The sequence below is a fragment of the Olea europaea genome, chromosome 13 (genome assembly GCF_002742605.1).
Source record: "Olea europaea var. sylvestris chromosome 13, O_europaea_v1, whole genome shotgun sequence".
NCBI classification, from domain to species: domain Eukaryota; kingdom Viridiplantae; phylum Streptophyta; class Magnoliopsida; order Lamiales; family Oleaceae; genus Olea; species Olea europaea.
The window spans coordinates 21,010,927-21,083,015 of NC_036249.1; the positions used below are offsets into that span (position 1 = coordinate 21,010,927).

A 72,089-nucleotide genomic window follows, 5' to 3' on the forward strand; every position below is an offset into this window, starting at 1 on the left:
ATTTAGACTTGGAAAGGGCTTAATCAATAGGATTTGTGCTTTGATTTCTCTATATGAATCATTCAATCCCATTAGGAACTTCATCACCCAGTCCCTTTGCAGATTTTGGACCACAGTTTTCAATCCCCCATAGCTGCAATTAGGAATGGCCTCGTAATTCATGAGTTCATCCAACAGAGTCTTCAGCTTGGAAAAATAAGTGCTTACAGGGTCTTGATTTTGCAGCAACGTGGTTATGGCCTGCTTAATTTCGAAAATTCGGGGCGCATTCTGCTGTGCAAAACGCTGCTCCAGCTCAACCCATAACTGGTGTGCTGTTTCCGCATAAGTAGTGTTGCACTTTATATCAATGGCCATTGTGTTCTGCATCTAGGTGATCACAATGTCGTTACAACGCAGCCAATGTTCCATCAGAGGGTCATTGGGATCTTCTGGCTCGCATATGCTTCCATCGATGAATCCTAATTTGTTCTTGATACGTAATGCCCTCTTCATGGATCGTGCCCATGAGTGATAGTTACTGGCATCCAGTGTGTGGCTAACGAGCAGAACACCAGTGCTATCATTGCTTCCTATGAAATATGGACTGTTTGGTTGAGTGGGATCATGAACAACAGTGTTTGGATTTTGGTTTGAATTTGAGTTCCCAGCATTTGAATCTTGGTTTTCAAGCTCTGATACCATTTCAAGAGTCGTAAAGTAGAAAAACTTTGTTGAGAATTTTGAGGGGAGCAATTGGAGAGGAAAACGTTTTTTTGTATATGTGAATTTGCTCAAGAAATATCTGTACAGAATACCAGTATATATATACACAATTTCACACCTACAACTAACTATTATACACATGCTATCAGCTATCACATGCTGCATAACAGAATAACAAATATTAGCTACATGATTCCTCTCTCGTTCCTTCTAGAAAATCCTTGGCTTCCTGCTGATGTGTCCCTTGTTGAGTGTATTGATGACTAATGCAATTTGCTAGCTCAGCTGCTTTGTTGTCTTCCAATAGAGCTAATGATAGCTCTGGATCCATACTCGTTACTCATGTATTGGATTCAAACCATTATCATTCCTGGGCACATGCGAGCAAAGAGCACTCAGGATTAAAAATAAGCTCGATTTTGTTGGTGGAAGCATTTTAGAGCCTAGTGATGCAAACAGTCCACTTATGGAGCATTGGTTGAGATGTAATGATATTGTAATCACTTGGTTGCAGAATACTATGGCAGTTGAAATAAAATGCAGCACCATGTATGCTGAAACGACACATTATCTATGGAAGGAACTTGAACAGAGATTGGCACAGCAAAATGCACCTAGGATTTTTGAACTCAAACAAAGTATTGCAAACCTGATGCAAAACGAAGATAGTGTAAATGTGTATTTCTCAAAGCTGAAAACTCTTTTGGATGAATTGCTAAATTATGAATCAGTACCCAATTATTCTTGTGGAGGTTTGAAGGTTGTGGTGAAAAACCAACAAAGAGATTAGGTTATGAAATTCCTAAGGGGTCTCAATGATACGTACAATGGATTAAAGGCTCAAATTCCCCTCATTAAGCCTTTCCTAAGGTTGAATGAAGTATACTCCATAATTCAGCAAGAAGAAAAGAGAAGGCAAATATCCACCGATTGTTCACTTGATAAAACTATGGCACTACTTGCTAAAGGTAACCTTGATGTGAGAACACAAAACCAATCCTCCCAGAAGAAGGATAGGTACTACTGCACCTATTGTAAGATAGCTGGGCATTCCCTTAAACGATGCTTCAAGGCTAATCCAAACAAACCAGCATGCTCTTATTTCCAAATGCCTGGTCATACAGTTGGAAAATGTTTTGAGTTACATGGGTATCCATCGGGGCACAAATCAGAAGGGAGAAACAAGCCATCAACATCATTTGCTAATCAGATTACTGCACTTATGCCTCTTGTCCAGGAACAGGTAAATAACAAAGCTCAAATCTCTTTAACTCGGGAGCAATATGATCAGCTCATGGCACTGCTAAAACCACAAACTCATCAATCCTTCATCCCTTCTGCAAATCACATTCAAACTTTATTCCAGCTCATTCTGATAATGATGAGATGCCAAAAGTTTCAGGTATATCTCTATGTCTATATGCCTTTAGCACTAAACTTCATGATCATTCAGTTGTACCTTGGATATTAGACACAGGGGCCACAGATCATATGATCTGCTCAACCTCTCTCTTTATCACAATAAAGTCTAAAGTTTCATTTTCAGTAGGTCTCCCAAATGGTAATGTTGTTCCTGTCACTCACATTGGGACGGTAAAATTTTCAAAATCTTTCATTTTGGATAATGTTCTTTGTGTTCCGTCGTTTTCTTTTAATCTGATATCAGCTAGAAAAATAACGAAGAACATGAATTGTTGCCTCATTTTTCTTCCTGATCGTTGTTTTATACAGGACCTTTTGACTTGGAAAATGACTGGAATTGGTGAAGTAAAGCAATGACTCTTATCACTTGATGCAAAACGAAGTGTCTCCTTTTGCCTTGACCAAGAAATTAGCCTATCTAACTCAAAAGACACCCATATCTGCTTCCTCTATTTTCAATAATGGTGAAGATTTCGATCTTTGGCACTGTAGGTTAGGACACTCCACCTATTCCAAGCTTAATTTACCAGAAGACACCACAAGATCCACCAAACAACCTTGCCTTATTTGTCCTTTAGCCAAACTACAAAAATTACCATTTCCTGTCAGCCAGCATAGATCAGAAAAATGTTTTGATTGCATATATTGTGACATTTGGGGACCATGTAATGAGATTAGTTATGATGGTTTTCGTTATTTTCCAGCTATTGTGGATGATTTTAGTAGATATACTTGGGTTTATATGTTGAAATTAAAATCTGATGCTGGCATTGTTTTGCAAAGTTTTTGCTCTATGATTGAAACATAATTTGAATGCAAAGTTAAAACTATTAGATCAGACAATGGAGATGAATTTGAGATGAAGAAATTTTATTCACAAAAGGGAATCATTCACCATAAAACTTGTGTAGAGACTCCTCAACAATATGCCATAGTTGAAAGAAAACATCAACACATTTTAAATGTGGTAAGAGCTTTAAAATTTCAAAGTGGCATCCCATTAAGATATTGGAGTGATTGTGTTCTCACGGAAGTTTATCTTATAAATAGAACCCCTATACCTCTTTTAGACCACAACACACCCTTTGAAATTCTTTTTCAAACCAAACCAGATTACACTTATCTTAGAGTTTTCGGATGCCTAACATTTGCTACTACCCTAGTAAGTGGAAGACATAAGTTTGATCCTAGAGCTAGGAGATGCATATTTTTGGGATACCCATTTGGAATCAAAGGATACAAATTAATGGATTTGGAAACAAAGAAGGTCTTTATCTCTAGGAATGTTATCTTTCCACGAGAGTGTGTTTCCTTGCAAGCAAAATGCTAGCATCGGTGCTGATTTTAGTCCAAATCCAACTTCAAAAACAGATTTCATTTATGAAATTCCTACTATCTCAAATCACATAGAAAACAACCCAAATCATTCTCTTATCAACACTTCAGGAAAAATGCAGTAACAGATCACTCAACAGACTTTGAATCTTCTTCATTAGAACAAAATCATGACTCATTTGAACCTGCAAATACATTTAGAATTGACAGTGAGCCATCCCAAAAACAAGTTGTACCTCAAAGGTCAAACAGAATCAAGAGAACCCCTACATATCTCAAGGATTTTGTCTGCCAACAGGTCACTTTGCTTCCCCATTCATAGGCTTTGGACAGGCAAAGGGTCACCGTTCCCTCAGGTAATCCCTATCCTCTTGAGAATAGTGTGTCATATGATAAACTCTCCACTCCCTACAAGGCTTTTGTTGTTTCTATCAGTACACACAAAGAACCAATGAAAGCTGAAATAAATGCTCTCGAATTAAATGATACTTGGCTAGTTGTTGATCTGCCATAGGGTGTAAGTGGGTTTATAAAATCAAATTCAATGCTAATGGGACCATAGAGAGATATAAAGCCAGGTCAGTGGCTAAGGGATACACATAGCAACAAGGACTCGACTATCATGAAACATTTTCTCCTGTGGTAAAACTAGTTAAGGTAAGGACTTTGTTGGCTTTGGTTGCTGTTAAAGGTTGGCACTTATACCAGTTTGATGTAAACAATGCATTTCTACATGGAGATTTAAAGGAAGAAGTTTACATGCAATTGCCTCCAAGTTGTTCCACTGCTAATGGGACAAAAGTTTGCAAATTGAAGAAAAACTTGTATGGCCTTAAACAATCATCTAGACAGTGGGATTCTAAGCTATCTAACTTCATTATTGAGAAAGGTTTTTCACAATCTAAGGTTGCTTATAGCTTATTTACAAGAGCTACAAAACATTCTTTTACTGCCATCCTCGCATATGTCGACGACATTATAGTGTTAAGCAACTGCATTGACTCTGTTAATGTTCTCAAGGATACCCTACATGAGAAATTCAAAATCAAGGACAACTGAAATACTTCCTTGGGATTGAAGTGGCTAGGTTAGATCGTGGCATCCACATATGCCAAAGAAAGTATGCCTTAGACATCTTGACAAATTCAGGCAAAATTGGGGCAGCACCAACTCGAATTTCGCTTGATCAGAATCTTAAGCTTTCTAAAGAGCAGGGTAAACTAATTCCTAACCCATTACTCTATAGAAGGCTAGTTGGAAGATTACTATATTTAACTATAACAAGATCGGATCTATCCTTTTCAATGCAACTATTAAGTTAATTCATGGATAACCCTAGATTACCAAACCTTAATGAAGCCTGCAAGGTTTTAAGGTATATCAAAAAGGCAACAGGACAAGGTTTGTTCTATTCTACTGAATCAAGCCTGCAGCTTATAGGTTACTCTGATTCAGATGGGGGAGCATGCCAGGACACAAGAAGGTCGGTCAGTGGTTATTGTGTGTTTATTGGGTCTTCTTTTGTAGCTTGGAAGTCAAAGAAACAAGGGGTCGTGTCCAGATCATCTACAGAGGCAGAATACCGAGCAATGGCTAACCTGTACTGTGAATTAACTTGGGTGAGATATTTACTTCATGACTTGCAGATTACACATCCTCAGGCTGCCGCTATGTTTTGTGATAACAAGGCAGTACTTCACATCGCATCGAACCCTGTCTTTCATGAAAGAACTAAACATATTGAGCTTGATTGCCGTCTCATCCATGACAAGATTCAAGATGGAAGCATAACCACCGATTATATTGGTAGTGGACTACAAGTTGCAGACCTCCTAAATAAGGCCTTAAGTTCTTCTGTTTTCTACTCTCATTTGCTCAAGATGGGAGTAGAAGATATCTACTCTCTACCTTGCGAGGGGCTATTAGAAAATAGAAATCAGCTGCTGGTGATTCAGGTTGGGAGTCAGCAAAGCACACACACTCCAGTACACATGGGCAACAAGCTGGACCATAGGTGGAAGAATAAATCTAGAAGGATTTAGCATCTTTTCTGTTATGTGGTTTTCCTTTTGTAACAGAGTTGTTTATATAGATTCTTTTTGCTCCCTGTTGTATAGGTTTTCCGTTAGGCTGGCACTCTTCTCATTCTATATATAGTGTGATCAACCTGTAAAGAAGTGAATATAGCAGACTCAATATCATGAGAAAATTCTCCCAAAACTCTTGCACTCTACCTGCTCGATAGTTTTCTTCTTTCATTTATTTCTTCTTTTCTTATACTTTCTAACAATCATTTTATTTTATTTTATTTCATTTCCATTTTTTTTTATGCAATCTGTGATGTATAGTGGAAACGAATTAAACTGGGTTTTGATGTTCAAACTGCATGCTATTAACATGTTATTTCCATAACGAAATATTAGTTCCTTTTTTTCTTATGATGACAATCAATGCAATACAGACCTTGTGTATGTTACCGAGTAACGTTAACATTTCAAACCTTACATTTCATCATTTGCATATCCATTTTTTATGCAATCTGCAATGTGTAGTGGAAGCTCATTTTACACTGGCTGCTGATGTTCAGACTACTCACTGTTTAACATTCTTATTAGTCTATTTCCATTTCTTTTTTTAATGCAATCTGCGATGTATAGTTGAAACAAATTACACTGGGTTTTGATGTTCAGACTGCATGTTATTTCCATGATGAAATATTAATTCTTCTACCTTACAATGACAGAATTATTCATTCATCATCCACCCCGAGAACCAATTCGGCGGCACTATAAATGTGTTCTATAAGAACGATGTGATAACAATATTGAAAACGAAAATGAACAATGTGCAGAAAGAGATGTTCAGAAATACGTGTTTTGGACACTTTCTTCAGATGAGTGAAATGCGAATACAACATCAAGTCATTCACAAGATGCTGATGTTGGAAATCAGGCAACCGAAAGAAGACGAAATATGGTTCGAACAAGAAGGGAAGATTCTAAGATTCTCAATTCAAATGTTTTGCATCATTAGCGGCTGAAATGTGGTCAGCTAATTATTTTGGTCATTTGTGCGCCTTTCTTTTTGTGCCAGCTTAGGTGATGTAGATCGAGTGGCCTATAATTTTATTGAGAAGTATGAGAGGAGGCTTGAGAAACAGGAATATTAATTTTTCCGTTATTTCTTTATTATGTCTGTCAAATTAAGTTTCCTTATTATGTTGTCTAAGTTTCTGTTATTAAATTATTCTATCACTTATTTTAGGTAAGTTGTCTGTTTAGGGTTTACTTAGTTTTCATATATATTTGCAGTCTTCTGTAGCCGCAGACAGTTTTCTGGAGTTATTATGTTATCAATAAAAACTCTCTGCAAGAGCTTTATTTGTTCCTGCAATTCCTAGTCCCGATTTCTAAGTTTGTGGAAGACTTGTGAATTTATTGTGTGCACAGATTCTGCTTCTGTTCTTTCCGCTGCATCATTAGGGATGGTCGTTGGTTGCTAGCTAAACTTTGAAGGGTTTTTTTGAGATTCTCTTGTTGCTGAAGATGTGTGATGCTTCTCATGTTTTAAATTATATACAATGTCAAGGAATGCATTTCTGATTTCCCAGATTTTTTCGTTATCTTTTGGTAATGTAAATGTTCATTATGTGATCTGATGTATTGCATACTTCATGGGATCTTGCACGTGAAATGGTACCAATTGAAGTGTCGATTGTGTCCAATTATATCGTATTGCACATGCAGCTGACATTTATGTTTTTAACCTCAATGAAATCTCCATTGGTCTATTTTTGTAGCATAATTAGTTTCGTCTAGTGTACTGGCATGTGCATTTTTCAAGATTGAGCATTCTTGCGACCATTGTCTTGACGACATCGAATCAAAGTTTTTTCTTTAAAAAAAAAAAAACATTTACACGTGTGACATTACCGTTGTAATGGAATCATTTTTTTTTCTTAAATATAGTTTATATGTGTGAAATTACCGTGTAAAAAACTTGTAATGTATGGCATTCTGAAAACATCAATACACAAATCCATTGCTATAAGCTCCCATAATAAACGGTAGGATATAGTAAGGTTATATGCCTTGACTCAATGGAGTATACTAATAGTGCACTCTAATGTTCACAGTACATCGAATTTGCAATATTTAAAGGTCTATTGTTCGCCATAGATCTGGTTCTATTTCCGACTTTACTATCGTATATAGTCAGAATGATATCTTGATTTTTACAGGTTCACGTTTGCATCACACGAGACTCCATAGTATTACAGATTCAGACCATCGAATTCCATTTTTTTAATATATAACACACGTCACATTCGCACATTCGAAATAAGATTGATGCAGGTAGATGTAATTTACTAATTTTGCATAGAGACGAACACATACTGACTAATTTTAATGTGGCAAAAAATATTCATGTTTCATTCATATTTACATTGATATTGTAACGAACGCATATTTTCACTTACAGGTTTTCCCAGTGATGATTAATCGTTTAGCAACCTCACAGCAAGAAGTTATATTTCACGTCCGGTGAATTGAGTGCGTTAAAGGAGCTGTCCGGCTAATAAAGCAGAAATCTGTAATGGGAAGGTGTTGTGTCACATTTATTCAATATACCATGTTTCGGAATTCACAATTCAAAATTTAATAGGCATCCAGCTGTAAATGTTTTTCCTTTAATATCATGCTGTCACGGTTACCATAAGTGTATATGGAAAGTTTAGGTTACAGTATATTTGGTGATTTTTCTAAATGTTCCACATGTAGTATTTTTTAAATTCTGGAATATTCATTTGTAATTATTTTAAATTTCTAATGCATTTGCGATGTTTTCCCATTTATGAATTGAATAAAACCAGCAAGGTAAGCAGGCTTTGCATGTTGGATTGAGTATTTGGGCCTAATTTTATTTTTAATTTTTTAAACAAGAACCCCAAAAGAAAAAGGTTCGCAACTTAAAAAAAAATTTGGCCCAAATCACTTGTGTTCATCTTCAACATCACTCACATTCTTCCGCCAAACTGTACCTACATTTCAACCTTAATCTTCAAGATTTGTCCATGACGACGCGGTGACTGTAGGTTCCGACAGAGCCAGCACGCAGGGTCGAGCCCTCTTGCTGGGTGCTAGCTCCACCACTGGTCTTGGTGGTGCAGGGGATGATGACATTTATAAGGTCATGCATAGTCCCAGAAGATTTTCTTGATTGTATTACAACTAGTCTTTGGAAAAAAAAAAAAATGATGGAAGAGAAGTATTTGAATGTATTTGGTCAATAGCTAACCCAGAAATCTTTGATCTACATGAATCCATGTTTTTACTTCAAAAATGGAAGGCAAATGGATTTTTCTAAAATGTGTTTAGAAATAAAAAACGAAAATTTTCATTTTTCATTGGACTCGAATGGAATATAAGATGCTAGTCTACATCCTTAGAGGACTAAACTCTTAGAAGAGGTCCACTATGAGAATTTCCCTCGTTAATTGGTGGACATTTGCACATTTGGGTTCACACGAAGCAAGGGTGTAAGCCTCTTGGATATGCAAAGACATAATAAGCATAGAGGTTTGTAGTTTTTTTATTTTTTATTTTTTTGGGTAATAACTAATCAAAGTTGAACGTGCATTGCATGTTATTCTGAAATACTTTCTATGTGTTGAAAGTAATTTTTGATATCAATTTATTTGGAGGATTTGATGAGTCTCAAATGAACTAAAAAAAGCATAAAATTTTGGATAGAAATTTAGGAGAATAAAATTGTGTTCTTGAAACTCAACTTCTATGATTCAAGTTTTTTATGATGATGAAATACCATAAATGAACAATGTTTTTATACTACAATTGATATATAAGAATAAATAGCTAATACGCAAAATTAATCACCAATTAAAAATTTCTAGATACGTGAATAGAAATAAATTCATCTATAATAACACGAAATTCATATATGACAAGAATTTTCTAGTATTTATTATATATTAAAAAAAATGAAAATTGGGATATTATTAAAATAATTGAATTGTAGCAAAATTAAAATCTTCCAAAAGATGATTCTTACTATATTTGGTATATTATAGATGTTTAACATAACAGTATCCACCATCAAACATACTATAGGTTGATATGACTTGATAGAATTCTCTTCTTTCTGGTTATTTAATAAATACAAATTAATCAACTTGTTAAACCAAAAAATAAATTAATAATAATATTGTGTAGCACTAGGGCTTAGTGGTGATCAACCGTGGTTTATGTAACAATTATATGTCATTGTCACATTAATTTTTTTTTTTAATCTATCTTACCTTTGTAGCTGTTATTGCTTTTGATTTGATTTGACTTGCACTTTTAAGTCAATGACTAAAAATCCCAAATTGAGTCGGAAACAATCGTGATTTACCAACAAGTAGCAAATTGCGATTAAGAGGGACTTTATGTCCTCAAATTCACTACAGCCGCGGCCTCAAATGCAATTTGAAGCTAGGGATAAGTCACTCAAATATTGAACAATTAGTCCCTCAATTTTTAAATTTTATCCAATTTACTCTTTTAAATTTTAGGGCCTACTTGGGAGATTTATTTTCACTGGTTTTGAGTGAAACCGTTTATGAGTGGTTGGAGAAACCATGTTGTTAGTTTTTTAGTAACGCCCAAAACCGGTGTAGTGTATTTTTGAGCGGTTCTTCCAACCGGCCAAATCGGCGGGTTTTGGCCATTTCTCTTGTTCTTTTCTTATTTTACCCTTTTATAAAATAATTATTTCCAACCAATATATTTTATTTAAAACTAAATTACAAATTAAAATAAATTAACTAAAAAAATAATTATAATTTAAAAAAATTATATTATAATTAAATTATTTATAAGTAAAAAATCACTTTTATGTAAAAAATTATTAAAAATAAAAATACTACTAATAAGATAAAAAATATTTGTAAAATGTAAAAAAGTTACTTATAAGAAAAAATTTCACTTAGATTTATTTAAAATTAAAAAAAAAATAAATAAATTTTGACTTATAATTGTAAAAGTTACTTATAAGAAAAAATATAAACTTAAAATTTTAAGTAAATATTAAAATTTATTTAAATTAATATTTAACTTATATGTGAAAAAAATTATTTATAAATAAAATATCACTTATAAGTAAAAAAATTCATATAAAAGAAAATTTTACTAAAGGACATATATGTGATCTTATTATTTTAAAAAACTTTCGGAACTGGCGGATAATAAACTCCCAGGTTTTAAAAATCTCTACTAAAATCACTCAAAACCGCTCCGCTCATAAATGCTCAAAATTGCTACTTTAAAAAACGCCCATAACCCGTACAACGAAACTCCCAAGCAGGCCCTTAACCTTGTTCATTTCAGCCGCTGAACTTCTAATGTGACCCAAATTGGTCCCCCAACCTTGGATTTCTTCAATTTTGATCCTTTAAATTCTGAGACTATTCAAGTTGATCCCAATGTTCTAATTTCATTTTTGATCCTCACGAGATTTTCCAAATGCCAAATATGATTCTCAGAAGTTGTGAATTTATAAAATTAATTATTCAAAGCTTACAATCAAATCCTCAACTTCCCGGTGGTTATAAAATCCACAATTGTTGCTCCAATTAAGCTCTAAACCTATCCGTTTTGGGTGATTCATCTTCAAGTCAGGGTATTTACCCTAAAAAAAAAAATATTAAAATAAGAAGGATTTTATCGAAGTAACATTTAAGTAACTTTAAGAGCCTAGATAAATGTGTGATATTCTCTTACGAGTTATATTATACAATCAATACATTCAAACACCTTCTAGGTTGTGTTAGACTAGATAAAAACCTAATAAAAATTTTACCCTTAAAATGTGGATGTGTGCATCTATTTGTCGGTAGTTTAGATGGGATCCATAAAACAAAAATCTTTGCTACTACATTTATAACAGTTCACAATGATGCTAACCAAATGTGAAAGTTCAATGCCCATTATTGCAGAAACACGAGATTACACTTGGAACCTCGAAGGGGTCCATTTATTTGACTATATTGACTAAAAGTTACAGCATTACTTTATTTCTTTGCTGACAAGAGAATAAAGGACGAAACTAAAGATACGTCAAGCATGCATCCATGCTTGCATTATTCAACACAACATTTTTAAATTAATTAAAGTAAGCAGTAATTGTTAATTTAAACATTGTTTCTTTTTGGCCTTTTTGCAGAACTGTTCGTTTTTCTTGAGTTTTGACATCCTGTAGCCATGGAGTCCTTTTAGTTTTTCAGGAAATCCTTCCACCACTTAGCTGAATTTTTAGGGTGTCTTTCCAATTCTTTCTCGTTCTTGAAGTTTACATAATGAACTCCAAATCTAACATTGTACCCTTGTGTCCATTCAAAATTATCAAAAAATGACCATTTGAAGTAACCTTTCAAGCGTACACCATCCCTGAAAATGAAAGACTAGTTGATTAGTTTCAAAATTTACAATTTTACTTCGAATTTAACTACAATATGTGATTAAAAAAAAAAAAAAAACAATGACGTACTCTATTGCCTTTCTAAGTTGGTTAAGATGGTCCTTGTGATACTTAACCCTTTTTTCATCTTTAACAGCCTCTGGAATTGTTAGTTCATCGTTTTTCAATTCATCCAGCCCTACAAGAGATTATAAAAGAATTCAACAAATCACTAAATGCTCTGAAAATTTAGTATTTGTAATGTATATTCTTGCTATATACATAAATAAACATGACTATATACCATTCTCTGTAATGAAAATCTCAGAATTATAATGTGTCTTTATATAAAGCATTATCTTGTAAATTCCCTCTGGAACTATGTACAACCATGACGAACCACCCTGACACGAAGTAAAAAAGATTTGTAATTACATTAGATTATACGTAAGCATCGAAAATAATGTAAACCATTATATCTATTTTAGTTCATTGTGCTCGTATATTAGGAGTCTATGACATAATCATATTTCACCAAAAATTGTTGATATGCCTAAATTGTTAGAATAATCCATTCCATTGTCTATATTCTTTTTCTAAATGACTCACCTTATCACCAATCGGCTTGCCATAGCGATCATGAGCTAAAAGAATGAAAAGTAAACATCTTGTTAGAAGTAGTGTCCATTTTTTGTCAAGGTAAAAAGTTATAACTGAACATGAGAAAAGGTCCCACTACTTACTCCTCTCATCAACATGCAGATCATTCTCAAAATGTGTTTTTGAAGAATCTCGAGGTACATTTTGGGCATAACGAGCCGTGTAATAATTTATGCCTAAGAAGTCACAGGAACCTTTCACTAGTGCAACCTCATCTCGTTTAAACTTGGGAAGACGTTCTCCTACATTGATTCTCATGGATGGTGGATAATCACCTGTTATTACAGGGGCTACAAACCTGAACAGGAGATGTGTTAAAATTAGAATTATTATCGATGTACTATATACCTGAACAAAAATATATCTATAATGTATTCTCTTAATAAGGCATAAACAAAAATGCATAAACAGGCTAAAGGATAAAAAGAATAGAAGAGAAGAAACTTCCGATAATGGATTCCAATTTAACGAACTTCCCAGGCACTAATTTCATTGGGAGATTCAGGAATTTATAGAGATGCAGAGTAATTGCTCGTGGTAAAGATAAACTGCTCTAGCACAAGTAACAATTACCATCCTAACAAAAAATCAAGTGCTCTCGAAGCAGCCTCGACATCCTCTTTGCTTTCTTCCTTAAAAGGATAATACCACATTGAAACGTTTGTCATCCCTATTTTGCCTTCTTGGCTTCCCTGTATGTACAGATGTATTAATATTTGTAAAATTTCAAAAGTGTGTATTTACCTATTTATTTTTGTACGTGTGTGAAATGTTAAAATAAAAACCTGATATTTTTTCCGGTATATATTAACCGCACGTGCATGAGCAAGGATCAAATTGTGTGCCACTATATATGGTTCTGTTCCCGGATCTCCTTTCGAGTCCAGAACTTGAGGGGATTGTGTCTTAGAAGTTAGAATGACCCGATCTCCTTTCGAGAAAGAAACTACTTCCTCTCTGACTGAATCTCCTTCAGAGGAAGTACTATCTTCAAAGGATGCAGTGTAAGGCACATTGAGTGCCTCAGCAATTACTTTTCTCGCTGCATTTCGTTCAGAGGAAGGAACGTTGTCCAAATTGTATGCGCTATCAACTAGTTCACTGATCGGATCTCTGGCCATATATCCTCTTGATGAAGGAAACAGAGGAACATTGATGCTGCTTCTATGCCTAAGGATCGAGGAACGACACATTCGTTCCAATGATTCTCGAGTGTGATCCAATGCCAATGCTCCAAGAGGATAACCTCGACGAGGGGGAAACCTTGGATGCACATATCCATAAAAAGTAAAGGACCATGGCTCATTAAGCGTGACCCAATGTTTCACTCGATTACCAAATTTCGAAAAGCATATTTCGGCGAACTCACAAAAATGTTCCCTATTATGGCAATGTGAAACAAGTTAAATATCAACATATATGTCTGTAAAAAACCCATAGATGGTAAAAAAAAAAAATAATAATAATAAAGAAAATAAAAAATTCACCTATGACTTTTATCTTCGTACAAGAGATCAATCTGCTTATTATTTTCCATTTTCTTTGAAGAAAAGATTTCTGCCTTTTCCTTTAATATATAGTGTTTGAGAAAATGACTTTGCTTAATTCATCTATTAAACATCTAGCACACGATGTTCCATGCGATGCAAGATCGATTACTTACACAATTTGATGATCTAAGAAGCCGCCATATATATCTTCCAATTTTTGGGGAACGTCCCAATGGAAGAGAGTTGCACAGGGCTTAATGCCTACACAAAATAAATGAAGAGAAATTGAGGTACATAATATCTTTAGATTTTATATTTTAATTTATAGGAGAAGGAATGATTTCAAAGGCATATCAATTTGAACTTCCAATCATGTACTAATTAAATAAAAAATGAGAATCATTTTCTTAAAGACACAATAAACACGTGAATTCAAAGAAGTCTAACCTTCTTTCACAAGTTCGTCTATAAGATTGTTATAGAATTGGATTCCTTCTTCGCTTATGTCATCGCATAGTCTACCACCTAAAATATCAATATAAATTTATACTCATATTAAGATAAAGAACTAATTTAGTGGTACATAATGGAGTGTACCTAAGGGTGTACACCCCCCTCACATGGAGTCTGGGGTCCACCCGAATAAGTGTTTTTTTATTCAGGTGAATCCCACACCCCATGTGAGAGGGGTGTACACGTTTAGGTACACCCCTATGTACCACTAACACCACTGTAAAATAAAGTCAAGAAACTTTTACTGATATCCAATATTGAGGAAATTGCTTGGTGAGGTCTCACATTAGAGACAACTTCTGGCTTTCTAAATACTTCTATTTTTCAAAATATTTTTACATTTGTTCTAACGATAACATTTTCTTGTCAAAAGTTTTTCTACAATTTTCTCTTCCTTTTCTCTATGTTCGACTTGAAAACTAGGCAAGGTTTATGAGGCTTTCGAGCCAATTTAGACTACCTAGTCAAACTTGTCAATGTAGACCATGAACTCTATATTGTCCAGAATCTTTTCAACTTTGCCTAGCCCTTTATAATCATTTAAAAAATTTTAAGCAGAAAACATCACTTTAGCTTAAAAATTAAATAATGTACAAACGCTACATCTTTGACGTTTCATTATTGAAGTGAAAAAAAAGAAAAAGAAAAAAAAAATTGTCTTTCTAAAATCATTTAAGCACAATCTGGTACCTGGTAAGATTCTGGACCATGAAATTGAAAATCTATAAGAATCCAAACCAACTTCCTTCATCAAAGCCACATCGTCCTGCAACATTATTGACAGTGAGTACAATATACATTCAAAAATATTATTCTTGGTGGCTTAAATTAGAATACAATCAATTTTAATTGATTTTTTTCTTTCTTGTTTCTTCCACTTTTTTAAAAATTGAACTTTTTGACTTCAAGTGCCAACAAAGTATCAACTCATTTTGAATGCTATGTTCCAGTTAATAGCATTTTTCTTTTCATTAATGGATCAAAAGAGTTATTTAATTCATTTACAGCTATTAGTTCAATTCATTTTTCACTTACTTAAATATTGTAAGGGATCAGATGAGCCTCGCTTAATGCTTGAATAGATATAGAATTTTGATACGGTAATATAAATGAATTAACATCACTATCTGCTACGAAAAATTAAATAGCTGAGCGCATTTACCTTGAACTTGTTATAGTGATCGATTGCCACTTGTCCACTTGAACGATCCGCAATGCTATCTGCCACACAGACATTTTAAATTAGGAGGGCACACTCAAACCTTGTATAGATCGAATACTTTATTCTTAATTTTTGAATGATTCATACTTGACTCGAAAAAATAAGATTTACGTTTAAAAAAATCCCTTCATTAATATTTTGGTCATCATTTTCATTTATTTGATTTCAAACCGTCATTTTATTAATATTTTGCTCATCACAAAAGAATATATATTTATGTTTAAAAAATTTATAATGTATTTGAAATTTTGATGCAAGCAATCAATTAAAACGATTAATTCAAATAGTCGAAAAGAAAAACTATTTAACAAATATTCAATACTAAAAATCAATCAAATAAACAGAATTCATTAAATATAAGTAAAATTGGACATAATCATTTCAGACCCGTTCTGTATACACAATTTGATAGAAAAAATAATCTATAGCATTTAATTAATTGAAAAATTGATTGGGAAGTGAAGAATTGTAATATATGTGATAATCTATAGAAAAATTATCGATAAATGTTTAAAAAATTAGAAGTTAAGAATTTGATAAAAGGCATGAGGGAGAAAGTAGCTAAAGAGAAAGATAAAGGAAAAAAGTTCAAATCTATTATGATTTTGCCTCCGTTTGGTAGAGATTAAAATCAGATTTTTAATAAATTTTGATAAAAGTTAAAAAGTTGTGGATTTCATGAAATATTCTATTAAAATTAATTGTTAACTTTGATTCATATTAAAATTTAAATTTTAATTCATACCAAACATGACTTTAAAAAAAAATAAAAAAAATCCCAAAAAAAAACCCCAGGACCCCGTCTCCACCACTGAATGTACATGTGTGTGCGTGTAAATTAATATGTTCTATCTTAAAATGAAAACTTTGGTAAAAAGAGTTACACAAGCCTTCTTTTGTTGATTGATATATTTAACTTATAAGAGATTATACACTTAACATGCCTCAGCAGGATAATGACTTGTTAAAAAACATCAATCCTTGAATTCGAACGCTTGTTTGAATTTGAGATGGATCAAGTTACTTTTTTGAGCTTGTTGGACGATGATAAAATAATGAGAATGGAGATTTCATCTCAAATGCACAACCTAATATATAGGAGTAGCTGAGATCTTTTATGTTAATTTATATTTTATATTTACTGATTTTAAACACACAAGACTAGAAAGAGAGAGATTGAAGAGACCAGGATGCTTTTCTGTCATATCATCCCAATTACTCGGGCCTTTACCATCTACATTCCAAGCACCTTCTACCTGAAATAAATTATACATCCACAAATTAAGAACTCAAGAAAGTTAAATTGCATGTGATGGACCGTCTAACATATACATTCCCACATGATCGTTTCAGCAAATCTTCATTATTCTAAACTATAATGGATTCTTTTATAAGGTACATTTAATAGTATTTCACATTATTAACGAATAGTACGGTTTGCCCATTTTTCTGTGCAAATATACAACATACTAAAACATACCAATTACTCACTTGATATGCCAGTGTTAGCACCGAAAACTTGAAAAATCAGTTGCAAACCTGATATGCCGATGTTGCACCACCAAATATAAAATCCTTGGGGAAATCAGAGCGTTTGATCTCGGTTTGGGATGTAGCCATTTGAATGAGCAGGATGAGATATTATAGTCAGTTGGGAGAGGTGTGTGGTTCCTCTTGTCCATTCACTCTATTTATAGACTATGAGTTTCAAATACTTGTATCATACTATTAGACAACAAGCATAAAGTAAGTACAATATATTGGGAAAGGTATCAATACTTTTCTTAAAGGTTGAACTCCAACCTTGAAGGCCCCCATCGCCTCGCCTCTAGAGCTTTGTGAGGGAGGTAAATCGCAGGATGTGCCCCAACAGATCAGGAAACAAGAGCTGCCTGTACACTGTGCCTATAAAGAGTTCAATTCCATGTCTTAGGAATCGAACCCCCACACTGCAACTGCCAGCAAGACGTGAGATAATCTCTCTCCGGTCATTTACACCACTAGGCTATGCTCCAGGGGGCATATTCATACTTTTCTTTATTCTACTTAAAGTAAATACAAGTATATGTAAACCTTTAAGTAATTCTTTACTTCCTTCTCATTACATCTCAAGACATTTCTTTGATTCTGCACCTTTAAGTCATTCTTTACTTCATTCTCATTAAATCTAAAGACATTTCTTTGATTATCCATATTATACCTCTTGAGTTAATTACGATTTTTGTGTCTAGATATTTTTCTATTTGGGTTACTATTAGTAAGAATAACTCTTAAGTTTGTAAGGGACAAAATAAAAAACTTAATTAATACAACTTTTTATTAATTTAATTGGCAACACAAAGGGGGAGCAATCAAAGTCAAATTTTTTATCTAATTGCTGAGATGTATTGGATCTGTAATTATTGAATTAAACGTGCGATTTCACTTGTTTAGTGGAGCAGTTTTCGAAATTAATATTCAAGCCCGAGTTTAAAATAAGATGATTTGGAGCTTGAATTGTGTCAAGTCATTGGCTTTGATGAAGCCACACTATTGGGTTGATAGAAGGATGAGATTCATAATAAGATGACAAACCTCATGGGATATAATTAAGATGATTACTTTTGTACTTTAAGATGATTTCAATCTCCGTAATCTTATTTCTTTAGATTTGCACGGTAAATACTTACTCTTAAATCCAATTAATACACTGACATGAGGACACACCACTTTGTTAGTAAAGATAGGAGAGACGCTCCAGGTATACCAAGGGTATAGTAATTTCAACATTGTCATGGATAAATCAGTAAATGACGAAATCCTTGGACAACCAGCCATGAAGCATGCAAATATAATCATCTTCCTCCATCAATTGCATGTGAGGTATTCCATGAATAAAGGTGAAATGTTCTTAAAGTATAATCAAAGAAACCTGCTTACGAACCACAAAATTAATAAAAAATGAGACATGAAAGCTTTTCCGTTAGCTCAGCAGATGCAAGTAAAGCTTTAAAAATTGGCAAGGAATTGAGTGAACCCATAAAAGGATTGTTAAAAAACATCCTAGTTGCTAACCTAGGTATAGTCCCTTGGAAACGTGCTGAAATTATGAGGATAGATCCCAAAGTTGCTTCAATTGCATGTGAGGTACTCCATGAATAAAGGTGAAATGTTCTTAAAGTATAATCAAAGAAACCTGCTTATGAACCACAAAAGTAATAAAAAATGAGACATGAAAGCTTTTCCGTTAGCTCAGCAGATGCGAGTAAAGCTTTAAAAATTGGCAAGGAATTGAGTGAACCCATAAAAGGATTGTTAAAAACATCCTAGTTGCTAACCTAGGTATATTCCCTTGGAAACGTGCTGACATTATGAGGGTAGATCCCAAAGTCGTTTCTATGCAAAAATTAAGCCTAAGATGCAAAGCTGGATGGAAAAAAAAAAAAAACCTCTAAAAAAAACCTAATTTAAAAAAAATAAAAAAATAAAATTATAATAACACCTAGAATCCTAGTCTAAAAGGAAACTAATAATAAACCACTAATTAACATCCAAATTAACTTAAAGATATTAAAAATATTAGAATACTAATCAAATAAGGGGACAACTATTAAAGGATCACCCAAACTGTCGGCCATAGGGGTGGGCACGGGTCGAGTCGGTTCGGTTCTGAACCGAAATTTTTGGGTATCTAGTAAATGGAACCGTCGGGTCCAAATATAATTATGGAACCGTTCGGGTTCGGTTCCGTTCAGTGCGGTTTGGTTCCATTCGGTTCCGTACTATAATTAAATTTTTTAATATCTATAAAAACACTATATAAATACAACTAATGACATATTCAAACATAGTTTTACAAATTAACATAGTCAAATTTAATAACATGTAAATAACAAGTTGTCCAACAACATTAATTTACAAATACCAAAGAGTAGAATGAGTAGATACTCATACTAAACTTCAACTATCCATCAATTACTTGACTTATCATACTCACTATTAAGAAACTCTGCAAGAAAAAAATTGAAAAAGCACAATTAACTTGTTAACAATCATAAATAAATTCAAATGTGTTCAACTAATAAGATTTAATAGTGTGTGTGTGTGTGTGTATTATTACTTGTCTCAATGCTCTCATAGAACTTCGTCTCTTCAATGCAAACTCTATCTTGAGAAACTTTCAAAAGTCTAGATTCTTCCCTTAGCCAATTTTGTGTACAAATCAAGGCCTCAACTGTTTTAGGAGTTAAAGAACTCCTAAATGGATCAAGAATACGCCCTCCAGTACTAAATGCTGACTCAGAAGCAACTGTAGATACAGGAATGACAAGAACATCCCTTGCAACCTCAGATAAAATTTCAAATATTGATTTATTGATCTTCCACCAATTCAAAATGTCAAAATTTTCATCACTAGCATCTTCAGTGGATTCCATTAGATATCGTTGTACCTCATCTTTTCCAGAAAAATCCATTTTGGTAGTTTTCAATTTCTTGTACCAAAAATCAAAATTGCAATCATCCCAATCATCATCATCATTCAAGTCCTCCAACAAAGTGACTCCATCATTAGATTCATCACCCCCATTTCCGCTTCCACTCGGTCCATTGTTTGATCGTTGCCATCCCTTTTGTTGGTTATATAAAGCATACAGTAATTTCATGACCTCGTTTTTTGTAGCTTCAACTTTAACACTGTCATACAAAATACCAATGCAATGTACAACAAACTCCAACTTATACCTAGGATCAAGCACGACTGCTACAATCAAAATCTTATTCATTTTATCAACTTTACCCCAATACTTGTCAAACTTAATTTTCATGCTATTTGCTATACTACTTAGCAAATAATTTCGCTTCTCACCCATTTTCTTCAAAATTTGCTCAATTTTACAAACTTCATGGAAGTAAATATTGGAAGTAACACTCAATGAAGCACTAAACTTCAATGTGACATCATAAAAGGTTCTTAGAAACTTGACAAATTTTCTAGCTTTCTCCCAATCATAACTTGTAGGTGGCCCCTCTTTTTCTTTTCCACCTTCATTTTCATCAAAATATTTACAATAAAATCCGTCCTTTTCCTCCATTCTTTCAAAAGCTTTTTCAAAATTCAATGCACTATCCAACATTAAGAATGTTGAATTCCATCTAGTAGGAACATCTAAAATAGCAAGTTTTGTGCTTGCAATCTTTTCCCTTTCAATACAACATTTAAATTTTGTCAACCAAGAAGGAGATGATCGAAAATATTTTACCGCATTGTGAATACTATCTATAGATGGATTAAACTCTTTCAACCCTTCTTTAACAATCAAATTGATTATGTGTGATGTACAACGTACATGCAGATAAGAGCTACCTAAAATCATAGTATCATCAGGTTTCCTATTCTTCAACTTGTTTTTCACATAAACGATCGCTGCATCATTTGTGTTTGCATTATCTACAGTAATGGTACCCACACACTCTATTCCCCAATCAAGCAGACACGTCTCAATAATCTTCACAATTGTCTCCCTTTTATGATTTGGAACCACAGAAAAACTTAATATCCTCTTATGCAATTTCCAAGTTCTATCAATAAAGTGTGCTGTGACTACCATATAATTGATGTCCAACAATCAGTGGTTAAAGAAATCCTTTAACTATCCTTAATAAATTTAATCCTCAATGATTCCTTCATCAATGACTTTTCGTCCATCTCCCTTCTCCATTAAAACAGAACATTCTTCCAAGAATATAGCATACAAATATTCTAAACCAAATGTGATCCACATATGTCAAATGCAAAAGCTACCACAAAAAATAAAGACACCCAAACTGAAAATAAAACATCCAAATTCAACGACTACTGGACTGAAAAGTGAAAATGAACGGCACCGACGCACCGTGAAAGAACTCACCAAAATTCGAAATCAGGAAGGCAGCAAACAAAATCGGACTGTCTGAGAACTCAGGATAAGTGATTGTATGGGTTTTCTAGGACGGCAACAATAATTGTACGAAGACGTTGAGCTGTAGAGCGCAGAGACGGAGGCTAATGGTTATGCAATCTTTAGGTTGTATCAAGGATTCAAGATTCAAGAGTAGGGTTATTTTACTTATTTAGTTGGACTTGGGTAGTTGTATCATGTTGATTGTTGGGCCAAAAATTATAAAAATTAGAAATCAAACAATAAAATGGGTTTGGCCAAAAGCTAAAAAATTAGAAATGAAATAATTATTGGGCCAAAATTGTTTTTTAGAAATTGTTAATTTGTTTGAAAAAAATTAAAATAAAAAACATTTTATTTCTTCAATAAAAAAAAAAAGTTAGAAAGATTCAGTTCTCATTCGGTTCTTCGGTTCTTGGTACAGAATCGAGAATCGAATTGTACCCGTCGGTTCTCAATTCAGATACTCGTCCAGATATTTAATTCGACAAGAACCGTCGGGTTCGATTTAGTTCGGTTCGAGTTCGATTCGGTCGGTTCGGTTCGAGAGATTTCCCCAGCCCTAGTCGGCCATATAGAATTATGTCAATTTGGTAACTAGCGCCCAATTGAAACTTTCCGCCTTTGGTATAACTGTGCAATTTTGGAATAAAATCTACTTCGGACTCCTCTGTGCGACGACACTGTTACCTGTATTGCGGTCGCATGGTTCACATGTTGAGCCTCCAAATTTTCCCTGCCATGTTTGGTGAGACCGCAAGTCTTGGAGAGCTATGCGGTCGCATAGCTCTTGGTTTTTGGCTGTACTTTCGGCTGGAATTAACAAGCTGTTCCCAATTGATTTGGAGCTCGGTTCCTTCTTCAAACTTACTCCTTGACTTGTGAAATTCATGGTTTTGGATCCCGTTGATTGAATATATAAGTGACTAGCATTATTAGCTCCTTTGAAGTCTCGACTTGACTCAAGTCCTTCAACGTTTACACCCACATATCTCCAACCGGTTTTACCATTCATGCCCAGCATGAATTGTGACATTTGGCTCAATAACTTCAACATCTTGAATTCCATAGCTTGATCTGGAGTTTTGCCAGCTTGATTAACCCCAATTGGCCTCCAAATGAACGAGAACTTTGGTATCGATCGACCTCCAGCAATCGCCAAATAATTGATAATTAGTGGCGTAACCCAATTTATATCAGGACAGCTCTCCTCTCCCCGGAATTGATCGGCTAGTAGATGCCACTGCGGGACATGAACTGTTATTGACCTGACAAGGAATATACCGCATTTGTAATAGATCAGGGACTATACTATTTAATATTATGTCATTTGAACTAAAGAATATTGGGACTGTGTGCCAAAGATCAGTGAAAAGAACGTTCCTAGATCGAATAGAAAAATGGTGAAAGTATACATTGATGACATACATGTGAAAGACCTTCAGGTTGGAGACTGTTTAAAACATCTAGAAGAGGCTTTCAACATATTAGGACAATAAAAGATGAAACCTTATCCGTTGAAATACTCCTTCGGAGTTGAATCTGATAAAGTTCCACACTTACATGTCAATCGGCGAGGTATAGAAGCGAACCCCGACAAAATTTAGGCCCTCATAAAAATACGTCCCCATCTAAATCAAAGGAGGTACAAAACCTAAAGGGAAGGAATCTTCACAAATCAATTTCTAATTGCACAAGGCACATTCCAGATTTTAAGCCAGAGTTTAAGACTCATTTTTGGAATAGTAAAAGTTCGAATTAGAAAAATTCTTCTATAAGAATTATAGCCCTTTGAGTTAGCATTCCAACACATTATAAATCACCTTAATTGGATATTGGAAGAGAAGGTTATATCCAAAATATTGATGACTAAGCAGAGACATAATCATGCGTGCACAAAAGACAGTTTTCATATGTGATTGCAACTCTTTTGGGAGCCAATTTGGACATGACTTTTGGCCTAATTTTGCCATATAGAATACATAACATAAGCATCAATTAAAAGATCTCTCTCTTAACTTTCAAATTACATCCCTATCAAAAAATCATTTAAGAATGGTGGGTAAATTCAATATAAGTTGGAGAGTAGAATAAATCTTGTAAGAAATTGAATCAAGACCCATCAAAAACTTGAAGAATCAAATTTTGAGGTTGATAATTAAGAACAAGAATTGGACCGTGACAATTTTTTATTTTTTTTTGTATTTATAAATTTCAGGTGATGTTCTTCCATTCTTCTTATTGTTTTATCATTAGAAACATAGTTAGCTAGATTTCTTTGTGTTGAATGAAATTGAACTTTATTATTATTTATTTTAAATTCAAGTACCGAGTTATTTAGTAATTTTTTTCGTGATTGATCTCATATGCCTGCTGCATTATTTGATTACTTGATCACCAATTAAATAATTAATTACTTGTTGTAGTGGTGGGATGCTCACAATAGTTTTAGAAAACTAAAATTTCAACACACTGGCGATAGATGTTAGGAATAGCATGTATGTCATATGAAATCTTGTTGACAATCAAGTGACTGAATAAGTGTTATGCATATAAATTTGGAATAGGAAGAGGATTTGGTCGTGTTTAGGATATAATTAACTTATCTTGGAAAATAAAGTTAAATAAAATTGAATTACTGATTGTCATGTATGCACAAATTATGTTAAAATATATATGTAGAGAATTGAAAATAAAATAATAATAGGTGAATTAGAATTCCAACACATACAACCCATATTTAATTAGAAACAATTGTAGATAACTAGTAGATAATTTAGCTTTAATCAAAACATCCCTTTTGTTATTTACTTTCGAATTTGATAGCGAGTTGATAAATGTCAATATAACGCTTATTTCTCGTTGGACGATACTCTTAATTTACTTAATACATTACTTGTCAACGACCACGTATACTTGCGGAGTTTTGTCTGAACGAGTCTTTGGAGCTGTTGCGCAAGAATAAAGTTTTTAAATTCAATTTATTAATTTGAACTGGATTTATTTTATTATTTTGTTAATTTTAGCTATACATTCTGATCTCTCTTGTGTTTGGTGGTTTTTAGATACTATTCAATAGTATATGTATGATTCTAACAATTACAAGGGAGTAAAATAGTTGTAATAAGCAATCTCGACATGGATGATAATAATATGCTTGTAGAAGATATTTATTGTGATCTTTTTTTATAAGATGCATTATACTAAGCACTGTTTATATACATGCCAGACTCTTGCAAGTTAAAGCTTCTGTAGTTTATACAATATCTAAGATGTCTAAAACAAGTAATTGACAAATCTAATGAAATCTACATGATTGTGGGAGATTATGCATCTATTGATTGTGATGAGGATATCATACTTGTGGGAGATGGTCCTCCTTTGTCAAAGAAAAAAGTACTTACAGAATATTTTAATAAACGTACCAAGTCGGATGATAGCAACATGCATGTGGGAGATGGGATATACCGGCTTTAATTTAAGAAGAAGGGACATAATTCACTTGAAATGGTTGAAAATAAAGAGTTATCACTGCCCATGGATTTAGACTGGGAACCGACTATTCAACCCTAAGGAACGTCAACTATTAAAAAGAGCATAAAGAGAATGATAAATTATTCACAAAGGAACTAAACAAATAAGTGATAATTAATGAAGATAAAATTAACAAACATTCTTTTGACTTCATCGATTTCCCAACAATTGAATTTATGATTAAGTTTGAGGAGGAGGTACAAGTATACATAGTTGATTTTGAAATGGATAGAATAGGCAAGTCTTATCACATTGAAATAGGTAGTGTTTTATTTGGAGAATCAACGAAAAGTGGATCAAAGTCAAAAGAAGCAAACTGTGCAAGGCATTATAGGCTTTCTTTAGAATTTCATGATACAGGTTGCCAAAGTCAAGCTAATGACTACAAACAAGCGTTTATTGGGAAGCGACCTGATTTTCTTCCCTTTTATTTATTATAGTTTCTAAAATAATAGGTTGAGTTATTCCATTTTACGAGATTATTTTACTAGAATCAAATCGCCAAAATGAGTTGGCAAATTGTGATTGGATGGTTGAAAAATATTTTTGGCCCAACTACCCATGAAATGCCGCTAGATGTTAATGTGGGTCAATTCTAGTAAAATCAATCTAGTAATGTAGTATAACTCTAATAGGTTAGATATTTTTTTATTGATTTTGTGTGTTAGTTAGTAATTTAAGTATCTTCATCCCTATATTGTCCTATAGATTGTGTTTGAGCTTATTATAAATTATTTCATATTATTATGATTGATTTCTCTTTATTATGTAGGAACATGACAATTGAAAATGTAATAACTAACAATGGATAAGGAAAATATTAATTGATATTTATCGATGTGAATTTTGACACTCTTTAAGTTTAGCATTATAAAGGAATGAATTGATTCATATTTGATAGGTTGAAAATAATGGACCTTAGATGTTGAACAAAAAATTCAGTATAATATATATCCTTAAACAAATTTTAGGATGGTTTAGAGGTGATTGAACTATTGTAGGAAGATATTGAGATGAATCGGGATTTTATGTGTACAAACTCTTATGTGAATTGTCTAAGGCCAATAATATGAAAAGTAGGTTAAAATCTTGAGTTAAAGACTGATTTATGAGAATGAGGGTTTAATAAGGGGTATTGTATTGATCATTATATGGAAAGGGAAAAAACTACCATGTCGTGAACCTACCCTGTAAAAGATCCCAAATGAGGACACTTGTTGAAAACACCAAAAAGAAAACTAAAAAAGGGGATCAAGTTTGTGCATGAAATAGAAGACCTACTAAATGTCTTGATTAAGCCCTAAACATTTATTTGAGTGAATTAGACATTTGAATAGGAATTATTAGATTAGCTTATTCTTAAAGGCTGAAACAATCAAAATAAAAAAGAATCCCTATTTCTTGAGATATTGACTTGCCATTAGTAAGGTCTATCCAAATTTGAGAGTGTAAGAATTAGTATATAAATTCATCCTTAGAATATAGCTTGGAAATGTGAGTCAAAAGAATAATTTATCTTAAGAGTGATAACCAATATGGGTTGTTAAATGAAGCAACTTATGAATTTATGATGTTTAACTTAATTTTCCATATGCATACATCAATTTTACATTGGATAAGTAGAAATTGATTTATGTATTGTGATTTTGAAGTTGTTCATAAATTTAATACAATGATTAAAAATAAGAGCAAATGACAGGCTGTTGATTGACTAGCCACCATTACGTAATTAGCATTGCATGCTTGTTCATTGATAATAGTTTTTTTTTTTTTAGTACTTAATAGGCCATTAAACTAGGATATTTTGTATTGCTTTTGATAAATATAGTGTAAGCTCTTTATTTTTCATTTATTAGAAACAACTCAATGATTTGAAGTGAATTTGGAAGAATGAACATAATATTGGTGAAAATGGATGAAATTCAAAGTTCACGGATCAAATTGCAACTATCTATAGTTGATTTGGATCACAAATCGATAATGGAGATTGTTTGGGTCAATTGGATGCAACAAAAAGTCAAAAAGGAATGAAATATAATAAAAGGATCTTCAAAAATCAATTTCCAACCTAATTTACAAATCAATTTCCAACCTAAATCAATTTTTAAATGATTCACTTGATCAGTAAGAAATCCAATTTGACTAACAAACACCTAATTCTTGTTCCTTTTCAAGTTCATGTTTTTTTCTTTTGTTTGAGTACTGATGACATCTAGGGCGGATATAACCTAACTCACAACAATGATAGCATGTAAGGATAAACCTAGGACCTGTGTTATCTGAACGTTGACGCCTATTCCTAGGTCGACTAGATCTATGCTGTCTAGTAGACCTCTGTTCTACAGATCCTTTATCTTTAGGTTCAGGGTTAGGTACATGTTCAGGTTGGTTTGTGGCAGGGACAAATGTGATCTTGGATGTGCTAGCAACATTATGGTTTTTACACTTATATCCTAGATTTCCCTTATTGCCAGTCGGCTTACCCATTCCTACAATATTATCTAACTGTAATGAACCACTAGTGAAGGCAAGCGTTGAGACTTAGAATGTCCTAGATCGCTCACAAGGTTTTTAAACTGGATTTCTAAAGTCTCATTCTTGGTGGTCAGCTCATTAACTTTCCAAGAGGGCCTCTTGAGCTCACTGGGAAGATTCTTAACCTGAGATTCTAAGGAGTCATTCATCGTTTTAAGTTCACTCACGATTGTGGAAGATTCCTTAATATATGCTACTAACTTTTCTTTCTCCAACTGAAGCTCCTTAACTATCATACTTAAGGTGTTGTTCTTACTAAGAATTTTAAGACTCTACTGATACATTTTCTCATATACCTCTTTAATATCTTCCTCATTTACAGACTCGTCACCAAAATCCTCGCCACTATCTATGTCCTCATCCCTGTCATTCCCCTATTCGGATCCACTCTTAACTCTAGCAATGAAAGCAACATATTTTCCACTTTCCTCACGAGTGGATTTTTCGCTCTGATTGTCCGAGCTAGACTCGTCATCAGTGAGAGTAGTATTCATAGGCTTCTCTTCGACTCTCTTACCATTAGGACACTCTTTCTTAACATGACCTATACCTTGACAATTATAGCACCTCAAAATTTGGATCTTGTCCTAGATTCATTCGCACCACCTCTCTATCTCTCTTGCAGTGTCTTATTCCTAAGCATCTTATGAAATTTTTTAGCTAGGTAGTCATCTCCTCATCATTGGGTAAATCTAAGTTAGAAGATTCGATCTGATAATTCATGGCAGATTTCAAGGCCAAGGGCTTTTCCTTAGGTAGGTTGCCTACAGCCAGCCCATAGGTCTGGATGGATCCAACTAGCTCTTCTAGCTTGATAGTCTCTATCTCCTTACTTTCCTCAATTGTCGTGACTTTAGGCCTAAAATGCTCGGGTAAGCATCTAAGGACTTTTCTCACTATTTTAGGCTTGGGGATTTTCCCACATAGGTTGAAAGATGAATTCACAATGTCATTTAGGCATCCATAGAATATAGCAAGGTCTCATCCTCTCTCTCATCCTGATCTCTTCAAATCTAGTAGCCAGTATCTACAATTTCGAGTTCTTAACTACTTGTGTTCCCTCATGTGTGGTTTCTAAAATATCCCAAACTTTTTTCGCTACCTCACACATGGACACTCTCTTAAATTCCTCAGGAAAATAGCCATAAAAAGGGTATAAAGGGCTTTCCTATTCCAGTTGCATCTATCTAGTTCAGCCTTACACCAATTTGTTATGGGGATGGGAGTAACGACATTGCCAACCGTTGTACTAGGGACAGACCTACCATTAACTACGCTCAACCAAATCCTTTCATCCATAGATTTCAAGAACACCCTCATCCTAATTTTCCAGTAGGCATAATTACTACCATCAAAATAGGACAGCACACTCAACAGGATACTCATCTGGACAATGAAAGGTTAGGAAACATGTTTAGACACTGATACCACTTTTGAGAATTTGTAACGTTCTAATATCACTTTAAGTTTTAGAGTTACCAAGTTTACGTTCTAGATTACCGATTAGTTTGACTTTACGTGTGGAATTGACTAATTAAAGCAAACACGTCACTTCTAATTAGTTTCTAGATGATTAAGCATACAATTCAATTAAACCTATGTTTGAATACAATAGTTTGTAATAAATTACTGGAAAGTAAAGAATACAAAATTTGATGACGGAGAAACACAATGTGGCAAAAACTCCGGGATCAAGCCAGTTACATCCACTATAGACAGTTCAGGGGATATACAACAATTTCAACTCTTGTATCCACTAAGACCCACTGTCACAGTCTCACGATCTACTGCCATAAATACCTCTAGCATACTGACCTCCTGTAGCCTCCTGCTAGACTTCCTAATCTACCTCCTGCACTGAATGTCTCTCCAAGTGGAACACTATGTTCTTGTGCTTGTAACTGTGCTTCAATTCATCTCTCTCACTTCTCCAATGAGAGAGTCCATTCCTCAATCAATTAAGGAAGCACGGTGTTTTGTATTCACGAGCCTTGATGTTTTCCCATTTCTAGGTTACTAGATCACAAGATGAATGTGTTTGATTCTTCCAATTGAATTTTGTTCCAAGATCATAATGATGATATGAAAGCTATGGAGATGAAGAATAATGTGGCAAAAACCCTCTCTCATATCCCAGACTTTGCTTTTTATACCTGGAGGTAAATAAGTGTCTTGGGCCGAATAAAATTATCCAAAACACGGTCTAAGGTTTGGCCATGTAACACTATCGTTCGAGCAACACTTCAGCAAGAAGCAAACGATAGCTTCTTCGCTCGAACGATGCCTGGACGAACAATGAGGGACGATGGTTCTGATTCCTCCGCTCAAGCAACACCTTGGCTACCAGCTTGCGAAAAAATCGGCGAATCTTCTACCTTGTTCCAAACTAAACCCTAGCCTAAACCATCTATACAAATTGCAATCCAAGTCACTGACTTTTACAACATGTTCAATTTTGTCCCTTTTGTTCATAGAATTACCAATTACAATATAAAACCTAACACTCTTACCTTTCAAGTTACATCCATATTATAAAATCACTCAAGAAGAAGGGCAAATTCAATATATATTGGAGAGAAGAACAAATATAGCACGGGATTGAATCACAAAACATAAGGAACTTGAAGAATCAAATCTTGGGATTGATAAACAAGAACAAGAATTGTACCATAACTTCTCCTTTTTGTATTTATAAATTGGATAACCCTTGTGGTGCATCACCCTTGGTACACAAGGGTGTCCACCCCAAGGTTGATGTACCCATAGACCAACCCTTATAAATTTTGGATGAAGTTCTTCCATCATTCTTTTTGTTTTATCATTAGAAACATGTTTAGCTAGACTTATTTGTATTGAAAGAAGATGTAGAACCCCAAATAATTCTAGAAACCTTAGTGGCACTAAGACATGAATATTAGATGACTAAAGTATACTTCAGATTTTTACTCTCATTTGAGACCCATTTTTGACATAGGAAACATTCGATTTGGAAAATAATATCTAAATAAAAGTTGTGACTCTTTGCGTTAGCTTTCCAACGCACTTTGAATTACCTCAATCGGATATTAGAAGAAGAAGTTATGATAGAAATACTGAAGGCTGTGCAGTGTTAACCGGACTGCAACTGGTCGACCGAAACTGCCTGAAATGAAAATTCTCGTTTTTCTCTAAAATTTAAATTATTATTTTCATCAATTATTTTCTCAAAGGGCCACCCACGTTTTAGACAATAAAAACCCCCACTAAATTGAAGCATTTAACCTCAAACTTAAATGGCATCCATGTTTTCTCTCTTAAATGAAATTTGATCCTGAATTTGCTTTAAGTTATAGGATATTTACCTATAAATAGAGATCTCATTTCACTCATTTTTTCTCACACCAAAAGCAAGAGCTTTTACATACTAAAGAAAGAGTTTCCAAAAGAAAAAAAGAGAGGGAGGAAAACTATTTTTCCTAGAAGTTTAAGAAGTGTTTTCAAGCATCAATTCTCAACGGTTTTCAAACATCCAAGGAGTGCATTTCTTTCAACGCCGAAGTTTCATCGAAGTTTTCAATCAAAGTTTTCAAAGTTTCAAAAGCATCAATCAAAGTAGATAGAGATGCAATGTGTTTAATCCTGTTAAGTTATAAGTTTCGATTCATGTTAATGTTTGTATGTCAAATGGTACTCCGGTATGGTATATCTCTCTATGTTAATGGTTGTATGTCAAATGGTACTCCGGTACGGCATATCCCTCTATGTTGAAGAAATGTTCCTATGTCAAATGGTGCCCTCGGGTACGGCATACCCCTTCATGTCAAATGGTACCTCCGGGTAGGGCATGTATGAAAAGTTATAAAGTTAATGTTTTGAAATGTTAGCTTGATCACAAATGCACCTCTGACACCTATTGAGTTTTTCAACTCACGGGTTTAATCCCATATCTACAAATTCAAGGAATTCTATCTCGGGCATGGATGGAGGAGAAGATGGAGAGTGATGCAACGAGCCCATGGAAATCCGGTGAATAAGTGATTTGGATTTATTTTTATGAAATGTTTTCCAATGTTATTTCTTTAAAGTTTTGAATAACGCATAATGCGAGAACAAGTTATGTTTTCTTCAAATAAATTACATTTTGTTGTTTTGAAAAATGATTCAGTGTCTTTGTTTAAAGTATTTGAAGTATTGTTATTTAAATTATTATCTGAAGATGTAAGCTTCCGCTAAAATGTATACACTTGTTACTAAACCACCAGTTAAGCTAAGTAAATTAAGTAGCGTTCTGGTACACTAGGGGTCAGGGCGTTACAGTGTGGTATCAGTGCAAGGATTAGTTGGTTCTGTAGAGCAAGTATGTTTTTTTTTAACACAAAAGGAAAATGAAAAGTTTAAGGTATTCCATGGCATCGTGCATCCATCCATCAATCTCATCCTATGGCCCAGGTATGTTCATGTTTAAAATTAATGATTATGTTTATGTTATGATGCTTTTATATGATTTAGAGATGTGTTATTTAAAGATATGTAATGGACTTGGGCAAAAGCTAAGGGCTTAAAGGGAATTGCATGATATGAAAGTATAAATATTTGCATATTTTCTTTAAGCAAAGGAAAAGTATGTTGTATGTGAAAATGCAACAGATATGGCTCGTAAAACGGCTAGGGCATATAGAGAAGCATTGAACCGTAGAATTGCTATTCATTCCTATGAAAACTATGTAACTGATCTGACCCGACCGCTTAGCGAACCTGTGTATGACATTTATGAGAGATGCATGACGGCGGTTAATGCTGGAATGGAAATCATGCATATCGAGGCTATAAATAACCTCACACACTTCCTCCCATCTCAATGGAGAGATGGGAGTCACGGTTAGAGATGAAATGTTAGAAGGCAGCCCAAACCTATTCGAGTTTGAAAGGTATTGCCATGCCGTGATTGATTTGTGGGATGATGTAATCCATAAGGAGCCTGAGGAGGAACCTTTGGCTGAGGAAAAAGATCCCGAAGAAGAACCCGAGGACGATTTAGAGAATGATCCTGAGCTTGAGCCACAGGTTGAGATGGACATAGAGTTCGGACCTGAGGCGGAAGACTCCTCCGAAAATGAAGCTCCACCAAAGAAGATCCGTAGAACTTATAGGGATTAGATTTAAATCCTTGTAATAGCTTCCCTTATGTCAAGAAATAAAATACTATCTTCTTTTCTTTAGTATTCGAAGAATGAAACTAATAAGAACCATATGTTTTGTCTAAAGGAAACGGCCCACGCGAACCAAAACTTGATAAGAGACCTCCTCCGAGCGGTTCAAGACCTAGGCAGGCAAAACCCGAACCAAGCTCAACCTCTACCACTAGCTCCTAATGTTCCAAACCATACTTCAGTGGTCGAGCAATTTCGAAGGAACAAGCCCCCTACCTTCAACGGAGCAACTGATCCACTTGCATCTGAGGAGTGGCTTCACAAGTTGGAGCATATATTCCGATTGATAGGGTACACGGACGCTCAAAAAGTCCAGTGTGCTGAGTTCATGTTCTCTGGTGATGCAAGTCACTGGTGGGACTCAATGTCAAGGACAAGGACCCCTGAGCAACAATCAGAATTGACTTGGGAGCAATTCAAAGGGGAAGTAATGGACAAGTACTTTCCCCAGTCCTTGAGGGATCACAAAGAAAGTGAATTCCTCCAACTCAAGCAAAAGACTATGTCCCTGACTGAGTATGAGAGGAAGTTTGATCAACTTTCAAGGTATGCTCCACATCTGGTGGATACGGAAGATAAGAAGGTACGAAGGTTTGAACAAGCGCTGAACTCGGATATAAGCATGATACTTATGTCCCATCGCTTCACCACATACCATAAAATGCTGGAAAGAACTCATGCTAATTGGTACCAGAAGACTAGCGCCGAACAACATGGTCAACTGTTCAATCAACCGAACAATGGTAACATGGGAAAGAGGAAATGGAATGGCCAAGACAAGGGAAAAGGCAAGTGGCAGAACAAGAAAGCTAATAGTGGAGCCAATGCCAGCAAAAGCATTGTGCTGGTTATTGCGCCCTATTCTAAGTGTGGAAGGACACATCATGGTAAGTGCTTGCAAGGGAAAAATGTCTATTTTCGATGTGGCAAGTTAGGACATATCATTAGGGATTGTCCCACACATACCCAGAAGAAGGATGGTAACAGCGACCAAAACCAGAAAGGGAAAGCACGAGTTTTTGCATTGACTCAACAGGATGTAGAGAAAAACTCTAATGTCATAGCAGGTACTCTACTGATAGTCAGTACACCTGCTTATGTATTGTTTGATTTAGGAGCTACACACTCCTTTGATTCAACAACTTTTATGGCTAAATCTAGTATTACCTGTGATAAGTCGGAAGGTACATTAGAAGTTAGTATTCCTTCGGGCAACCCTTTGACAACTGATAGAATAGCCAAGTCCATAAGTATCGAAGTTAAGGGAAAACCAATGGAAGCGAACCTATACATGATAAAAATGAAGGATTTTGATGTAATACTAGGCATGTATTGGTTAGGTTGTAATTACGCCACCATCCGATGTAAGGAAATGGAAGTATCATTTCAGAAACCAGGAGAGGGACCATTTTCGTTCCTTGGAATGAAGACGAAACCCCTTATTCGACTAGTATCGGCTTTACAAGCTGAGAAGATGTTAAGAAAAGAAATATGTCAAGGATATCTAGTAAGTATCTCAGGAGGGAAACAAGAGACGATAAGGGTTGAAGATGTACCAGTAGTACGAGAATTCGTAGATGTGTTTCCAGAAGATCTATCTGGTATTCCACCCGATAGATAAGTGGAATTCACCATAGACCTAATTCCGAGGGCGGCACCAGTATCTAAGGCCCCATACCAAATGGCCCCAAAGGAACTACAAGAATTAAAGAGCAGTTGCAAGAACTCCTAGATATGGGCTTCATACGACCAAGCGTATCTCCATGGGGGGCGTCGATGTTTGTAAAGAAGAAAGATGGAAGTATGAGAATGTGCATCTAGGGAGATAAATTGATTAACCATCAAGAATAAGTACCCACTCCTACCATCAACTGAAAGTAGAGACAAAGGATATACCTAAGACAGCTTTTAGAACTCGATATGGACACTACGAGTTTACGGTGATGCCATTTGAGCTAACCAATGCACCTGCAGTGTTCATGGACCTGATGCATCGAGCGTTTCATCAATACTTGGATCAGTTTGTCATAGTCTTCATCGATGACATTTGATATATTCCAAGAGTAAGGAGCAACATGAAGAGCACTTGAGAATGGCCTTAGAGGTATTATGCAAGGAGAAGTTGTATGCCAAATTTAAGAAGTGTGAGTTTTGGCTTGAGCGAGTTGGATTTCTTGGACATGTAGTTACTGTCCAAGGGATTAAAGTAGATCCAGCAAAAGTAGAAGCAGTAACCAACTGGAAAGCACCAACAAATGCTGGCGAAGTACGGAGTTTTCTAGGATTGGCTAGATATTATAGGAGATTCATAGAAGGATTCTTCAAAATAGCTGGGCCAATGACGCAGCTTACAAGGAAGGGAGTAAAATTCCAATGGATGGAAAAATGCGAACAAAGTTTCCAAGAACTTAAGCAGAAGTTGATATCAGCACCAGTATTAACAATACCTGAAGGTACGGAAGGGTTTGTTATATACAATGACGCATCCAAGCAAGGATTGGGATGTCTACTAATGTAGAATGAAAAAGTGATAGCCTATGCTTCAAGACAATTGAAGAAACATGAGCAGAACTACCCAACACATGATTTAGAACTTGCAGCGGTAGTACACGCTTTGAAGATATGACGACACTACTTGTATGGATGGAAGTGTGATATCTACACAGATCACAAAAGTCTCAAGTATTTCTTCACACAGAAGGAATTGAATATGCGACAAAAATGATGGTTGGAATTGGTGAACGATTACGACTGCACTATTCACTACCATCCGGGTAAGGCTAATGTTGTGGTCGACGCTCTAAGTAGAAAATCAATGGGACAATTGACGTCACTACCCACCTCTCAAGTGGAGTTAGTCAAGGACTTGAAAAAGTTGCAGATCGAAGTGGCTACCACACCAGGACAAGTCACTGCTCGTCTAGCATCTTTAATAATTCGACCTACTCTTAGAGATCGAATTATAGAAGCACAAAATAAAGACTCATTTTTGTAGAAGCTTTAGAATGAAGTTGGTACCAATAAGAAAAAAGACTTTGGAATAGCTGAGAATTAGGCACTGATATTTAGAGAAAGAACTTGCGTACCTAAGGATGAAGTCTTGAGAAATGAGATATTAAAATAAGCTCATTCCACCCCGTACACCGCACATCCCGGTGGTACGAAAATGTATCGAGATCTTCGAGATACATTTTGATGGAGAAATATGAAAAGAAGTATAGGGCTGTACGTACAGAAGTGCATGGTATGTCAATAGGTTAAGGCAGAACACCAAAAACCAGCTGGATTGTTAAATCCACTAGATATACCTAAATAGAAATGGGAAAATATCACGATGGACTTTGTGGTTGGATTCCCGAAGTCAGCAATAGGAAATAATGCTATATGGGTAGTAGTGGATCGACTAACGAAGTTAGCTCATTTTTTTCCAGTGAAAATGACATTCAGTTTAGACCAATTGGCACAGTTGTACATTAAAGAGGTTGTGAGATTACACGGTGTACCTGTATCCATTGTGTCTGACAGAGACCCAAGGTTCACGTCCAAATTTTGGAAAAGTCTACAAGGAGCTATGGGAACGAAGCTGAACTTTAGTACAACATATCACCCTCAGTTCGATGGTCAGTCTGAAAGGACCATCCAAACTTTGGAAGACCTGCTGAGAACATGTGTTTTGGATCTAGGAGGTAATTGGGAGTCATACTTACCTCTAGTAGAGTTCGCTTATAATAACAGTTTCTAAGAAACTATTGGAATGGCACCATACGAAGCTCTCTATGGTAGAAGATGTAGATCCCCTGTTCATTGGGATGAAGTCGGAGAGAAGAGAGTTTTAGGACCAGAAATAGTTGAAAGGATGGCCGAGGTAATCGATAAGATCCATGCAAGAATAAAGGCAGCACAGGATCGACAAAAGAGCTATGCAGATACAAGGAAGAAGGATTTAGAATTCCAAGTTAAGGATAAAGTGTTTCTGAAAGTAGCACCGATAAAAGGTGTACTTAGATTTGGAAAGAAAGGCAAGTTACGACCTCGGTATGTCGGACCTTTCGAGATACTTGATAGAGTCGGAAATGTGGCTTACCGACTAGCTTTGCCACCTGAATTATCGGCAGTGCACAATGTGTTCCATATATCGATGATAAAGAAGTATGTACATGATCCTAATCATGTAGTGAGTTATCAAACCTTGGAGGTACAGAAAGATTTGTCGTACGAGGAACTACCGATCAAGATATTGGATCGAAAAGTGCATAAACTAAGGAATAAAGAGATTCAGTTGGTTAAAATACAGTGAAATCATCACGACGTAGAAGAAGCCACTTGGGAAAAAGAAGAAGAAGCCAAAGACAAGTATCCAACACTATTCGCCCAATCAGAAGGTAAATTTCGAAGACAAAGTTTTAATTAAGGTGTGGAGGATGTAGAACCCCAAATAATTCTAGACACCTTAGTGGCACTAAGACATGAATATTAGATGACTAAAGTATACTTTAGATTTTTAGTCTCATTTGAGACCCATTTTCGACATAGGAAACACTTGATTTGGAAAATGATATCTAAATAAAAGTTGTAGCTCTTTGAGTTAGCTTTCCAACGTACTTTAACTTACCTCAATCGGATATTGGGAGAAGAAGTTATGATAGAAACACTGAAAGCTGTGCAGTGTCAACGGGACTACAACCAGTCGACCGAAATTGCCTGAAATGAAAATTCTCGTTTTTCTCTAGAATTTAAATATTTATTTTCATCAATTATTTTCTCAAAGGGCCACCCACGTTTTTGGCAATAAAACCCCCCACTAAATTGAAGCGTTTAACCTCAAACTTCAATGGCACCGATGTTTTCTCTCTTAAATGAAATTTGACCCTTCATTTGCTTTAAGTTATGGGATATTTACCTATAAATAGAGACCTCATTTCACTCATTTTTTCTCACACCAAAAGTAAGAGCTTTTACATACTAAAGAAAGAGTTTCCAAGGGAGAAAAAGAGAGGGAGGAAAACTATTTTTCCTAGAAGTTTAAGAAGTGTTTTCAAGCATCAATTCTCAACGGTTTTCAAACATCCAAGGAGTGCATTTCTTTCAACGCCGAAGTTTCATCGAAGTTTTCAATCAAAGTTTTCAAAGTTTCAAAAGCATCAATCAAAGTAGATAGAGATGCAATGTGTTTAATCCTGTTAAGTTATAAGTTTCGATTCATGTTAATGTTTGTATGTCAAATGGTACTCCGGTATGGTATATCCCTCTATGTTAATGGTTGTATGTCAAATGGTACTCCGGTACGGCATATGATGTGAACCCCATAGTAATGGAAACTACGAAACCCACAACGAGATTGATGCGGAACCCAAGAACGCCAATACTAACCCGATTTTGGATCTTGAACCCTAAGAATTGAACCAAAAAATCCTAGATTAGCGAAGAACCTAAAACCCCTTGATTACAATTGAAAGAACCCACAATCTGATTGATAGAACGCCACAAGAAGTTGAATCCTGATAAGTTCCAAGATTTTTCAAGAAGAACAATTAAATTGAAAGAATAATTCTCTCTCTATAATATTAAGCAATAGTCAAAGTTCAAAAAAGGTCTTTACAATGAAAAAATATTCTCCTATTTATACTATTCCTCGAATAGGAGTCAAAAAGGAAATATAATTATGATAATCTAATAAAATTCCTAAAATATTTGCCCAATATGGTAGGAATTTGATTAAGAATGAAATTCTAGTAAAATAAGGAAAAACGCGGAAAAAAGGAAAATCACGCCCAGAAATGAACCATGCGGTCGCATGGTTATAACACGTGCGGCCGCATGGTGATAAGATTTTGGCCAATTGAAATCTCGGTCTCATGCTGTGCGGCCGCACCGTGGCCGCATGGTTACACTGCACACTCTCATCTTCGGCTGCTTGTAACGCATTGATCCATTTTGTTTCGGCCTTCGACCCGAACACGAAACTTGTCCCATTTTGAGTCCCGAACATGGTTCCATCAATAGTTTCTTGAACGAGCAATCCCATCGCTTGTTTCACTTGCTTTGCCCTTGATCGCGTCATTGGTCCGCCATCAACTATCAAAGGGTCTCGTCTCGCACTTGCCTTCGTCGGGCTCGACTCCTGGATCATATCATCCCCTCTCTCTTCAAAAGGATTCATCCTCGAATCTGAACCTACATCAAAAAGAGAGAGATCAGATACATTAAAAGTAGCCGAAACATTGTACTCACCTGGTAAATCCACTTTGTATGCATTGTCATTGATCCTCTCGATGACTTGAAACGGTCCATCGCCTCGTGGTTGCAATTTTGACTTCCTCTGTTCTGGAAAATGCTCTTTTCTGAAATGCACCCAGACCCAATCTCCAGGATCAAATGTAACGCGTCTTCTTCCTTTATTTGTTTTTGATGCAATCAGCTTTCCTTTCTCTTCGATCTGCATCCTAACCTTTTCATGGAGTGTTTTCACCATCTCGGCTTTTCGTTTCCCATCCAAGCTATCTCGTTCATGCACAGGCAAAGGCATTAAATCCATAGGTATTAGTGGATTAAAACCATAAAAAATTTCAAAGGGATAAAACGAAGTAGTAGAATGTGTTGCTAGATTATATGCAAACTCTATAAACAGTAAACACTCTTCCCATGATTTCAGATTTTTATTGATTACTGTCCTAAATAGTTGAGTCATAGTTCAATTAACTACCTCAGTTTGTCCATCTGTTTGTGGTGACAAGTTGTAGAAAATAATAACTTAGTTCCTAACTTACTCCACAGAACACGCCAAAAATGACTCAAAAACTTCACGTCCCTATCAGACTCTATACTTTTAGATACTCCATGTAAACGTACTATTTTCCTAAAGAATAAGTCTGCAATATTAGTAGCATCGTCAGTTTTATGACATGGTATGAAGTGCGCCATCTTACTAAACCTATCGATAACTACAAATATTGAATCCCGACCCCTTTTTGTCTTAGGCAAACCTAACACAAAGTCCATAAATATGTCTACCCAAGGTTCACTAGGTACAGGTAAAAGAGTATACAAACCATGGGATTGAACCTTAGACTTAGCCTTTTTACAAGTTTTTGTTCTACGTCATGTCGCATTTTAGGCCAATAAAAATGTTCCCCTAACATGTCTAAAGTCTTCTGAACCCCGAAGTGTCCCACTAAACCACCCCAATGTGCTTCCCTTACCAATAATTCACGCAAAGAACAATTAGAAATGCACAACTTATTTTCCCTAAACAAATATCCTTCATGCCTAAATAATTTATCAAATGCACCTTTATCACATGAAGCATAAATACTAGAAAAATCACAATCAGATTCATACATGCTCTTAATATGTTCGAAACCAATTAATTTAGTACTTAATGAATTTAAAAGCACGTACCTTCGAGACAACGCATCAACAACTATATTTTCGTTACCTTGTTTGTACTTGATGACGTAGGGAAATGTCTCGATAAACTCTACCCATCTCGCATGTCTTTTGTTCAACTTACCTTGACCTCGCAAATTCTTTAAAGATTCATGATTGGTGTGTATCACGAATTCCTTTGGCCATAAGTAGAGCTGCCAAGTCTCCAATGCTCGAACAAGTGAATACAACTCCTTGTCATATGTCGGATAATTCAATGCTGCCCCACTCAACTTTTCACTAAAGTAAGCAATAGGTCTCCTTTCCTGCATTAACACTGCTCCTATACCTATTTCTGATGTATCACACTCAACTTTGAATGTTTTATCAAAATTTGGTAATGCCAAAATAGATGCTTTACATAGCTTATCCTTAATTGTGTTAAATGCAATTTTTTGAGATTCTCCCCAATGAAAACCTACGCTCTTCTTTACTATTTCAGTCAACGGTGTGGTGATGGTGCTAAAATCTTTTACAAATCTCCTATAAAAACTAGCCAATCCATGAAAACTCCTAACTTCAGTTATAGTCTTAGGTGTTGGCCATTCTTTAATAGCTTTTATCTTTTCTTCATCGACTTCCACCCCATTAGCACTAACCACAAATCCTAGGAAAACAACTCTATCCATGCAAAATGTGCACTTTTTGAAATTAGCATATAGTTGTTCCTTTCGCAACATAACAAGCACACAATTTAAATGTTCTAAATGCTCATCTAAGTTTTTGCTATAGATTAAGATGTCATCAAAATAAACTACAACAAATTTCCCAATAAAAGCACGTAAAACATGGTTCATTAAATGCATAAAAGTGCTCGGTGCATTAGTGAGTCCAAACGGCATAACTAACCATTCATACAATCCATACTTAGTCTTAAACACCGTTTTCCATTCATCACCCTCCCGCATGCGAATTTGATGATACCCACTCTTAAGATCAATCTTACTAAAAATGCAAGCACCATGCAACTCATCAAGCATATCATCTAGCCTAGGTATTGGGTGACGATACTTTACCGTGATATTGTTGATAGCTCGGCAATCCACGCACATTCTCCAAGTCCCGTCCTTCTTAGTCACCAACAAGACAGGTACAGCACATGGACTCATGCTCTCCCTGACATAACCTTTGCTCATCAACTCCTCCACTTGCTTTTGAAGTTCCTTCGTCTCCTCGGGATTGCTTCGGTAAGCTGGTCGATTCGGTATGACAACTCCGAGTACAAAGTCAATCTAGTGCTCGATGCCTCTGATTGGTGGCAATCCACTTGGCATCTCCTCAGGAAACACATCGTTGAACTCCTGCAATAAAGACTTAACCAAACTAGGGAGGGATGTGTTAGAATACTCAAAATTAAGGAGGGACTCCTTGTACACTAACAATATCATTTACCTATTATCGCTCATAGCTTTTTTCAACTCACTCTCTTTTGCATAGAAGTTGACCTTTAGCTTTTCTCTCCGCTCAGCTGACTCTTTTTCTCTCCTCTCAACTGACTCTTTTTCTCTCTGCTCATGTGGCTTCTCTCTCTTTTCTCCACTCTCAGCCACCTCACTATTTTCTCTCTTAGTGATGGTTTCACTATTGCCTCTCCTTTTTCCTGACTCTCTTATTCTCTCGTCTTCCTCACTTTTCAGCTTGATTTGATTTCCATACACTTGTGCCGGTGTTAATGGTGCAAGAGTAATAGTCTTCCCCTCCTTGACAAAGCTATAACGATTTCTATAACCATCATGTGTGACCCTTCTATCATATTGCCATGGCCTTCCTAATAAGATATGACCCACATGCATAGGCACCACGTCACATACTACTTTGTCACTATAACTCCCAATTGAGAAATTAATTAAAACTCTTTTATTCACCCTAACTTCTCCACTTTCATTCAACCATTGCAACTTATAAGGCCTAGGGTGTCTTAACAATGCTAGTCCTAATTTCTCAACTAAAGCTGTACTAGCTACATTCGTGCAACTCCCACCATCAATAATCATACTACATACCTTATCGTTGACGTAACAACGTGTGTGGAATATATTTTCTCGCTGCTGCTCCGAATCATCCACTTTGACTTGAGTGTTAAGAGCTCTCCTTGACACCAACGATTCTCCAACAGCAAACTCCAATTTTTCTTCTTCTTCAACGTCCTCCAGCGCAGGCATGTCCTCAAACTCTCCTTCACTTTTACTCACCACTTCTCCATTATCCAACAAAACCATTACCCCTTTATTTGGGCATTGAGAAACAATGTGCCCTGACCCCAAGCATCTAAAACACTTGATGTCTCAATTCCTTGATGGTTGTGAATCTGTTTAGGTGCTGTTTTGCTAGCACTTTCTTCTTTTCCTTTCTGCCACTCATTCCTACCTTTAGGTACTACTTTATCACCTTTGTTGTTGTTATTCCACCCTGGCTTCCAAGATGGATTAACACTCGAAGTTCCTAACGGCTGCCTAGCTGCCCCTTTCCTCTTCAGCTGTCTCTCTACCTTCATAGCCACATGCAACATGTCTTTCAACTCCACATAATGTTGCAACTCCACTACATTGGCAATTTCCCTATTCAACACATTCAAGAATCGTGCCATGGTAGCCTCCCGATCTTCCACCACATTGGCCCTAATCATGAGTATTTCCATCTCCTTATGATAGTCCTCTACACTTTTCGACCCTTGATATAGACCTTGCAGTTTTTGATGGATCTCTCGATAATAGTGGCTAGGAACAAACCTCTTTCTCATCAATGACTTCAATTCCTCCCAAGTGCTAATTGGTCTTCCCTCACTCCTATGTTGTGAAGTAATCACTTGATCCCACCATGAAACTGCATAGTCACTGAACTCCAAAACTGCTAACTTCACCTTTTTCTCCTCCGAATAGTTATAACACTCGAAGATTATTTCAACCTTCCTTTCCCACTCCAGGTATGCCTCGAGATCACTCCTTCCTTTGAATGAAGGAACTGTCATTTTTATATTTCCCAAGTTTCCATCCAACTCCTCCCCGCGATCATTTCGACCTCGTCTGTCGAACCTATCGCCTCTATTCCTCGTCCTTCCCATCTCAACACCGTGAAATTCATCTTCGCCCATGTCACTCCCATATCCACATCTTCGCCCATGTCACTCCCATATCCATACTCCTCTCGCCTTTCCCTCTTAGGCTCCCATCTATCCGTTCCTCTGGCATTGGATACATCCACTCTATGCCCCCGACTAAGATTAGCCACCGATGTATCTAATCTATTCATCCAAGCCTCCTACTTCTCCAACCTATCTCTCATATCTCCAAACGCCCTCTCAAACCTCTGCACTAAATCCTCCGTTGCATTGCTATTATTATCCGGTTGGCTTAAGTTTGATTCTGTCCTTTCTAACATCCTAACACTAAAATTTTATTTTACTGCCTCACCAAAAGTCACTCGAAACACACACAAGGCTTTTACCTTCTATTAAGCTCACCTCTCTGCCTTTTACCACTCAATTCTTTCAACAATTGCTTCTAGGAACAATCAATGAACTTAATCAATCAATTCTTGCAGAATTTCCCAAACCGGATGTGACTCAATAATTGTAACAAAGGACTCAAAGAAAACTTTTAAAACTTGATTTGAATGAAGGAATGGAGTGATTTAATGTGTCCAAGTAATTTAGAAACGATAATGAATAATAAAAGTTGGTATTTGACGGATCAATAATATTCAACAAGTTTTTTTTTATTGTAAGGATGAACAGTAAATTTTTTTTCTTTTTAGATCCGAAAATCAATAACAAAACCAACAAAGAAAACGAAAACTGATTTGGACGAAAATTGAGCCCAAAAACGGAATTTGAAGATTTTTTTATGAAACTTTTGGATCAAGGATCAAGAAAAACCTTCTAGACACAATAACACAAGAAATTGAAAAAAATTAGAAAACAAAGGATATAACCTGATTAAATTGGAGCCAAAGCTCTGATACCAACTGATGCGAACCCCGTAGCAATGGAAACTACGAAACCCACAACGAGATTGATGCGGAACCCAAGAATGCCAATACTAACCCGGTTTTGGATCTTGAACCCCAAGAATTGAATTAAGAAACCCTAGATTAGTGAAGAACCTAAAACCCCTTGATTACAATTGAAAGAACCCAAAATCCGATTGATAGAACGCCACAAGAAGTTAAATCTTGATAAGTTCCAAGATTGTTCAAGAAGAACAATTAAATTGAAAGAATAACTCTCTCTCTATAATATTAAGCAATAGTCAAAGTTCAAAAAAGGTCTTTACAATGAAAAAATATTCTCCTATTTATACTATTCCTCGAATAGCATACCCCTCTATGTTGAAGAAATGTTCGTATGTCAAATGGTGCCCTCGGGTACGGTATACCCCTTCATGTCAAATGGTGCCTCTGGGTACGGCATGTATGAAAAGTTATAAAGTTAATGTTTTGAAATGTATAGTTTGATCACGAATGCACCTAGGACACCTATTGAGTTTTTCAACTCAAGGGTTTAATCCCATCTCTACAGATTCAAGGAATTCTACCTCGGACATGGATGGAGGAGAAGATGGAGAGTGATGCAACGAGCCCATGGAAATCCGGTGAATAAGTGATTTGGATTTATTTTTATGAAATGTTTTCCAATGTTATTTCTTTAAAGTTTTGAATAACGCAAAATACAAGAACAAGTTATGTTTTCTTCAAATAAATTACATTTTGTTGTTTTGAAAAATGATTCAGTATTTTTATTTAAAGTATTTGAAGTATTGTTATTTAAATTATTACCCGAAGATATAAGCTTCCGCTAAAACGTATACACTTGTTACTAAACCATCGGTTAAACTAAGTAAAGTAAGTAGCGTTCCGGTCCACTAGAGGTCGGGGTGTTACCGAAGATGAACCTTATTATTATTTATTTTTAATTCAAAGACCAAGTAGTCTATTAAATTTATTTTCTTGATTGATCCTATAAGCTTATTGCATTTTTTAATTGTTTGATCACCAATTAAATAATTAGTTGCTCGTTGTCGTGTTGGAAGTCTATCAATAGGTTTAGAACACAAAAGTTTCTACGAATGAGCAATATATGTTAGAAACAAATGTGTGTTGTGTGAAATCTTGTTGATAATCGTATTATTAAATGCATGCTATGCATATAAATTCGGAATATGAATAGAACCGGGCTGTGTTTAGCATATAACTAGCTTATCTTGGAAAAGAAAGTTAAATAAGTTTGGATTATCGATTCTAGTGTTTACAAAAATTATGTTCAATTATATTGGTCAAGAATTGGATATTAAATAATAATAGTTGAATTGGAAATTCAGCACATACATCCCATGTTTAATTAGAAACATTTGTAGATAATTAGTAGATAATTTGGCTATAACCAAATCATTCATTTTGTTATTTACATTTGAATTTGATAACGAGTTGATAAATTTCAATTTGAAACTTATTCTTCGAGGGATGATACTCATAACTCACTTAATCTATTACTTGTCAACGAGCCCGTATGCTTGCGGGGTTTTGTCTGAACATGTACTAAATAAGTCAAGCCCTTCAAAAAGCCGAGGCAAGATATATGAATATTGAAAAGACGGCCCTCGTCTTAGTTATAGTGTTGCAAAAGTTTTGACCATATTTTTGGAGTCACAACATTGAAGTACTAACTAATTTCCTAATCAAGCAAGTAATGCAAAAGCTTGATGCATTAGGGAGATTATTGAAATATACTGTAGAGCTCAGTCAATTTGAAATAAGATACAAAAGCGATCCGCAATCAAAGAACAAGAATTAGTTGACTTTAATGTGGAATTGTAAATTGTTACCGTTCTTGAGGAAAAGTCTGAAGAGTGAATGTGAAATTTATTTGAGGATAGATCATCAGGAGAAATCGATTGTGGAATAGTCATAATCTTGACAAGCCGAAAATGACATAAAATGAATCGTGTATTAAGGTTGACATTTTAAAGAAATCAACAACGTGGCTGAATATGAAGCTTATTGGTAGGCTTACAACTGGAAAAAGAAATGTAAGCTAAAAAAGTAAAATTAAAAAATGACTCAAAATTGGTAGTAAATCAAGTGAAATGAAAGTTTACAGCCAAGGATAAAATAATAGTTGTTTGCTGTGTAGAAGACATAAGATCATTTCAGTGTTTCAACAAGTTCAAATTTAATTAAATCCATAGAGAAGAAAATAAATACATGATGCCTTGTTGAAATTGGCAAGTTCAGAGGACGCTAACTATTTTAGACAGTACGTGATGTGAACCCGACCAGCAATGTTGCAATCGAGCCCACAGAAGAATGACTCAAATCCCAAAAAAGATAGAAAACAAAGTTTACGGAATTGACCCACAAATAATGAATCAAACAACCAACACAATCACTAGGATATGCTGACCTTTTGATTACAATATTTATGAAAATCAAATCCAAAATTTAAAGTTTGAGTCGAAGAATTAAATGAACCAAAAATCAAGAAAATTACTATAATACCGTGACTCCATGATTGCACAACCCACGAATCGTACTTTGATTGTTGAACCCCACGAGAGATTATCTCAATAAGTTTGGAATTGTTCGCGAAGAACAAAGAAAGGAAGCAAACGTGCCTCTGAATTAATTCAATTGTCAAAAGTCTGAATACAACTGGAAACAAAATCCTATTTATACTAAGCCATAAAATTAATAGAAAAATGTGCAAACGGAGTCCTAAAAACTATAAAGTTGCCAAAATAGGAAATTTAGTAAAATTAAAAGTCTCGCGAAAAAATAAAAATCCTATTTAAATAAGTTGCTCAAGCGACGTCGAGCGAGAAGCTAATGACGCTATGTCGCCTGAGTGAAACCTTGGCGAAGAGCAAGCGAAGTTGATTAAGCTTTTCTCGCTCGAGCGAGGTTCCAGCGGACGGCGAGCGAAAATTTGGCAAGTTTTTAACCTCGTTCCAAATTGTTTTAATTACTTCTTTGACCCTCGAACTTTCACTAACTTGCCTCTTAACTTGTAAACTTCATCTCCCTGAATTCCAACACCCAAACAAGTAATTGTACGGCTCGTACCCCCTCTAATTAGCCTCGATCGTGCCCTCTAGCTTCTCCATGAACACTGAATTCTTGATCACCTTCAGCCTAGCCCAGATCACATCAGACCCTCTCTCTTCAAGAGGATTCGTCCTTGAATCCGCACCTGGTTCAAAGACTTTGCAACTTCCATCTTCTTGGCCATAACTTAGCTCTTGATTGTGACTTTGATATTCCACCAGGTTGTAGTAGAATGATTCTCCCATGCTCATAAAATCCTCCAATGGCAATGCATCAACTGGATATTCAAATGGGGATATTCCTTTGGTAAAATCCTCATGCAATAACATTTTATAATCCTGTAACAAAGAATTATGCAAACTAGGGAGGGATATGTTAGCCTTCACCAACTCATTTCCACCACCAAGCCCAGTCTTCTTTACAAATAAGCTCTCCTTTCATTTGTCTTTAACTTTTCCCTCATTGCCTTTCAACCTTAACTGATTATCATACACTTGTTGTGGTGTCAAAGGTACAAGTGTAATGGTTTTCTCACCCATGTCAAAACTGTACCTATTTCTATACCCATCATGCTTCACCTTCCTATCGTATTGCCAAGGCCTACCCAATAAGATATGCCACGCATCCATTGGCACAACGTCACACAACACCTCATTCTTATACCTCCCAATTGACAAATTAACCAACACCCTCCTATTAACCTTAACTTCTCCTATATCATCTAACCATTGCAATTTATAAGGTTTTGGGTGTTTTATCATCTCTAATCCTAACTTCTTTACAAGTGTATAACTAGCTATATTCATACAACTATCCCCATCAATAATCAAGTTGCATACCTTATCATTGACGTGGCACCGTGTATGAAAGATATACTTTTGCTGCCCCTCTCCATCAACCTTGATTTGTGCTTTGAGTGCACGCATCAAGACAAGCGCTTCTCCTTCAACCAGATACTCCACTACGTCACCACTACTAACTTCTTCCAACTTAGGCATTTCTTCCTCATCACTATCACTCACCACTTCTCCACTATCCTTCAAGGTCAAAGCTCGTTTGTTTGGACACTGAGAAGCAATGTATCCTGTTCCCAAGCACTTGATGTCCCGACTCCTAGGTTATGGTGGTTCTGCCTTCGATGCAACCTTGCTGGCATTTTCATCCTTTCTTCTAGGTTGTTCAATTTTATTGCTGCCACTAGCCCCATCAACCTTCTCTTCATCCCACCTAGACCTCCACTATGAATTAGGCCCTGTTTGACCTCTAGCTTCTCCCTTTCGCTTCAACTGCCTTTCAACCTTCATCGCCACGTGTAACATATCCTCCAATTCTACAAAATGCTGTAATTCAACAACATTGGTGATGTCTCTGTTCAACCCATTCAAAAAATGAGCCATAGTGGCTTTCCTATCCTCCTCCACATTAGCCCAAATAATTAGAATTCTCATTTCTTTGTGGTAATCTTCTACACTCCTCGACCCTTGGTACAACCCCTGCAACCTTTGATGAAGCTCTCTATAATAGTGACCAGGTACTAACCTCTTCCTCATAACTTCTTTCAATTCATCCCATGTACATATTGGTCTCTCTCCATTTCTCCACCGTGAAGTGATCGCCTGATCCCACCAAGTGATGGCATAATCAGTAAACTCCAAAACTGCCAACATCACTTTTTTCTCCTCCGAATAGTTGTGGCACTCAAATATCAACTCCACCTTCTTCTCCCACTCAAGAAACGCCTCTGGGTCACTCCTATCCCAAAATGTCGGAATGGAAATTTTTATGCTGCCCATACTTAACATCACCTCTAACATCGTTCCTATCCATTCATCCCAACCTATCACCCCTATTCCTTCTCATTCCCATGTCAACTCCTTCAAACTCATCCTCATCCCATTCACTACTATACCCATATTCATTTTACACCTCCACCCTAGGCTCTCACCTAACCGTTCTCCTAGCATGTGGTATGTCTGCCCGTTGCCTCCAACTAAGGGCCCTGTCCAACTTGTTCTCCAACCTACTTTCCATGCTTATCATCATCTGCTCAAACCGCTGTATTAAATTATCATGCATGTGGGATTGATTTCCCATCCTACTCGAATTGGATGCTTCACGTTCTAACATTCTCACAATTTTCTGCCTCACCAAAATTTTCACTCATGAATCACACAATTTCAGGCTTTTACCCTTAATTAAACTCACCACTGAACCTTTTACCTCTCAATTGTTTCCTGTCAGTGTTCTCAAAAACAATTTGTTGCTTTGAACTCGTGGATAACAATTAATTGTGCAAGACTCAATAAAGTTAGAGGGCTAAAACAATAAATAAAATTTTTGGAGGGACTAAAAAAAATTTTGTTTTGACATATGAACAGTGAACAGTACTCTTTTTTTATACCAAAAACACAAACAATTAAACTAACAAAGGAATTTTAGATCTAAGACTCAAACTGACTGAAAAAGCACGAAGAACACGAAGAATACAAACAAGACTCAAAACAAAAAAAATCAAAGGGATATAACTTTGAATCTGGCGCCTAAAACTCTGATACTACCTGATGCGAACCCGATCAACAATGTTGCAATCGAAACCACAGGATATTGAATCGGATCCCAAGAACCCCCAAATACGACCAAGGTTTAGGATCTAATTCCCAAATGTTGAACTAAGCAACCGAATGTATATTAAACCAACGACCTCTAGATCACAAAGTCTTGAAATTACACCCAGATTGTGGATTTGAACCAATAAAAGATGAACCAAAAAACTCAACGGTAACGATGACGTGAAAGACCCCTTGATTGCACAATTCAATGATTCAACCCTATCTTTTGAACGCCACAAAATGATTAGTCTTGATAAGTTCGCCCCATTCAATTTAATGAACAAGATAAATTTGAAGCAAAGCTTCAAGAGGAATTTTATTAATTCAACATATGAAAAGTCTTCTGAAAATCAAATGAAATAGTCCTATTTATACTAGCAAATATAAAAAATAATTAAAATCAAGAATAACTCCTAAAGTATGGTAAAAACCATAAATTAGAATCCTAAGAAATATAAAATTACCAAATAAATAGAATCCTAAGTAAACAAGGTAACTTGCAAAATTAAAGAAAATCTAGATCACATCAGTTGTATTCATTGATATTCCCAAGCATGAGTGGATATATTAAGAGACCATTTGGTGCTCATTTTTTGCAAAAAATACATTTTGGAATAGTGATGATAATTTAGAGCTTGAATTGTAAAGTTACCTACCGAATCACATATACTTATTTATGGCAGGCAGTGAGCCTCGACATGATGTATTAGTAAAAGTAAAATTTAAACAAAAAAGAATTACGTATTCAAATTTAATTAAATAAAATTGTATTTAGGTAGTTGAGAGCGCAGTTTGAATAGAAAATAATATTTTAAATTTGGGTTATTAGTCCCTGCACATGAAGTTCACAGTGCCAAACGTTCCAATGTTGCATTTTCTTTTGCATTTTTATATCTGTTTGCCTTCTATTTCAAAAATCATTATTTTCATCATTTTCCATCCAAATTCTTAATGAAAAGCTGGGACTAATGAATATTCACTCCTATTTAAATAAAGCAAAAAAGGAAAAATAAAAAATTAATTCCAATTCATGCTTTTAATTTTTTTTTAAAAAAAATACAAATGAGTCCCAAATAAATTATAAAAAAAATTAGAAATAAAAAACTTCTATCCCCCCACCCCCACTAACGTTTTTCTCTATCCAATCTGACTTACCAGCCACTACCTCCATACGGAAACTAAGATCTTCTCCATCCAAATTAGATACAAATTTCAGCAACTTCTTTGTGGCCACTAACTCCTCCATAATAGCCATTACAATCTCTGGATTCTTCTCATTCAAAGCAGCCGCCGACACCTTCTATGCCTAAACTTCTTCAACAACTTATCTTGCTCCGTGAACTTCAATTTCTTTAGCCTTGTAATAAAGTAATCCCCTTCTGTAGGCTTCGTATTTTTCCCTCGACTGTCGATTCCACCCAAGACGCTGCAAGACAAGAATTAGGCGGCGACACTGAGTCAACTACTTGTTCACTATTTTTAGTTATTGAAGATTTGGATGAGAATTTACCGAAGAGCTTGACCGTTGCAGATCCAGAATTCTTGGATTCAATTTTTTGTTTAATTGCATTTAATTGGATATCTGGATTTAATTCAATACATTCATAAATCATCAGTTTTTGTAAGCTGGGGCGGATTCTGGTGTTTTGCTATAGTTGTATAAAATGTTATATATTTATGGTATAAATATAAAATGTGAAAGAAATAATCAAATTAGATAAAGTGTCAAAGTGGTGGAAAATGTGACATTTGTGTGGGACGTCAGGGGTTCGAGTCACTCCCCACGCAGATATTAAAATGTCTTGATTGGGGCTTTGGAGCCTTGGTCTTCCTTGACTAAAATAAATAAAATTTTTTCCTTTATTATTTAATGGGTAAAACTAGCCAGTATTTATAGACTGTTTGTTTTTGTAACAACCCACAAATAGCTATTAGAACACCCACTACTCAGTCATTAAAATTCTTCATTAACATGGTGAAGACTGTTACTTCCATCTTGCCTATATAAACCCATATCTCGTTTTGGGAAAAATTCACACAAAAAGAAAATAGAAAAATCATCTTGCATCAATCCTCCTTTTCATATTCTGAATTTCTTATATTCGGGATTTTACATTTATTCTGGAGTACAATTGAAAGTTCTAGAAAAATCATTCGTGATTGCTGCACAAGTGGTTTACGATCGTTGTATCCTGTGAGTGATTGTCCACGGAGGTCGCAGCAATTATTGACAGGCAATTTCACTTTAGGACATCGTGCTGTCACGAGACTCGATCGGTCGATAAGTTTTATATTTCTGCATTATATTGTTCTGATCACTACTGCAACTAATTATCTTTTCCAACAATCTAAAGTGAAAATATCTTTATAATTAGTTGCCATGTCTGTCGTAGATATATCTGTTCCTAAGTATTCTGAAAAGCCTGAGTTGTTTGATGGAAAGAATTTTAAGAGATGGCAAATGAAACTGTGATTTTATTTGACAACACTTAAAGTCGTTGATGCTATTGAATCAGATAAACCAGGTTTTGCAATTGCTGATAATCCTACTGATAAAGAAACTGAGGATTTAGCTAATTGGGAACATAAGAATTATATGTGCAGGAATTATATTCTAAATTGTTTGACTTTAGACTGTATGATGTTTACTACTCGTGTAAATCTGCAAAAGAGTTATGGAATTCATTAGAAAAGAAATATGCTACAGAAGATGCTGGAACCAAGAAATTCGTTGTGGGAAATTTTTAGATTTTAAAATGAATGATGTTAGAACTGTGGTTAGTCAGGTTGAAGAATTGCAGATTATAATTCACAAAATTATTGCTGAAGGATATAAAATCTGTGAGGGCTTTCAAGTGTCAGCTATAATTGAAAAATTGCCACCTTCTTGCAAAGAGTATAAAAATAGTTTGAAGCATAAGAGAAAAGAAATGTCCTTAGAGGATCTGATTATCAGGATTAGAATCGAGGAGGACAATAGAATGGCAGAACGTAAAGAAAGGCCAGACTTTGATACCAAGGCTATTCTTATTGAAGGAAGTTCTGGGACTAAGAAACCAATTGGAAATTTTACAAGGGGTTAGAATTTTAAAGGCAGAAACAAGGGAAAATAATTTGTAGGAAAGAACAATCGATCTAAGCCCAAGTTTAAAAATAAAATTGTTGGTGACTGTTTTGTTTGTGCTAAACCAAGTCACCTTGCAACTACCAAGCATATTTACTGCACGAGAGGTGCATTTTCTTCATTCACTCCTACTAGTGATGGAGAATGTCTGTTCATGGGCAATGCTTCCTCCTCCAAAATCAAGAGGAAAGGAACTGTGACGCTTAGATTTACTTCTGGAAATATCCTTAATTTGAAGGATGTCCTCTATGTACTTGATATTAGGAAAAATCTAGTATCTGGATCTATCTTAGTAAAAAAGGGTTTTAAGATTGTATTTGAAAGTGGTCAAGTTGTACTGTCTAAGGGTGGTTCCTTTGTTGGGAAAGGGTATGCAGATGAGGGTCTGTTTAAATTCAATGTCTCTGTGATCAACAATAAAGCATCTAGCTCTTCCGTTTACTTGTTGGATTCTTATGATTTGTGGCATGCTAGACTTGGACACGTTAATAAAACTTCTATTAAAAAAATTAATGACTTTGGGAAACATTCCCAAAATCGATAATTGTCCAAATTCAAAATGTGAAACGTGTGTTGAATCTAAATATTCTAAAAAACCATTTCCTCGTGTTGATAGGACTACTTCGGTCTTAAGTTTGATACATTCTGATTTATGTGACTTAAAAGGATATGTTACTCATGGTGGAAATAAATATTTCTTAACTTTCATTGATGATTATTCTCGATATTGTTATATTTATCTGCTTAAGAGCAAGGATGAAAGCTATTCAAAATTTATTTCCTATAAAATTGAAGTAGACAATCAGCTAGACAAAACTATTAAAGTTTTAAGATCTGATAGGGGAGGAGAATATACAGGAGATTTTGATAAATTTTGTGTTGAGAATTGTATTATTCATTAGACTACTCTACCTTATTCTCTCCAATCTAATGGTGTAGATGAAAGAAAAAATTGAACCCTTAAGGATATGGTTATATCAATGCTAAGCTCTTCTGGATTACCTTTTAACATGTGGGGGGAAGCACTTCTTACTGCATGTTATATTCTTAATAGAATTCCTAGTAAGAAAAATAACAAGTCTCCTTATGAAATGTGGAAGGGCAGAACACCTTCATATAAATATCTTAAAGTGTGGGGGTGTTTAGTTAAAGCTTCTATTCCAACACCTAAGAGAACTAAACTTGGTCTGAAAACTGTTGATTGTGTTTTTATAGGGTATGCTTTTCATAGTAATGCTTACAGATTTTTAGTTATTGACTCTAAAAATAATTTGATTGAAAAGAACACAATATTTGAAACTAAAGATGCTGAATTTTTTGAAAATAGATTTCTGTTTAAAGAAAAGTCTGAAGGATCAAGCAGTTCTTTTAGTATTCCTCCTAGTGTTAGAGAGGAGCCATCTGAATTAGAAGAAGCTGAAATTAGGAGAAGCAAAAGACCTAGGACCACTGCTTCTTTTGTTCCTGACTTTATAACCTACTTAGTAGAGGATGATCCTAGTACTTTTGGTGAAGCTATGTTTTCACCAGATTCTATATTTTGGAAGGAAGCTGTAAATAGTGAATATAATTCAATTATGTCTAATAATACTTAGGAGATGGTGTAATTACCTCAAGGATGTAAGACAATTGGGTGTAGATGGTTGTTTAAGAAAAATCTTAAACCTGATGGTTCAATTGATAAGTATAAAGCAAGACTTGTAGCTAAAGGCTATAAACAAAAAGAAGAAGTTGACTTCTTTGATACTTATTCACCCGTTACTAGGATTACCTCTATTAGGATGTTAATTGCAATTGCCTCACTGTATGATCTTATTATACATCAAATGGATGTCAAGACTGCATTTTTAAATGGAGACGTAGAAGAGGAGATTTATATGGATCAGCCTGAAGGATTTGTTGTAGAAGGTCTTGAGGATAAAGTATGTAGACTTAAAAAAACTCTTTATGGCCTTAAACAAGCTCCTAAGCAATGACACGAAAAATTTGATACAGTATTGACATCAAGTGGTTATGTGATAAATGAAGCAGATAAATGCATATATAGCAAATTTGAAAATAATTGTGGTGTGATAATTTGCTTATATGTTGATGATATGCTGATTATGGGAACTAGTTTAGATGTGGTTAATAAAATTAAGCAGTTTCTGAACAAGCACTTTGAAATGAAAGATTTGGGTGTTGTTGATGTTATTCTAGGAATCAAAATAGTAAAACATTCTGAAGGAATTATTTTGACCCAATCACATTATGTAGAAAAGGTGCTTAAAAAGTTTAGTCAATACAACTGTATTTTTGCTAAAACACCTTATGATGCAAGCCGTCATCTGAGAAAACATTCAGGTCCTAGTGTTTCCGCTTTAGAGTATGCCAAAGTAATCAGCAGTCTCATGTACCGAATTCCCTGCTATACTTGAGGGATATTGTGATGCTAATTAGATTTCCGATACCAATGAAAGTAAATCTACAAGTGGATATGTATTTACATTAGCAGGTGGAGCTGTCTCCTGGAAATCCACTAAGCAAACCTGCATTGCTAGATCTACTATGGAATCTGAGTTCATAGCTTTAGATAAGAAAGGTGAGGAGGCTGAATGGTTAAGGAATTTTCTTATGGATGTTCCTTTGTGGTCTAAACCATTTCCAACTATTTCAATACATTGTGACAGTCAAGCAGCTATCTCAAGAGCTCAAAATTCATCCTACAATGGAAAGTCTAGACATATTCGTAGGAGATACAATACTGTGCGTCAGCTGCTTAAGGATGGGATTATAGCTATTGACTATGTGAAGTCAAGTGATAACATTGCTGACCCATTAACCAAAGGATTGGCTAGAGAGCTAATTCAACAAATATCGATGGGGATGGGGCTAAAGCCTATTATTTATTAGATCACCTATAATGGAAACCCAACCTTGCAATTGGAGATCCCATGGTCAAGGTTCAATGGGACAACAAAGTTATTGGAGTGGTCTGTGGGGGTACTACATTGGATTTATTCCAAACCCCTCCCTATGATGCGTAGTACTAACTGTATTGATTAGAGGATGAGTTAATGCTCTTAATGCTTACTAAAGCTGATATTCAGTGGGGTGTCTAAATACAGTACACCCTTGATTGTAGCACCTATTTGAGTATGGAAGTGGAGCCGCTTCCTATGAGAATTGAGGCGAATTCTCTAGAGCACTCAAAGAAACTAGGAAAGTTCACGGCCGAAATGAACACAACCGTGAGAACTCAATGACTGTTCTAGAAATCATGTGTGTGTTCTATTGTCTCAGTTTGAAACTATAATTGTAGAGTTCAAGACATAATTCACTCTACAGTTAGTAAGCTCGATAGAATATACAAAGCCAAGGTTCAAGTCGATAGATACCTATGCCTGCATGATTTCTACCGTACTCCAGAGTAATATTTTCATTTTTCTATTTCTTTCATGTGGGGGATTATTATATATTTATGGTATAAATATAAAATGTGAAAGAAATAATCAAATTAGATAAAGTGTCAAAGTGGTGAGAAATGTGACATTTGTGTGGGACGTCAGGGGTTCGAGTCACTCCCCACGCAGATATTAAAATGTCTTGATTTGGGCTCTTGGGCTTCCTTGACTAAAATAAATGATTTTTTTCCTTTATTATTTAATGGGTAAAACTAGCCAATATTTTCTGACTGTTTGTTTTTGTAACAACCCACAAACAGCCATTAAAACACCCACTACTCAGTCATTAAAATTCTTCATTAACATGGTGAAGACTGTTACTTCCATCTTGCCTATATAAACCCATATCTTGTTTTGGGAAAAATTCACACAAAAAGAAAATAGAAAAATCATCTTGCATCAATCCTCCTTTTCATATTCTGAATTTCTTATATTCGGGTTTTTACATTTATTCTGGAGTACAATTGAGAGTTCTAGAAAAATCATTTGTGATTGCTGCACAAGTGGTTTACAATCGTTGTATCCTAGGAGTGATTGTCCATGGAGGTCGTAGCAATTATTGACGGACAATTTCACTTTAGGATATCTTGCTATCACGATACTCGATCGGACAATAAGTTTTATATTTCTGCATTATATTGTTCTGATCACTACTGAAACTAATTATTTTTTCCAACATAAAATTGGAGCTGAATTCTTGGATTCAATTTTTTTTTAATTGCATTTAATTAGATTTCTGGATTTAATTGAATACATTCATAAATCATCAGTTTTTGTAAGTTGGGGTGGATTCTGGTGTTTTGCTAAAGTTGTATAAAACTGGCGCTGAATTCTTTGCAATGGGAAAATCCGACTATAAGTGCGTGAGAGAGTGCCACCATTGGAGCTGTAATTGAATTCTTTGCAATCGGGCGAACTTTTAGGTAGGGTTAGGGAAGAAGATCAAGTGGGATGGGATGGCATAGGGTGGGAGTGTAGAAGAAAATAAAGTTTTAAAGATTTGAGATTGTAATTGGTATATATAAAACAATTGAGTATAATTTGCAAAACAATAAAAATGTTGGGACTGCAAGCTTTTTGTTTTATTTAATCATGAGGGTATATTCATAATTTTACTATTTTTCTTAATAAATTGGATGAAAATAATAATTTTCGCAATGAAATGTCGAAACATGAGTGAAATGCAACATTGGGACGCTTTGCATAATGAACTCCATACGTAGGGACGTTTTTTTTGCTAATAACCTTTTAATTTCTTGTCAATGAGATTAATTTTATTTAACGATGATTCTTTATTTTTAAAATTCAATTTAGTAGATTTGGTCGATAGTTGAGCGAGAAATGCCGGATCTACATGAGTCTATGTTTTTACTCCAAAATTAAGCGCAAATTGATTTTTTTTCTATAATGTTTTCTGAAATAAAAGGAAAAACTCTATTTTACATTGGACTAGAATGGATGATGAGATGCTGCTCAACATCCTGAAGACGACAAAATTCTTGGAAGAGGTCCAATCTATTATTAAGAAAAAAAATGGCAAAAAGAAGGTTTTTATGTGGGGTAACAATTTTTCAAGGAAAATGAGTGCCCCAACAGATGATGCTTAACGCTGGGACTGGACAAATTATTAAGTTAAATATCCGAATAAAAATTGAATCTTCCTATTTTTTTAATTAATTTATTTTAAATAAGCAAAATTATTTTATTTTTTTCAAAATAAATTTGCTAACTAGTTAATTTAGTTCAAACCCAAAAATATAATTTCATATTTCTAATTTTCAATTCAAAGCCAACTTAATCAAATTGATCGAAATTTTATCCAAATCTGTTACTCTGTCATAGTGCTGTTTTTACAGTTATGGAAAAATCGAACTGAAGCTCAACAACGCATCTCTTATTATTTTGGGCTCGCTATCTTTCTCATCATATGATTTTCACAATCAAATCTATGAAGAACTTAGCAAAGAGAGACACAAAAGATACATAAGATTGGACTACGTTATTTCGTAAGAGCTAAGATTGAACATATCATTAGTTGAATTAATGAAACTTTATAAATATTAAAAATTTTAATTATATATGAAAATTGGGAACCGAACTTGAACGATTCCATAATTAAATTTGGACTCGACGATTCCATTACTAAATACCAGAAACTTTCGGGTCGGTTCGATTCTCGTTAGAACCAGAAACCAAAGAAAATAAAAAAGAATAGGAAAAAAGGAAAATTATCTTTTGTATGTGTTTTTCTTATAGGGTAAAGATTTTTAAAAAAAAGGTGGGAAGAATTGAAAAGCGATTCAATGAATGGAAATAAACAAGGTAATTATTAGAATAGGAGTTGAAATAAAGAGACTAAAAATGGAATCATGATGTCTAGGCATGTGCAATTATGAGTAAATCTAATATGATTATACTAGTCCACAATACATTTCAATATATGAAACTTGTAAACTTGTAAATTTGATTTTTAAGTAAGTTGGCAAAGATTTTGAAATTGATTATTATCGTAAAACTATCCAGCAAGATGATAGATCATAAGAAAGTAATATAATGATGGATAAAGTATCTTCCAACATAGATTAATTATCTATTCTATTTTATTAAAAGCTAATTATAACATAATAAGATAATTGCAGCCAGTGTCCCATACTTTCAAATTGCAACAACTTTTACTCTAACCTTTTATTTGTTGCACCCATAGTCCCAAATCTTTCAAGTATGTATGGTTGTATGACAAATAGATGAATTATGTCCGTAAGTCTATCAGTTGACCCCCAAAAAATTTGATTTTAACCACATTATTATCTTTCTTCTAATTTAGTCCTTTAACTTTTGAGTTTATTCATTTTAGTCCTTAAACTTCTATTGTGATCCAATTTGTCTTCCAAACTTTCCGTCTCTTCAATTTTGGTCCTTCAAGTGTGGATGTGTGCGTCGATTTGTCGCTAGTTTAGATGGAATCTGTCCAACAAGTTCTTTGCTACTAATTTATGAAAGGTTGAGAATGATGCCAACAAAATGAGAACGTTTGACTTGTATTCACACATTTCAAAAAGGTTAGTTGGACCGCTCCAACTTTCAGAAATTAAGATGAACAAAAGTGTATATTAATTAACAAGAACTGAAGCAACTTGGCCTCAAATCTCTTATTGTACAAGTGAAAGCATGAGAATTACACTTGGACCATCGAAGGGTTCCAATTATTTTAACAAAATAACTATAAATTATAACATTTCTTTATGTCTCATCCAACAAGAGAATTAGTGACAAAACTAAAGGAATGTCCTGCATGCATCCATGCTTGCATTATTCAACACAACTTCTCTAAATAAATCAAACGAACCAGTAATTGTTGATTTTTAACACCATCGCATCTTGACCTTTCATAATACCATGTCGTTCTTCTTCAGTTTTGACATCCTGTTACCTTCTTAGGCTTTTTAAGGAAATTCATCCTCCACATGGCTAATCTTTTAGGGAATTTAGTCAAATGTTCATTCAAGAAGCCTGCATAAAAAATGCCAAATCTAACATTGCACTTTGGCCCATTCAATATTATCAATCAGTGACCATATGAAGTAACCCTTCACACGTAAACCATAACTGAGAATAAAAGAAAATTAATCAATTAATTTCAAAACATACAATTTTATTTAGAATTGAACTTCCATATTTACAATACAAATGATGACTTACTCTATTGCCTTTCTAAGGTATGCGAGATGGTCCTTTTGATACTAAATCCTAGTTTCATCAACACGAGCCTTTGAAATTGTTAGGGCTTTACTGTTGACTTCATCCAGCCCTACAAAAGATCACGGAGGAATTCAATAAATCACTAAACGCTCTGAAAAATTAGTAATTTTAAGTATTCTTTTGTAATATAAATAAACAAATGAACATGACTATATCCCATTTTCTGTAATGATAATATTGGGATTCTTATATTTTTTTCCTTATATAAAGCATGAGATGGTAAATTCCCTCAGGATATATGTACAGTCATGGCCAACCAGCCTACCATGAAATAAGAAAGATTGTTATTACGTTAGATTATATGTTAGCATTGGAAAATATGTAAACTATAATTTGTATTTTAATTCGTTGTGCCTCTATATTATGAGTCATCATAATATTTTGATATGCCTAAATTGTTGTAAGAATAATCTATTCTTTTTTAGATTTTTCTCACGAAAGGGTAATCTTAATGGCTCACCTACTGACCAATCGGCTTCCCATGACGATGAGCTGCAAAAGAATGAGAAGTAAACATATTGTTAATAGTAGTGTCCATTTTATGTCAACATAAAAGAATATAACTGAATTGTACTTACTGTGATATTCAACATGTAGGTCATCGTCATAATGGGATGGTGAATTAGTCTTTCTACGTATAATTTTGGCATAATAAGCCGTGTAATAATTTATGCCTAAGAAATCACAAGATCATTTCACTAGCGCCAACTCTTCGTTTGATTTAAATTTGGGAAGACGTTTTCCTCTTATATTATTTCTCATGGACAGTGGATAATCACCAGTTAATACGGAGGCTACAAACCTGAACATGAGAAATGGCTTAACTAAAGGATTACGATAGAAGTACTACATGAAATTCTACAAAAATATATCTGATGTATTTTCGAAAAGACACATGATCTTATACAATATACAAACAACAAAAATGTATAAACAGGTTAAGGGATAAACAAAATAGAAGAGATGAAATTTCGATAATGAAATCCAATCTAAAGTACTTCCCTATACACTAATTTCATTTGGAGAGTTAGGAATCAACAGAGATGAAGAGAAATTTCACTCGGTAACTATGAACTACTCAAGCAAGAACAAGGATTGGAAGTAAAGTCGCTCCTTTGATTAAAAAAAAAAAAAAAAAAACTCTCAAATTGTCAAAAAGGTCCATACAATGAAATTAAGTTCATATTTATATGAGTCCAAGAATAACCCTAAAAATCTAATTAAAAAGGAAAAACAAGTACAAACAGTATAAAAATATGGAAAGACTAGAGTTCTAGGTGAATTAGGAAACTCGCGCATTAAACTAAAATTCTGTCCTAAAATGACCCTATGCGGCCGCATAGAGTAACTCTATACGATCGCATAGAGGAAGATTAAAGTGCCTGAAAACCCCTGCATCTGGCTATGCGATCGCATAGCTGGGAGTACTATGCGGTTGCATTGCTTCTGGTTGGACTCCCTCTGTCTCCAGTTCGAACCATGCCTCTTCCATATTGTTCCCTTGCCCATGTCCCACGGATATCTTGACTTTAAGCCTAGTTTTTGCATGATGTTGGCTTCCAAACTTGAATGATTAACTTGGCTTGAATCAATCTTGATTTCCATGGCCCGAACATGTGATTGATTGGCTTTATTGTCTCCATTGGTCTCGGTTTATGCTTGAATCTTGTCCCACTGTGCCTTGGATTTTTGATAATTGGTGGTGCACCCCAGATCGTATCAAAAACCATCATAAACGAATAGCACATACAGCTAAAATGATATTTATTTACATGTTTTTATAATTTCACAACTATAGAGTAGTCATTAGATCAAATTAATGCATGTTCACAGCTATATAGTAGTCATTAAGTCAAATGAATTCACAATTTGTAGTTTAATAGTCTTCCCATCCAGCTCCACAGTCCTAATTTTCTACATTAATTATGGATAACTACATTGAACCCTAATAAAAACAGAGCTAAAGACATAAAAATAACTAAACTATTTTGTAATCTAATCAACATAAATAAAGGAATTATTGGAATAACACTCACAAAATCCACTCCAATGGTGCTAATATAGCTATCAACATATGAATCATCCTAAGAGCATCAAAGAACAGTGTCATGTCCATTATACAATTCACCGAAAAGAAATTTTAATAAAAACCTAGAGCTGAATATACTGACCCAACCATATTTCTACAAGCAACTCTCTAAACTATATATTCAATTGGCGATCAAGCAATTAAATAATAAAAATTAGCATGCAAGATTAATCAAGAATTGCAAGAATTTAACTAAACTACATGTCCTGTATTAAAAATTAGCCCTTGTTTGGCCACCATTCTTTTTCTCATTTATTTTATCTCTCTTATTTTCAACCATACAATCTTCCACAAAATAATGTTACACGCAAATCAAAAACTTTTCATTCTTTTTCAACCACAAATTTTTCAAAAAACACTATTCCAACCATTAAAAGTTGGAAAGAATGGGGGCCAAACGGGGGCTAAATAATAAAAAATTTCATCTTCATCCAATACATGAGAGGAATTAGCCTAGCATAATGTTTGAATTAAACACATAAAAGTGAAAAGACATCATCAAGAATTGACGGAACGTGAGTAATTTCCTTGCAATTGTTGTAACTTATCGAAAAGAATCTGAAAATAATTATTGCTATTCTCCTTAATCTCGTGCATGTCCAGTCTTTCTTTTCCGTTTATGATATCTCTATTTGCAGCCTCAATGTTTGACCTCCAAAACGAAACTCACTTGTGTTTAATCTTCAAAGCAGCTGCACTGGTTGTGTAATTCTAATTCCACCTAGCTCGCAGTCGTTTTTCCTGTAGTTTTGTCTCCCTTTGTGAGCATATATATCGCAAATTCAACCGCAATCAGTTTTCCTCAAAGTGGCTGCCGTTTTTCCTTTTTTTCCCAAGGCAGCCGCCTTTTTCTATGTGTGTAACATAGTATTGGGACAACCAAATTAAATCAAAATTACTGCACCTTAAATATGTCTAATATTTTGTAACTGAAACATGGCAATAGCCATGAATTTGTATATAATTAAATGAATTCCATGATTAATTGGTTTGATGACATAATCATGAAACTTGCTATATCAGAAATGAAAACTTGCAATTGTTTAATCATGATCTACGAGGTTAAGAACCTCAGAAGATATTTCTTGACATCTTTGTAATTCTCAAGATAAGAACACATCATATAATTTTTTATAAACTTATTTTTTGACATTATATTTATAATTTTTATAAACATACACTTCTAGAAAAATCAATATGTAAAATTTCCACTTATTTCTCTAATGTGGCATAGGACATCTTCCATTTTAATAAAGATCATTCTGTGTTATCAGATTGTTAAGTATTCATCCAATGTTAATAAAATATTGGGAATTGCAACGTTAACATCTATCCTATTGCTATACTTCGAAAAAATCTTCACACCTATGCCCATTCGGAATTTACAAAAAAGCAGAATGCTCGTCCATTACTTGTAAACACTCATTTCAAACTCAAAAACCAATTTCATTAACAATAAGTTTTCATCAAAATCAATATATTCGAATGGAATACATCATGTTGAATGAATTTAGCTCCTTAGAAATTAAAAAATGCAACTACCTCCAATCCAACATATCTGATCAAGTCTTATTTTCATATTTTATTCAGTGGTGGTGATTGTTTGCATGCCATTCTGTCATGGGTACAACCCCTGTAGCTTACACGTCTCGTTTCTTGATCGTACTCTTGATTTGATTGTATTCTTTGCCTTCTTAAGTATCTTCAATTGTCATTTGGATATGAGAGGAAATATTAGGACTAGCTATAAACCTCATAATATTGATGTAAATTTAGTTTCAATATCCTAAATTGGGAACATTAGACACCGATTGTGATAAATTAAAATTTCACAAGATCAAAGTTTTCAAGGAAAAATATAGCTTAAATACCAAATACAAATTCTAGCAAACCATTGGATTAATAGAAATTTGTAGTGCAAAAACAATCTTTATGCATTATAAAATTTCAACTAGAAATTCATAAATTTTCAAAAAAGGGAAAAAGAAGAACCAAAATAGCTTTTTCGAGGGGAAGATATACAATATAATTAATTCTAAAAACATAAAAAATAATATCCAATAAAAAGAGATAAATTTACGTGGGATTTAGTGGCTTTCTTCTTCTTTGGAATTGAAGTTAAATCTGTGGTGGACGACAAAGAACACAAGATGTTGAATCTTGGCCTTAGGGATTGGGGTTCGGAAAGCAAAATTTGAACGCAATTAAAGGAAATTTGGATAAATCAAGGAAGAAGGTAAAGCTGGAAATTAGGAATTTTGAAAAGGGAAAGATTTGGTGATCTAATTTATTGAGCACAAATCACGGGAAGCATACATAGATTTGGTTTTTCATTTTTTTATTACAAAATGTCAATATGTTTGGAGTATAAAATGTGGAAATGTAAGGGTACGGTTGGTTTGCGTTTGTGTTTCCTGTTTTGAGAAACTATTTTCGAATTATAGAAAACGTGTTTGGTTTGTCATTTTGAAAAACGATTTCTCAAAACAGAAAACTAGAACGTGCGTTTGATTTAAAATTTTTAGAAATTGTTTTATGACATTTATTTAATTAATTTGATTATTTAATAAAACATAACAATTTTATGCTAATATATTACCAGATAATATATATTTTAAATTTGGTGAATTTACTATTTTTGCTTGCTAAAAAAATAAAATAATAAATAATAAATTTTTTAGAAATTGTGTTATGACATTCATCCAATAATTTGATTATTTAGTAAAAATCAAATACAAATTACAAATATCAAATGTAAAAATCAAATACACAAATATAGTTGGTCAATAATAAATTCCAAACAACCATCAATATTTTCTTGTAAAAATATACAAGTGTAGTTGTTCAAACGGGTACTTTGCCTTTTGGGATGTGAATTGGAGCAGTAGGGGCTCTGGTTGTAGGCTGAAGAAGCTGTTCCTTAACTCTTCACCTTCCAATTCTTCAAGCTCGGCCTCCAATTCGTCCTATCATTAAAAAAAAAAATTATGACTTTAAATTGCATATATAACTTGTGTGTATTAGCGAGATAACTTCAATATAAATAAAACTTCAAACAAGTAGAAGAATTAGAGATGAGCAAAGAACCTCATCAAAATCAGCTGCTGCACCAATGGGGGTAGCCAAGGCTTCCTATATCTGCTTCATGTTTTCTGTTTGTTCGTTTATCTCATCCATTGTCTTGTCAACATCATCAATGTTCCTATATGTAAGCCTTGTCAAAGTTGAGTTGATAAAGAATATACGTGTTGTGAAGAATACTAAGATATCAATAGTACGCAATTTATCTATACCGGATTGTTGAAGAGCAAAATGATGCCACCCTAGCTGGATTTTCGGAACCCCCAAAATAGAGGAGCAGAGAAATATTGCAGAGACAACAGACGCAGTCGCCGGCCAAGAAGGGAAGAAAGAAGAAGATATGATTTGAGCAACTTGTGTGAATTGTGATGACTTGGGCTATTGGGCCTTTTTAAAAAAAAAAACAAATAGAGTGGCCCAAATCAATGAAATCGTCCATTAATGATTAGGGAAAATTAGGTTTAGTACCCTAAAAAATTTAAATATTTGATCAATACCTTAAAACTAATTTAAAACTATTATTACCGTATTAATTACATTCAAGACTCACGAAAAAAACACCCAAATCTGAAACCCCTGTAATCAAAAAAACCTTAAGAAACAAGCCTCCATTGCGGACATTTTTGTTGAAATTTATCACCAAAGGCGCAGTGGAAAGCAACAACACCACCAACAGTAGCCACGGGTATTGATTTGGTCGCCGGAGGTAAGAGCAAGAAAACCAAGCGTACTGCTCCTAAATCCAATGATATTTACCTCCAACTTCTAGTCAGTCTGTGTTGATTCCTCGTTAGGAGAACTGGAAGCAAGTTCAATCCAGTTATATTGAAGAGACTGTTCATGAGCAAGGTTAACAAGGCCCCACTTTCTCTCTCATCTTGTCACTTCGTGAAGGGAAAGGAAGACAAAATTGCAGTGCTTGTTGGGAATGTGTCACTGATGATATTCAGGCTTATGAAGTCCCTGCAATGAAGGTAACAACTTTTAGATTCACAGAGAAAGCAAAGGTTGAGAAGGCAGAGAAGAATGCTTAACTTTTGATCAGCTAACTCAGAGCTCCTCTTGGGCAAAACACGGTAGTGAATATTCCAGTCTTTTTCTTGATAATTTTAATGTTGCAAGAGTTTGATATAGTTGGTAGTATAGAACGGTGGAAATGAGATTTTTAACCAATAACATGAATATCATTTTGTCAGTGATTTCAATTATGTAATGATTGTTGTGTTCACTACTTTGATAGTTTGATTCATTATTTCCTTTGAACTAGTATTTAAGGTTTGATATGGATTCTGTTACTCACAAAATTGCTTTGTTAAAGATTATTATTATTTTTTTTTTGGCTCAATGTTCAACTATTTTGGTCTTGCTCACAACTATGATTCTGCTGGTAAATTGTCATTTCTGTTTGTGCTACAAAAACCTTGTGCTGTTATGAAACCTAAAATAGCTAACTGTTCTATTTTGATGCAGGTACTTCTTAGAGGACCCGTGAAGTCTCGTGAGGCAGCGAAGCACTTTGGTCCAACTCCTAGTGTTCCACACAGCCACACCAAGCCGAATGTGAGAGCCAAGGGTAGAAAATTTGAGCGTGCTAGAGGTACAAGAAGCAACAGAGGTTTTAAGGTCACAACCATTAGTTATTGCCAGGTTGATGGCTATTTTTTTTTTTTTTATTTTATCAGATATTCTATAAAATGTTTTGTCCCACTATGTATTCCCCGCCCCGATTCTTTTCTTGTGTTCTCTCATCTTTTTTTTTTTTTTGCTCTTCGATGCAATTGTTATCACATTTGCTACTATAATGTTACTTGTGAATTTCTATCACGTGGATTGTCCTAGACATGCTTATTATGTTAAAAATCGCTACTACACTCACGTAAATTGTACTGAACATGTTGATTATATTAAGAACATGATTACTGGTGCCACGCAAATGAATGATGCTATTTTGGTGTTTGTCATTTTTTTATTTTTATTTTTATTTTTTTTTAGTTTGTGTCTTTTTTTTCTTTTTTCTTAATTTTGTCACTTTTTTTATTAAATTTGCCACTTATTTTAAGTTTCTGTCACTTTTTCGAATTACAAAAAAAGTGACAATTTTTATAAGAGTGGCATTGCGTCACTTTTTAATTTTACATAGTTTATTTCATGGGTCACAAATCAAAAATTTTATAGGTCACAATTTTGTTGGTCACAAATTAATGAATTTTAAGGTTACAATTTAATTGTTAGTCACAAAGAACCAAATATTTGGTCGTATACACTAAACGCTCTACCCCACTCTCGATCTACTATCAATACTTGGTCACAAATCAATCAAATAATTGATCACAAAACACTCGTCATCACATCCCACTGCCGCCACTACATCGCTACTGCTAACAATAATAACAACAACAAAAACAACACAATGCCACACTATCATGTATTTGTATTCTTTGTGTTGATGAACTTAGTTTCATTACAGAAAATATCGTGCACTCAAGGATGTTGTACGTGCAATCCATCAGGACAACAATTTTGGTGATTTTTTTCACTTGTATATTCATTATCTTGTGTCCATTTGCCTCCATAACAAACGAAAACATTAATTTTATCCATACCTGGAAAAAGATTGCAAAAAAAATTGTGAGTTTTTTTTTTTTTAAGTGACAGAGTAATATGCATCTAGTTAATTGCGCCAGTGAGATACCGTGACTTTTTTAAGAATGTCACTTTTTCACATTCTCTTTAAACAAACACGTTTCATGCATCAATGCAATTGATTCAAAGTTTTTCTATTTCATATATATTACCAGAAAACAGTGCTTGAATTGGTATGTTCAAATTTTCAAAAAATGCACACGTATGCATCTATTTAATTGTTCCAATGATATGATGTGACTTTTTATTGAAAATAGTGACAAAATATTTTGTCATTTTTTCATAGAAAAGTGACAGAATCACATTCTCCTTGAGCAAAAGCCTTACATACACCAATGTAATTAATTCAAAATTTTCTTTTTTATATGTATTACCAGAAAACAGGAATTGAATTGGTATTACCAAATTTCAAAAATACAAACGTAATCACGTATAAAATTACTTAATTGCTCCAATGATATGGTAATGGTATGACTTTTTTTTGAAAAAAGTGACAAAATGTCACTCTACATGAGCAAACACCTTGCACGCATCCACGTACTCGATTCAAATTTTTTTTTTCATATATATTACCAAAGAACAGGACATGAATTAGTATGTTCAAACTTTCAAAAAAGCATATATATGCATCAAGTTAATTATTCCAATGAGAAATGGTGATTGTTTTGGAGAAAGGTCACAGAATGTCACTTTTTCGTTTTTTTAGAAAAGTAACAGAATTTCAATCTTTATGAGCAAACACCTTACATGCATCCATGTAAGTGAATCAAAGTTTTCTTTTTCATATATACTACTAGAAAACAGGCCATGAATTAGTATGTTCATACTTTCAAAAAAGTACATGTATGCATCAGGTTAATTACTCCAATAATAAAGTGTGACTATTTTGGAAAAAAAAGTGGCAAAATGCCGCTTTTTCATAGAAAAGTAACACAATGTCACTTTTTTTGAGAAAAAGTCATAGAATGTCACACTCTCCATGAGCAAACACCTTACACGCATCCATGTAGTGGATTCAAAGTTTTTTTTTTCATATGTATTACCAGAAAACAAGGCATAAATTGGTATGTTCAAACTTTTAGAAAAGCACACGTATGCATCTGGTTAATTGCTCGAATGATAAAGTGTGACTATTTTGGAGAAAGGTCACACAATGTTACTTTTTCGTAAAAAAGTGACACAACGTCACTTTTTTTAAAGAAAAGTGACAGCATGTCACCCTCTCCATGTGCAAACACATTGCATGCATCCATGTAATTGATTCAAAGTTTTCATTTTCATACGTATTCTCAGATAACAGGGCATGAATTGATATGTTTAAACTTTCAAAAAAAGGACACGTATGCATCCAGTTAATTGTTCCAATGATAAAGGGTGATTGTTCTTGTAGAAAGGTAACGAATGTCACCTTTTCGTTGAAAAGTGAAACAATGTCACTTTTTTTAGAAAGGTGACAGAATGTCACTCTTCATGATCAAACATCTTGCAAGCATCCATGTAGTCGATTCAAAGTTTTCTTTTTCATATGTATTACCAAAAAAAAAGATATGAATTAGTATATTCAAACTTTCAAAAAAGCACACATATGCATCCGATTAATCACTCCAATGACAAATGGTGACTGTTTTGGAGAAAGGTCACAAAATGTCACTTTTTCTAAGAAAAGTGACAAAATTCCACTTTCTCACCTTCTCCTATAAGCAAACACTTTGCAAGCGTCAACGCAATTGGTTCAAAGTTTTCTTTCTCATGTGTATTACCAAAAAATATGGCTTGAATATATACATTCAAATTTCCAAAAACTCACACATGTATATCTAGCTAATTGCTCAAGAGAGATACTGTGACTTTTTTTTTAGAAAAGTGACAGAATGCCACTTTCTCACCTTTTCCTTTGAGCAAACACATTGCAAGCATCAATGCAATTGGTTTAAAATTTTCTTTCTAATGTGTATTACTAGAAAATAGAGCTTGAATATGTACGTTCAAATTTCCAAAAACTCACACATGCATACCTAGTTAATTGCTCAAAAGAAATGTTATGACTTTTTTTTCAGAAACGTGACAGAATTCCACTTTCTCACCTTCTCCTTTTAGCAAACACATAGCAAGCATCAATGCTATTGGTTTAAAGTTTTCTTTCTCATGTGTATTACCAAAAAATAGGGCTTGAATATGTACGTTCAAATTTCCAAGAACTCACATGTGCATGCCTAGCTAATTGCTTAAAAGAGATGCTGTGACATTTTTTGAAAAAAGTGATAGAAAGCCACTTTTTCACATTATCTTTTTGTCAAACACCTTGCAAGCATCAATGTAATTAATTCAAAACTAATTTTTCATATGTATTGACACAATCCACTCAACTTCAACAATTTTATTTTCATACATGTTTCCAATTAAATTAATAAAATCGTCAAAAAGAAACTTCATAAATATTAATTATACATTATGAGATTTAAACTAAATCTAATCATGAAATTCAAACGAAAATGAGATGGATAATGAGCTATAATCATGGAATCCAAAACATAGAAATACCTGTAATTTTGTTTGTGTTTTTGTGGAAGATCTCCTCGACTTTTTTTTCCAGATTTTTCAATGTTTTTGTGGATGGTTTCCTTGATTTGAAGAATGAACAAACTTTGTTTATGTATTTGTGGAAGATTTCCTCTTTTCCTTTCAATTTTCCTTTGATTTTTGCATATTGGAGGCTGATTTATGAGGATTATTGTGAGTTTAGGTTTTGAGCGTATATTTTACGTTAAATTTTAAGTAATTACCATTTAATCCAAGTTTATAATTTTTTTTAAAACAACCCAAAAATTTAGGGTATTTTTGTAAGTACCCCTAATGATTAATCCATACCCATATCAGTTTCTCCCAAATGAAATCCCGTCAGTTAGGCGAGAGCAGAGAGCAAACCCTTGAATTCTTTCCATTATTCACCCCTGATTCCATAATTTCCATCCCATAATTTCCTTCCACATTTCCATTCAAAGTGTGAAGTGGGTTGATTGGGTAATGGGCTAGTGGCGTGTGGGTTGCGATTGCGAAGTGCGAGTCGGAGTCGGGCGGTGCAAGGAGCGGTGTGCCGTGCGAGATTGTGCGAATTGCAAAGGAGAAGAAGCCGTGTGCAGTGTGGGCCAAGGTCCTTAGGGTGAGTTCATTGTTCTTCATACTTGGAAGTCTTGAATGGTTGAATTGTTTTTATTTTTGTTGAATTCTTTTGGTTCAAATCTTTCGTTATCTTATCTGTTTTTGGTGAATTGCGATTGCAAAATGAAATCAGGATCTCTTTTCGTTGAATTGTTGAAACTTGAATGTTGAATTATTGATTTGTTGCACTTGTTTGTTGAGACTTGAGAGTGTTGTCTTGCCTGCCTAATGTATTTTGGATTTGGTAGGTATTAGGTAGAATTTATTTATAATTGATAATATTATTTAATCAAATTTAAATAAATGACCGGCTGCTAGTCGGACCTGACTATTACGATCGTTGATTATCAACGGTCAACGATCAAAGTCAACATCCGCCCTAGATGAACATGCATCCTGGATTCGCCACTGGATATACAAATGAGTAAGTGCACAAAGGTAAAAGAGTGATAATAATTTCTGCAACAATGGAAAAAGTAGACAATAAAAAAAAAATAATATGAAACTCCATCTTATCACCATTAATAAACGACAAATTTCAATAGAATAGCCCTACTCGGCCCACTTCATCTTGGAAATTGTTTGATGCAAAAAAGAAAAGAAGTAATATTAACCTAGAAACACACGATCGATAATGGTGTGGCACTGTGGTGGCGGAAGGCTGAGAGAGAAGTGAGAAGACGGCATCAAGGCAGACAGGTGGGTTTTGCTGTTTCGGGTTGTTCTCGCACAGGCATTA

General features: G+C 34.7%; 4 protein-coding genes, 1 long non-coding RNA gene and 1 pseudogene across 7 annotated transcripts in view; 1 reads left to right on the forward strand and 5 right to left on the reverse strand.

The window, feature by feature from the left end:
• The window catches only part of LOC111408533, a 1,803-nt gene extending 1,446 nt beyond the window's left edge, over positions 1-357 (reverse strand). The window contains exon 1 of the mRNA XM_023038280.1: positions 1-357. This exon is cut by the window's left edge and continues 1,446 nt beyond it. Coding sequence (XP_022894048.1) covers positions 1-357 — 357 coding nt within the window.
• Positions 358-1,498: 1,141 nt separating this feature from the next.
• On the forward strand, positions 1,499-3,859 carry LOC111407840. The gene is made up of 2 exons (XM_023037526.1): positions 1,499-1,948; positions 2,437-3,859. The coding sequence occupies exons 1-2, from the start codon at positions 1,499-1,501 to the stop codon at positions 2,482-2,484; spliced, it is 498 nt and encodes a 165-aa protein (XP_022893294.1). The 3' UTR covers positions 2,485-3,859.
• A 7,563-nt stretch (positions 3,860-11,422) lies between these two features.
• On the reverse strand, positions 11,423-17,485 carry LOC111407841 (beta-glucosidase 24-like). Of its 2 annotated transcripts, XM_023037528.1 has the most exons (14): positions 17,344-17,485; positions 16,991-17,060; positions 15,745-15,803; positions 15,273-15,348; positions 14,517-14,594; positions 14,243-14,330; positions 13,547-13,959; positions 13,365-13,450; positions 13,153-13,271; positions 12,663-12,877; positions 12,529-12,563; positions 12,224-12,323; positions 12,010-12,118; positions 11,423-11,909 (listed from the first exon to the last, which is right to left on the reverse strand). In XM_023037528.1, exons 1-14 carry the CDS (start codon positions 17,422-17,424, stop codon positions 11,735-11,737), a joined length of 1,704 nt encoding a protein of 567 aa, XP_022893296.1. In that variant the 5' UTR covers positions 17,425-17,485; the 3' UTR covers positions 11,423-11,734. The 2 variants fall into 2 exon arrangements, with proteins under 2 accessions (XP_022893296.1, XP_022893295.1); XM_023037527.1 differs by having other exon boundaries at positions 13,365-13,959.
• A 1,153-nt stretch (positions 17,486-18,638) lies between these two features.
• Positions 18,639-21,392, reverse strand: LOC111408534 (zinc finger BED domain-containing protein RICESLEEPER 2-like). The gene is made up of 6 exons (XM_023038281.1): positions 20,909-21,392; positions 20,346-20,827; positions 19,904-20,276; positions 19,763-19,792; positions 18,821-18,979; positions 18,639-18,715 (listed from the first exon to the last, which is right to left on the reverse strand). The coding sequence occupies exons 1-6, from the start codon at positions 21,390-21,392 to the stop codon at positions 18,639-18,641; spliced, it is 1,605 nt and encodes a 534-aa protein (XP_022894049.1).
• A 6,773-nt stretch (positions 21,393-28,165) lies between these two features.
• LOC111408535 lies at positions 28,166-43,382 on the reverse strand (annotated as a pseudogene).
• A 21,993-nt stretch (positions 43,383-65,375) lies between these two features.
• LOC111407842 overlaps positions 65,376-72,089 on the reverse strand; it is an 8,010-nt gene continuing 1,296 nt past the window's right edge. The window contains exons 2-4 of one of the 2 annotated variants that reach the window (XR_002705215.1): positions 65,761-65,935; positions 65,555-65,669; positions 65,376-65,433 (exon numbers count right to left, since the gene is read on the reverse strand). This is a non-coding gene — a long non-coding RNA (uncharacterized LOC111407842). Of the gene's footprint in view, positions 65,434-65,554; positions 65,670-65,760; positions 65,936-66,304; positions 66,846-72,089 lie in introns of those variants that run through there. The other variant, XR_002705216.1, reaches the window with a different exon arrangement.

Bases quoted from the DNA above. Each gene is read 5' to 3' on its own strand.
- LOC111407840 (XM_023037526.1), top strand. From the start codon at position 1,499: ATGAAATTCCTAAGGGGTCTCAATGATACGTACAATGGATTAAAGGCT. The intron at 1,949-2,436 runs GTAAATAACAAA...TGTTTTATACAG, and splicing joins TGCCTCTTGTCCAGGAACAG to GACCTTTTGACTTGGAAAAT.
- LOC111407841 (XM_023037527.1), bottom strand. From the start codon at position 17,424: ATGGCTACATCCCAAACCGAGATCAAACGCTCTGATTTCCCCAAGGAT. The intron at 12,878-13,152 runs GTAATTGTTACT...TCTCCTGTTCAG, and splicing joins CTTGATTTTTTGTTAGGATG to GTTTGTAGCCCCTGTAATAA. The intron at 11,910-12,009 runs GTACGTCATTGT...TTTCATTTTCAG, and splicing joins CAACTTAGAAAGGCAATAGA to GGATGGTGTACGCTTGAAAG.
- LOC111408534 (XM_023038281.1), bottom strand. From the start codon at position 21,392: ATGGTAGTCACAGCACACTTTATTGATAGAACTTGGAAATTGCATAAG. The intron at 20,277-20,345 runs GTCACTTTGTTG...TTTTGGTACAAG, and splicing joins GTGATGAATCTAATGATGGA to AAATTGAAAACTACCAAAAT. The intron at 18,716-18,820 runs GTTCACTCAATT...GTTCGTAAGCAG, and splicing joins TTTTAACAATCCTTTTATGG to GTTTCTTTGATTATACTTTA.